General features: G+C 42.5%; 1 protein-coding gene across 1 annotated transcript; it reads left to right on the forward strand.

Annotated features, from left to right (window-relative positions):
- Nucleotides 1–20,143: 20,143 nt before the first annotated feature.
- On the forward strand, nt 20,144–60,541 carry plpp4 (phospholipid phosphatase 4). Its single transcript, XM_023804281.2, has 7 exons — nt 20,144–20,641; nt 39,442–39,550; nt 42,738–42,828; nt 43,924–43,987; nt 44,228–44,352; nt 53,699–53,869; nt 56,536–60,541. Exons 1-7 carry the CDS (start codon nt 20,553–20,555, stop codon nt 56,733–56,735), a joined length of 849 nt encoding a protein of 282 aa, XP_023660049.1. The 5' UTR covers nt 20,144–20,552; the 3' UTR covers nt 56,736–60,541.
- The last annotated feature ends 407 nt before the right edge of the window (nt 60,542–60,948 follow it).

Here is a 60,948-nt window from a genome sequence, read left to right on the forward strand (position 1 = left end):
TCACCTGGGATCGCCTCAGGCATATTTCACAAAAATGTGCTCGAAAACTAAATATGTAACTGTGGCTTTCTCTTTTTCGGTGGCCATTGGGTGTTAATGGTGTGAAGGCTATGAAATTGACAATCTGACTAATTTTATGCACTCCGTTGCATTGCTAGTTTGCCAAATGTATCATCAGAGGGCTTTAAACAGGGTGACATTTAATGATCATGGTCCACTATACAAGGTAGGACTGTACCTGTCTGTAGGCGAGAGGAAGCAGGCTGAGAGGGGCAGCTGCTCATAGCGGCACCCAGGGAGCTGGTGATTAAGGGCCTTGTTCAAGGGCCCACAGGGGTACCAAGGCTGGGCTCAAACCAGCAATCTTCCAACAGAGGATTAGCCCCCCCCCCCCCCAATGACATAACTAATTAGGTATATTGAATGTGTGCACTGGAATTATGCCATCACAGTTATATAGAAAGATATACTTTTCCTGTTTGGACTATATTTATTAATTGCGAATCTTGAATAAATTCATTGTTACAGTCAGTATGTAAGAAGTGTGACGACCCCCCACCGGTTACAGTGAGATGGGAAGTGTCGGCGGCGGCTGCGAGAATTGAGGAGATGGAAGTGGACACTTTTGGGCAGATTCCACAGTTATGGGGAGTTTTATGGAACCAGTTGTGGCTCAATGGTTGTTTTCATGATGGCCAAAAAAAATAATAGCAGCCCCCCCCCCGACAATCCCTCATCGTTACCACCTATAACAAGGGGGCGCGTGACAGAAGGCACATCCCATGGTCCTGATGTCGGTGTGCAGGTGTCGGTTTTGGCAGGCCAGTCTGGGGTTCCCACAGAGGTAAGTGGTTCCCAGCTTAAACACTACATTCCAGTAGCAGGTCTGCTCTAGGCCATCCATGCCGTCAGGCACAGTTTATGGAGACTGGTAGGGGACAAAGAAAATATGGAATGTAGGTATCACAAGGTGGCATGTGTGTAAGCCCAGTGCCCACTTTCTTGATGCTTAACCCATTCATCCAGGTAAGGAACCTTCAGATCTTTAGTTCATTGTTCATCCTGCAGTGCCTTTTCTGAGGTCATAAATAAAGTGAATATTTATTGGCTCTCCGTGGGGGAACTTGGAAATGGGATCTGATGGTCCACCTGCCATCAGAAGGTTTATGGGCCATCAGATGGACTGTTACCCTGCAGCCTGGTGGCAGGATAGGGTAAGTTCCCCCGCTGACCCGGTTTTCATTGATGCAGGTCAGACTTTCCTCCCCTTCTCCATTTTCACTACACAGAATACTGTGCATTTTGTTCTTTTCATGATTCAGGTTTGTGAATGTTTCTTGTGGTTTCCTGAAAACTACTGTGCAAAAACTGTGCAAAAAACTGTGCAAAAAAAGAAGGGTGGGGCCATCTGAGGAAGGAGTCATATGACCATCATTCTTGATTTTCATTTGTTCTGCTCCTTCCTAGTGTTTGTATATATAACTTTATCCTGTGTCTCTTTTGCCAGTATTTTGGAATAGACCTGTACTGCTTAGTTGAAAGCCAGAGCAGAAAAGTTATTGTACGTGCAAACCCACCACCCCTACAGAAATGCCCTCTTGTGTCTAATTCCTCTATCCATACCTGAAAATGGACCCTTCCATGGAGAATCCCCCATCCCCCCTACACCTACCCATGTCCCTGGGCTCTGTCTACCAAACTCCCCAAGCTCGCTCTTGGCCCCAGTCCACCCGAGTTGCCTTGTGGCTGTGAGAGAGAGCTGTACCTGGGGGGCTGGGGTGGTGGCAGACCAGGTCAGCACGGGGGAGAACGTGTGTGAACCCGGGTCCAGTTCAGGTGACAGTTCTCCCCTGCAAGCTGGTATTACAGTATTACATTCTATACCAGCAGTCGCCAATGCATTGACCGTGAGCCTCCCCCTGCACATCATTTTCTTTGTAGAAATAATACTCACTGAAAAAAGATCGGAGACCATTGTTCCCCAATTCCAGTCCTGGAGGGCCAGAATACAACACAGTTTGCAGATTTCCCAAACACAATGAATATTTGCCCAGACACACCTACTAAACCTGGTAATTAGCTAATTAAGGTCTGTTTGAGCAGGAAAACCTGCAAACTGTGTTGGATTCTGGCTCTCCAGGACCAGAATCAGGGAACCCTGTTCTAGACCATCCTCTGAGTCTGGGTATCAGCTGTATCATCCTGTATTGTAGCTGCATGTGGGAGGTGCTTGGCCCTTTATGGTTTACAGCATCACCTGCCTGTCTCTGGCTCTGAAGAGACCTATGAAGGCCCTTTTTAATACGCATGCATCCATCCATCTTCCAAACTGCTTCTCCAGGTTACCGGTAATATTCTGTGTTAAGCCTTAACTAGGAAGCTGGTCTTCTGTAACCTCTGTCCCAGGAGATGTCACCCACCTATATCTCATTTCTGCTTGTTCTATACTATATGTATATATACACAGGAATATAAATATGTGTGTGTATAGATATGTAGATTAGATAGAGTATTTTCCTCACCATATCAGTAGAATATGTAATGTAGTTATATTAGTATAAGTGCCTTTTTGCAAAATGTACAATAAACAATTGCAACAGATTCATAGCCTAACAGGGCTTGTCATTTTTCTTAAAATACAGACTGCATCTTAGCACAGTGTCGCACCTAGGGGACAAAGGAGTTTCTTCCTCAATCAGTCTTGTTAGTAAATGATTCTATGCTCCTGAATTAAATGTTAGAAGTCTACCCTGACCTGATCCCTACATCTCCTCTTCTGATTGCTCTAATACTTCAGCATCAAGCATAATGCGTATTAAATGTAATAATCAAATAATGAGTCAGCATCCATTCTAGAGTGGCTCTGGGTTCCCCATGGATAAGCAGTTATGGAAGATGGATTTATTGGCGTTGGGTCATCAGATCTAGTAGATGCACTGAGAGTAGATTTGACTGTGAGCATCCTTCAGAAGAAACTTCTCTTCCTTTGAATCAGAGGAGTGGGCCCAGTACTCCAACTAAACCATTATATGGGGTTAATAAAACTTGATTTAAACATTCTGGCTTCTGGATAATTATCCTAGCATCCTATCTGCTATTCTCACAGTGACAGTCCTGTCTAAATCCTATTAAGTTAGACTGCTATTGCAACCTATCATACTGTCCACTCTCCTTGTTTGCACTCCCCAGAAATGGTTTAGATTTTTTTTGAAACCATATATTAAGCAGTATTAAATTATTTTTTTCCAAATGTTCTGAAATCCATTGAAACCCTCTTGATTTTTACTGGCTCCTCCATGACTTCCTTCCCCTCTGAATTCTCTATTGAGAGGAAATTAAATAATTTAAATTCCAGTATCCTGTGTCATGTCATATCTGTCGATAAGAAAGGTCTAAGAGTCTCATTTACTCCTGTTAGAGATCATTCCCTCAACCCCCATCCTCCCATCATTTACACCCCTGCTCTTCTGTAACTTGTAGAGTCATTCTCTGCATTTCGTTACCATTCATGGAGTTCCAGCACCCAAGCCAACTCATTATAGAGAATGACCTCTTCAGTCTCTCCTCCATTGGCACTATTCACGTTACAGGTCTGGAATGAGGAATCTTTGTGTTGGAGTCACTAGCATGTATGTGCTGTTAGTAATTTATTGCTCTTTGTGCATTTTCTAACATAAGAGATACTGTAAGAACAGAAAACGAACACAGGACAAAGAATATGTGACGTTGCAGCAAGGGCATAGGTTTGTTTTCAACACTGTTAGGGATCAAATCAGCCAGTACCCCCCTAAACATACACGGTACTCCCACAACATTGGTAGGAACACCTCCCTTCCATTCATACCCAAATCTAACCCCTTGCTTTGCAGTCATTAAGTAATTGCTTCGTTACGTATCACATGTGGGGTAGTGAGCAATACTTATTCATTAATATATTCATAAATATTAATTACTCCGGTATGCCTTACGTGAAATGTATCAAATATGTTAAAAGGTGATTCCATTCATCATCATTTCCACATCCATCAGTCTACCTGACACAATGATTGGACCATAAACTTTGCATACATTCATCTCAGTACAATGAGGACATTAGCAACGTCACAGGAAGACGCTCAGTCCGCTTTCCGTGGATGGAGAGAACACTGCAGACTCGAAATACTGTGACATTTATTGAGCGTTTCTATAAATTTCAATTCCCTGGTAGACAAACTTGGCATAAACTATTTATTTCCGGCACCTTTCAAATGAGCCAGTGGTGGCAAAATACATAAACGCACGACACAGACATTTTCATCACCGTGGGCCTGACATCATATTTAGGTGGATGCTGATGGAAATAAATTACATAAATATATGGGGCTGATTCTCAGAGGACGCGGTTATATATAGGGAATAAATTTCACACATTTCATTTTTTCTGAGATCACAGAAAGGTAGAGAGAAATATCATTATTTATATAAAGAGAACATAGCACTTGGAGAGAAAAAAAATCCAAACAATTTTTATTTGCTTGTTTAATTGTTCCTATTTTTGCATGATTTTCTGGTCTTTGTTATATTAAAAATGTCAGCAATGACAGAATACTATCGACATTTCCTGTATCTCATTTAAAATCTCATTCCCTGTTCTCTATACTTTTGTAGGGTCATGACAGCCTATCCACACAGTAGTCAATTGTGGGCCAGCGTTCATTTGCCGCTACCCACAGCAGTGCATTCCAAGCTAAATCAAATTACAAGAGCTAGAAAAGGACATGAAAAACTCTCTTCCTTGTCATTTAATTCTCCAAGACATTCAATTATCTATATAACAAAGTACATAATTACTTGTTTGAGATGGATAATTGTATGTGCACAAGGTACTAGCAATTTAACACATGGTGAATCTCTTTATTTGCGTGTATTAGTCTTTTTTAACGTATTATTATTTGAAGCTGTCTAGGGGTAGAAGTCCTCCTTCTGACCTATCATGCTTTGCAGCAGTGCATCTTGGGACTTTCCACTCCACCACACAGCCAAAAAAATAGACATGGATCCCCAAAGTGCTGGCTTATGCAAAACACCCTACCACAATGCAAATACCCCAAAGCATATGATGGATACGATATTTTTCTCTCAAAAGCAGCTGTACTGAAAGTGACACACTTTGTTCACAGTTTCTTACTATAATACAAACTTGTTATGTGACAGTGTGCTCATGGTTGTGCCATCATCACTCAAATCAAGGCTGTGTGCAAAGGCAGAACGTTCATGAAAGCCATGTGATGAAAAGGCTGCAGTATCATAAGCACTTAGGGACAACTGACTCTTATGTAAGCCAGATGGTTACAGGCTTCCTTCAGCTAAGCATTCCTCCAATTGTCTTCCAGATCCACAGCATTATGAGCACAACGGGGCCAATTGTATGTTTTTTTTCCACAACCTGTGCTGTCAAGCCCCAGCAGTCAGGCATGTTATGCCAATCAAAGTGAATCAGACTTTTTTTCTGAATCTGGAGTCACAAATCTAAATAATCCTTAACTGACCCTGAATCAGTGCTTAAATTATATGCACAATTCCTTTAGCAACAATGTAAATAGCATCAGCACTTTGTAAATAGAAAATATTTTAATAACTTTCCAGTGGGTAAAAGTCAAGCATACACACATTCCCCAATCCTAACCACCAAAATTAGTGCATTATGAGGATTTTAAAAATTCTTAATTATGTTAATTACAAAGCAGATTTAAAAGTCTGAAAGCATGCCATAATTACACCATTTATTTCCAATATGTAATACAGAATTCCATTCCAATCCAAGGTCCTTTTTTACAGAAAAAAATGACATAGACTAGCTTGCACTGGGTGAATTGCCTGCTTATATATTTTTATGTTTCTCTAGAATATTGCACACTGTCCTTATAATTATCTTCTGCAAGTCTACCATATGCATGGTTCACAAATGACGTTTCACCTGGAAATTTGTTTTGCGAGCTATTAAACTGATGGAGATACTTATGGAGTAATTTATGTTTTATCAGCAATTCGAGGTTCCCTTGAGGAGCTACTGAGAATAGCCCAGCGGCAAAAACGAGATGGGTGTGATCCTGTTGAGGGTGGAATACGCCATGGCCCAGTGATCTCCAGACAGCGAGGACGTAAACAGATAGGCGAGTTCGCCCCGTATTAGCTATTCCTGCTTCAAGAAATGCATTTGTGTGGAAAGCAGTCATGGGATTCTTGAGAAAAGAAATAATTTCCTCTCCCCTATGTGATATCCCTGACTAGATCCTTCCCCTGTCGGTTTTTTGTTAATTTAGGGTCTCAGCCAGATGGAGTTGCATGGCTGGTGTAGCGGCGCCCAGGAAACAACAAATACGAGTGCAAATGTCACGGACACCGTAGGGCAGTATTTCTGATAATGTATTTAAAATACACATTTTAAATACAAAATTGTACTTTGTAATCTGAATTTGATTTCATTAAAATGATTATGTAATTCCTATCAAAAGAGTTTGATGTTCAGTATTTTTGTATTTTGAAAATACAAGAAATACTTTCCCCATAATGTAGCATTGACGATGTCATGCGTGCGAAACGTTTGTGCTACACAAGGAGGAAGTTTCGTTTTTTCCAACATTATAATAAATAGAGTCAATAGTCGGTCACTTGTGTAGAACCAAAATATTTACAAGCTCTGTTCAGCCCTATTTGTGTTTGAAGTTTTTGATGTTGCTGACGGAAGCGCTTAAATTGTGTTTGCCATTTTTGTTTTGAGTTACTTGAATATGTTGTGCAAAAAAGAAGCATCTTTGTCAATTACATTACAGAAAAACAAATCTTCCTGAGTTTATTATTACTTTTTCATTCGATTGCCTTGGCGTTTTTTCAGTGTTCATGTGAGTACCCGGGATATTTTTAAGACACAAAGAATATTAGATCTTTTGTTTGGTTTCACATTTGTATTGTGTCTCTTTAAGCAGCAAAAAAAAAATGTTGCTTTATGCTTGGCCATTTTTGTGAAGGTAGAGGGTGATATAGAATAGAAGTATGTGAAATGTATTTTTAAAATACAAAACACCGTAGCTTATTTTGAAACTTTGCTTGATGGCTGTGTTTTGTAGTTTATTTTGATACACTTACAAATGGGGTATTTTGTATCAAAATACATTTTGTTGCACTTTTGCCCATCTTTCCAGGAGGCAAGAGAAAAGAAACAGGTCAGCTGAAAGATTTGGACAGTTACCAAACTATAACCCTCCTCATATCCACACATTAAGGCCTATTCATAATGAACTTTTCCGGGTGCCGGTAACGAGTGACATAAATTCCATTGTTATGACTCTCTGGCAGATTTCTTTGTCTAGTGGACATTATGCATGTCGGTGTGTGTTGACTGCACATGCGCAAGGAATCCCACTAGTTATTTCCAGTAGGTGGCAGCACCGACTTTCAAAGTACAGAGGTCAACGGTGAAAGAGTAGAAGAAGAATAGTTGTCGTTTGTGCGTCAACGAACAAATGTTGTATGTACACAGGAGACCACGCACACGACTGTTCGAGCACCATGACGGCATGCGGAAAACTGAAGTAAAAACTAGGCTTTACCCCCCACCCCCCCCTGAAAACACAGCAAGTCTGAGGCCTCCGGGAGGCTTCGTGATAAGTGGGAATGACACGAGGGCAGGAGGCAGTAATGACAGCAAGGGGGAGCGCTGCTTAGAGAAACCCCCCCTCTCCATTCTATGATCATAATCAAGTAAATAAATAGATAATAACAGATATTAGAGACAAATTGCGTCTTAAACAATGAAGCTTCTCTTTTGGTCTCGACAATGATTTTTTAAGTTGGTGGCACAGTATGGTATCATTACTCTGATCATTAGAGCTGATTAAAGTGAATATAAAATGTTCATTTAGAGCTTTCTAATGAGGTTAATTTAGTCTCGTGCAGAGTTGGAATAGAGGCTTCGTTTTCAGTTGCCCATAAGAACACAGAAGGTGAGTTAAGACAGACACACAGAGTAAGGTAAAAAGAGTATTTACGAAACTCTGCTTTATGAGACCGTCGTAAATGTTATTTTCATGTCAGATCACTTGGTTTCCCATAGTATTGTGCATAAATTCTGGATCCCTTGACAAAAAGTCACCTTGCCCACCCACCCCCCATTTGGATTGGCGCTTTCAATTCAATACGGGTTCCGTAGTACATAAAATTTGCCAACCGCTCCTCACTATATGCTGAGTAAGTCATCAGTAATTTGCTTGGACATCAAGTACTTTTAAGATACAATGTGTACCAGGTCTTCACTGGCACTCAACCAGATGTTAAACTGATGCCTTAAGCACCTTGCTAGAGCTTAAAATCTGTTCATCGACGAGGTTTCCTCTACGAACCATATCAGAGACAACATTTTTACTGTTATCTAAATAATCTGTCAGTAGATAAATGTCTGAGGCAGGTCATGTTCTAGTTTATTACTCTGTTGCTGTCCTCAATGACTCAGCATGCCTTGCTTCAAGGGCAATGTCCTCTCCTTTTCATACCCTCTGTAACTGAATTCTGCTGAAAATGTGCCTACACCTGTTAAGTAATTAGATGTAATTGACTTACATTACATAAATATAACAAATACGGGTATTTAACACTGGCATGAAAAACTCGTACCATGGCAGAATTACATCATCACTGCATGAGATGGGGTGTTTTATACTGAATTGAAAAATGGCTTTTTTAGTATATTATGGGACTGGGTGATGTGTGATATTAACATGCAATTCTCACATCACAAGGATTGCAATATTTAACTGGTGTGAGATCAGGCTTTTGCATACCTTCATACTGTCTGTGGTATACGGTATTATCAAGAACAATGTCATTGTGCAATGCAGTTCTGGTATTTCTTAGATAATACAATTTTTCAAGGGTTGGGGGAGATGACAAGTTAAGTTTTTCCAAAACAATATTAGTCTGTCATAGGAACCAGAACTTAACAAGCGATTTTCCAATCATTCCTTTATTAGTAATTCCTTTTCAAGATTATATAGTATATGAAATTTTCCAGTAATGTGTAGCCCAATAGCATATACTTTTTTATTTCTTGTCATGCCATCTAAGGGTGGTGTTCCACAGAGCAGGATTTCTTGCTTAGCCGGATAACTTCTCGGATTTAAGGTAGTCTGCGCTAAATGTAAGTGAACGAACATAGTCCATTTAGCCCAGGCTACCTTAAATCCGAAAAGTTATTTGGCAAAGTAAGAAATCCAGCTTCATGTAACACTCCCAGATCTCGTTGAATCTGTTCTTCCGATCAGATCACAATTAAAGCTTGGGTCAGTTAATTAGTAAACTGCATTATATTTATTATTATTTCTTTTTACTTTGTTAATCGTTGATTTCTGAGTTCTCTGTAACTAGGCTTTCTCGAGAGGGCAGTTTGATTTTATGTGTCAGAGGCAGATTATTTGCATAATCAATCGATAATGAGCATGTTTGCAAATCCTATACAAAAATACCAAAGGAGTACTCCAGCATGTTTGGTTCTTCAGTACTGGCAGAGGTGCAATGACAAGACAGGCAGGGAATGCAATGGCCTGGGGCCCTGAGCTGGTAGGGGGCCCCCGAGGGCGGTCGATTACATAGTACATTGCAACGACAAATCTGCTTTATTTGGGTATTCTGTTTTTCACAGTAAAGTGAAAATAAAGGAATTGTGTTTATTAAATTTCCTTTGTTGATATTATTAATTCAGGTTTCGCGTTAAAATAATGGTCATAAAATTTACCATGTCGGGTGGGGTATGTAGGAGGGCCCCACGCAGTTTTCTTGCCTTGGGCCCCCAGGGTCTCTAGAATCACCTCTGAGTACTGGTACTATTGTAAAAAGGAAATGATTTTTAACAAAATGAAAGTTCAGTACCTGGTGCAGTTGAAAGTGCCTTAAATTAAGCCGGCCACTATTAACCGGTGACAGCTGGGTCGCTGCTCTTTGCACCCAGCAGCCCTGCTTTATTCTCTACAGCTAAGCAGAGACACTCGGCCCTTGACCTCCCCCCGTCCCGAGACATCCACAATTTTCCTGCCTTTCGTGGTCTGCTAACTCTGATTTCCTTTCCTTTTTGGTTTTAGCTGTATCAACAGATTGTTTCACACATTGCCCGACATGCTGGACACATAGAGATGAACATGAAGAATGTTGTTTATCCAGAGGTATACAATAGATATCCAGAGAGAGTCTAACCTTCAGCACACCTTCTGCTTTTAATTTCACCTTCAGACATGTGCAAATATATTACATGGAAATAGCTTCCCACAGCTTTGTGGTATGAAGAAAAGAGGGAGATGGAGGAGAGAGAGGAGAAGGTAAGTAAACAGCGCAGAGGGAACCCAGAGCAAGGTCAGGAGACAAGATCAAAGTACTCACAGTAGGAGGAAACCTCTGGACAAAAGGAGGACAGGAAAGAGGTAGGGCAAGACAAAAGCTGCAGCTTTCAGACCCACACAGCGAGGAGGTAGAAGGGTTCAATCTTCTTTTTCATCATGTTCTGAAATATATAGAAACTGACCTTTGCAGACTGAAAATAGATTAGAAGCACTATGTAAATCAGGATGCCTGAGAAGTGGTGTAGTCCTGTAACATTCTCTGTCGCCTTGGTGAACATGCAAAGTCCGTGTTCAATTTGTGAAGTAAAAATATGACTCGGCCATCTATTCCGATCCTTGCCGTCTTTTTTGTATAATGCTAATTATCATTCTGAAGTAAATGACTCTTCACAGTCCTCTACAAAATGTTTGGAAGAGGGAACTTAGAAGCTGGCAAATACACAGCGTTAATCAATCGATGGATCAACCAGTCACATAATCTGGCAGCCTGTGGTCTGGCAGTTTTACAGCAGCAAAAATAATTAACACACCAGGAAGTGGCAAATAAATAAGAGGAATATCTAGGAGGAAAACTGAGAAAAGCAGAATTAAATATTTATGGAAGAGATATTCCTCCCCACTCGGACCAGGGTGAATAAACCTTGGATTTCTAAAATATCCAGTGGGATCCAGTTGCCTATATTGAACTCTGAGGTCATGACAATATTAATACGTTTATTAAACAATATTCAGTGCATTTGCAAATTTCAAGCCTCTGGTGTTAACGGAGAAAAAGATTGCATTGTGCCAAATGCGATAATCCATACTGTAGACGTACTTCAGAACGCTAGTGGCCGACGAGCTGAATTTGCACCTCAATGGTGCTAAACACCACAATTTCCTTTTGAAAAGCACAACGCTCAGTAACAAATTATTGAGACTAGTTTCACATACTGCGAGGAAATGTCTCCGAAGATTTTCAGAGTATAAAAATATTTCCCACTTTGTAATTACTGAGTCTGCAATGTGTAATGAAGTGTTTTCTAATTATATCTTGCTGTCAGCATCAGAAATTGTTTGAAATAGCAGTCGGAATTAATCTCAGGAAGTTTATGAAACCAAATCTGTGTTAATTAATCTCCTTTAGTCTGATGTATAACAGCGGCTATCATTCGTATGGCATGTGCGCTTAGGGTATTATATAGACCTAAACCATTACACTGAGATTACATGGAGCTCTGTGTCAGAGGCAACTTCAGTTCTGCATTTCACTTGCCGGTTCACTGGCATAACTAGCAGTTACTGATGCTTTCAGGTCGGTTACCATGACAACTCCGTGGCGGGTATAACAATGCGTACTGTCAGTCGTTTCAAATGAGCACTTGTAAAACGAATAATGGAACATTATAGGCCTATCCGTATGTTACAAAACATGCACATTCACATTTATAGGAATTGTGTGGATACATCAGTAATTTAACATTTTAGACATTTAAAAAAGCACTGTACGCACTTTATAAAACATCTAGGTATTTTTTGCACCGCTTACAGAAACTCGCTTTATGTTAATAGTGTATACTCTGTATGCATTTTATGCCTTAAAACACTTAAAAGTGTGAATATTCCTTAGCTAAAACAGGCCTTTGCCTCCAGGGCTGACCAAAATTCCATGTTTTTTTTTTGCTTTAGTTACTTTTATGTGTTTTTCTTCTATCAAAATATTTTACATATGAAAGAGCTGTATGTGATTCCCACTGCTCTGGGGTTCTGCTCTGCGTGATTCGATATGTAATCAAATAATGGTGTGTGAGTGCACCTTTCACGGTACCAGTCAGGGTTCTGCTGCACTCAGATTTTAGACACACACTTTTCGGGACAGGAGTTCACGTCCTGATGGGCCCTACAAATAGTCCAGACCATTAGGGCCTCATCGAAATCCACACATTTGAGATACATTAAGCAAATATTTTGATGGTATAGGGGCAGCCAAAGGAACAGACATTGTTAAAGGAGTGTCTGGTTCCCTGCCGGCGTGACTGTGTGTGTATCTGTGTGTGGTCATGTTAATTATTACATTGTGGGGCTTAGATGTCCCCACAAAGTGACAGAACCCTGTTACTTTGTGCCCTGTGGGGGCCTTTCTCCAGTCCTCATATTATAAACCTCAGTTTGATAAAAAATCTGTTAATGCAATCAGAAAACCTAAACCGCCAAAAGTCTTCTATTTTATTTGGTTAAATAATAAATTGATAAGGTTGTCATAGATGTATGCCTATGCCCATAGAGATGAATGGAGTGTCCCCACAATGATAGTAATATATATACTGCATGTGTGTGTGTGAGGGTTCGGGTGGGAGTGTGTAGGTTTGCTCATCTCCTCTGCAAATGTATTGCGGCAATAAGGCAATAAAAAGATGAAATGATGCAGTGCTGTCTTGCAGGAGCACAGAGAGCCCAGTATGAGTTGGCATCCATCTAATTAGACCTGATGGTGATTCCGGACGTGGCAGAAGATCCACGGGGGGGGAAAAAAGAAACCACCTGCTTCATTTCATGTAGTACTCCCTGATGGGGGACAAAGCAACAAATAATATAAAATCCCCATAACGAGGTTTCTAGAACAAACTGTCCATCATCTGCTTGGCTACATTAATGAGCTGAGCAGATCTGAGTATCATCTGCTGCAGAAATAAGTTCACCTTTCATCCATTTCCGTCACAACCGCATGGAATCGTGATTAATCACTCTTCATTAATTATGCACATTGCCGCAGCCATTAGTAATGATAATGATAGCAAATGGTTTTTTTTTTGTGTGTAATAGATTGTGAAGTTACTGCACTCACATTGTTATAGGATTTGAGGTATAACATCTTTCTTATATTCTCTTTGTGTTATACCCATTCATTCATCTTCCATAACCGCTTAACCCTGATTTACAGTTGTTGATAGCCTCTAGCAGAGCTTACACTGTGGCCTGAGTCAGCATTTATACTTGTGCACAGTCTGTGTCACCGTGACGAGCGGTCACATTTTTTGGAAAGTGTGCAACAGGCTACGGCACTGGGTACGCACCTATGGCATACCAACAACGTCGATTCTGCACACAACCATAAATCTGGTTTTAGTACAGTACAGGTTCACAGTGAGCCTGGAGCCCAATCCAAGAAATGCTGGACACGAGACACGGGACACCCAGGACAGGAAGGCAATGTATCAGGCAGCTAAAGGTCAAACACCGTGGGCATTTTACAGGTGCTGGTTCACTGTGTAGCTCAGCAGGTTAGGACAGTGTGATCAGAAGGTTGTTGGTTCAAATCTCGTGGTCTACAGAATCGTTCACCCATGGGCCCTTGAGCAAGGCCCGTAACCCCAGTTCCTCCGGGGACCGGCTAACCCTGTTTTCTTAAAGGTAATACTGCCCCCTACAGTACAGGCATGCATTTGCAATGACATTGCAATACGTTATTTTAAAAACATTCAAAAGAACATGGTAATACGTTTCAAGAAACAACCTTGGCTGGTAAAACTTTAAAAGAGTTGTACTCCATGGATAAAATTCATGAAGTGTTACAGGGAGATTGAAATGAACGGTTTCTTCGAGTAGACAAACGTTAGGACACTGCAGCACATTGCTGTCATTACAGGTGGTCTGTCACTGTCTGCAGCTGATCCTCACACTTGGCACCCAAATGGCTGTGCTCCGGCAGATGAGGGGGGCTAATGAATAATGCATTTCTCAGAGGAAAACATCATCGCTGCATCAATCTTCCATCGTGAAGTCCGCCTTCGCAGACGAGTTTCATTGTCTTGAGTTACTGTGCTGGATTCTCAGGGGAGCAGAGAGCGAGCGGGAGAGTCACAGTCACTCAGGCATGTGCTCCCCAATAAAATGCACTTCGCCTCGCATTTCGAATGCTCTGTTGAGCCTTTTTCATATCAGCACCGCACAAAGCGAAAGCAAAACATATATATTTAAATATCTGGGCATTTCTGGTGTGCTTCTTTTCAGAGGAGGGTAGTGGAGTATAAAACAGAAGACGTTTGATGGGATGGGAATATGTCTGAACTTGTCTAAGGGCTGTTTCACACCTTGGCAAATGTACATACCCACTCATGGCCTGCCTCTGATGGACCGGGGCCTCGCCCCAGCACACCTGCCCCACGCTCCACGCTTTCAGTGATAGCCTGCGGATCACCGTAACTCCGATTGGACAAGGGGCTGTTGAGAATAAATGGAAAGACAGAAATATCCAACTGCAAAAATGTATTTTGCCGTATCTCCTGTAACGGGCCGCTGTATCGAACAGCCTTGACTGAGAGTTTTGGGCCTGCAGCGAGTCTTTTTGTAAATGTGAAAGAAACCCCTCAGCCTTGGCAACAAAACTACCCAACACAGGTGAAATACAGCAGAAACACTTGTCTCTGTTTTGTCGTTTTTGTTATATCTGTTTACTTTATTTCTATGTAAACATCTTTGAGATCTTGTAAAAGAGCAATATAAATTGTATAATAATAATAATAATAATAATAATAAAATGAGCTAGCAGTGTACTGAATAAGTTTGCTCGAAGCTGAACATACAGGCACTCTAGTGAGAAGACCTACTAATCAAAAGATATCAAAAGATACAGCATAAAGCAAACGGTATTGGTCAGTGGCCACCCACAAACAAATGACTACTTTATACACTACAATACAAGGCTGATCATGAATAACTTCATGTGATTATGTAATTAACAAAAGTATGCTTTTATAAAGGATGTTTTATGATACTGATGATTTACCATCTAAGCAGTTTTCCTCATTAGGTCTTTTTAATATGCAGAGGTTTTTGCTTGTATAAAACTTACTGTAGATGTAGTAATATACTTAACATTTCCATGTTCAGCTCTGTGTGCATCGAGCTTCCTTGTTCTCCCGCCCCCAAAACTAGGGCTGTGGGTGATCCCTGTTCTATGCTTGTTCACTCTGTGTTGATCCACCCCCAGAACTGTGGGTGTATTTCCAGCTTTGGGCATCTAATGTGATATAACATGAAACAGACCCAAATAATTGATAAGCAGTTGAATGTTAAAAATGGACACACACTAACACTAAAAATGTTGGTATCATTGAGCGCTGCCAAGCCCTTATTAATTTGACTGCGCCCTACTTCTTTCAAAATGGCGCAGTAAATCCTCCCAGCCACTAGAAAGCAGCAGTCACATTTACACACAAACATAGACTCTTCATCAGGATGCATCAGATGCCGGGGATAATGGCAAAGCACATTGCAATGAATCGAGAATCTCTTTTGATTTTCCGGTGCCATCCTGCTTATCCCTATGCATAGAATGCTTTATGGAGCGTGCATCTAATCTTCGCTTTTTGTTATAAAGATGTCTAATGTTCTGCGGCAAATCATCCCTAGACCGCCTGACTCCTGGGAATGCGGAGAGAGGCACATGAAAAATGACACGAATCGACGGGTAGATGGAGGATTGGTACATCTCCCACAAATCTTTTGTTCTTCAGAGATATTTTGTGAAAAAGAGCAGATAAATAAATATATATTGCGACCCTGCCTGGGTCAGACAAGTCTAGCCATCATATAGATGTGTGAGATCCATCCACCTCCTCCACCTCAAACACAAATACACAAGCAGGTATGTGCCACTGAATTTAGACTCTTTGGGGAAGGTCCCTCTGTAGCTTTTGCCACCTCTCGGCTCCTATGTACTAAGCACAGCCTTTCTGCTGGCCAGCCTGATGTATAGGCTGATAAAGGGTCATGTGACTGTGATGTCACAGCCAGATGCCTCGGGGCTCCATAGGGGGTGATGTCACTCCACTGCTTACACAGACACTGAGCACTTACATTTGCTTCTTTCCACTGGATCCAAAAACACTCCAGGTGAATGTAGAATGGAATGGAACATTAAATGATGGCTGCCTGCGACTGTGATTCACGTGTGACGTACACGGGTGTCCACAAACACCCACAGACATACACACATGCACACCCCAAGCCAGCAACAAACCCACGTGAAACGGGACAGTCTTCAGAGACTTTATTATGGTACTTATATCCCAAGCTATTGTTAAATATCAGTAAATATCAGGCATCATTGCATAACTTAAATCCACAAAAAAGAAATGCTTTATATCATCAAAAACGAATAATTGGTGTTTGGAGACTTGACCGTTTAGTTTGTAGGGGCCGTGTATTAAAATGTGCATGAATTGTACTGGGAAACTCTCTGTTTTTCATTTTTTTCTGTGGGATAAAACCCACAAACACCGCCACGCCTGCCCTTTGATGGCGACTCCAGAGGAACTGTTTCATGTTTCTTTTTGTTGCTTTGCTGTTGTTTTGTCCTCATTAGTGAGCTGGGGAGGACAACAGGCAGAGTGCGCGGCAATAGAGAATGCGGGATCGAGATAAGAAATGAAAGAGCTCCGTGTACGTGCGGGTGCGTTCGGGATGATGGCGGAAGCAGAAATCTGTTTTCCCAATAACCGCTCGAAGGCTTTGAACACTGATTAATTTAACAACAAACTCATAACCCCTTGTTGTCAGGACAGAAGGCCTGGGTTTCCCGTTCATGTCATTGCACAGACTCCCACATATTTAAAGTTCCCTGTCGATACTCCCCAGCTCTGTCTAGCAGGTAGTAAATAGCAAATCTATTCCAGAAGGTGTAAAATATTCATACGGTTCTGTGAAATAGTGACAGCTGCATGCTGCTTTGGGGCCTGCTGATGCCCTTGTGGCCCCCCCCCCCCCCCCCCCCCGGCCATCACGTCCAGCCTAAATTGCCGAGCCAATGGCATGCAGGGATCTGAAAGCAATGGTGTGAAGCCTCTTGTTAAATGGCAAACCCGGGAGCCTTGGACCCCCCCCCCCCCCCGCATGATAGTCATCCCGGCCAGGTGTGGTGATGGACGGGCATATTTGTAGTAACATCAATGGGGTCTGGAAATTTGAACCATGCGAACACTCTGGGTACCTGCTCAGTACATTGCTCTCCCTGGGGGGGAATTTCACTCCATCCACCTTGTCCCAGATCCCCCTGCTTTGTCTTAGACTGCTTTCTTTTGATTGGTTAACTTTTCAAGCACTTAAACTATCCACCTATCCAAGCTGCTGATCCTAGACAGGATAACAAGCCATTTAAACTGATATAGGATAAATCAAAACATTATCGTATTTGTCAAACTTCAAATGCCAGCAAATCAAATTTAATGTCACTAATATGTTTTAGTAGCATGTTATTCTCCAAACCCTGCTCTGAATAAATGGTTTGAATATGGGTGGAATTCTTGTATAACTTACATAATTACACTTTAGTCACATAATCATTTCCACAGAATAAAACTTCCTCTTCACTTTTTCCAATAAGCTACATGGAGACTTAATTATCTCTTTGTCTATGTCAGAGATATACTTTCTATTAGGTATACTTCTGTGTGTGTGTGTGTGTGTGTGTGTGTGTGTGTTGGTGATCTCGTGGGGAGCTCCACGAGGGCAGGAGAAGCATAGTGTGAGCTGAAAACTGACCTTGTGATGAAACCCATGAGAATAAAAAAACTGCTTTTAAACGCTTTTCTTCTCTTTTCCTTACGAAAGAAAAAGTGAGAAAACATCCCCAGGATTGCTCCTTTCTCGCCAGTTTTTATCTGTTAGAGTTAATGTGAGGTGGGCTTAGTATTCATTTACTGCATTTTAATCGGTCGATGGGAGCTGCCTGCATGCGGAGCAGCAAGCCCAAGCTGAGAGCCACAGGAACGTGTGGCTAATGACTTTGCCGGGGAACCACAGCTCCTAATTTAACGGGACCTTGTTAGCTAGCAATGAGATGTTACTATCTGTTGTAATAAGTCAGAGTCTAGCTGATAGCAGTACCATAACTTATGCATACTTTAATATAATCATCACCTTACAATTTAATGAAACAAATGCTATCATCCATCCATCAATCCATCCATCCATCATCTCTCCCTAACTGATTACCCAATTAATTCTTCCTATAAGCCTGGAGCCCATCCCGGAAGACAGAGGACATTCTAGACAGGGTGCCTGTGTTTGGATCAGTCCCCGCCTTGTCTTGTTTTGTCTGTTCACCCGTTTGGCCAGCAGGTGTCACTGGCCATCCCGTTCCTTCCTCAAGGCTGCAGCGCCTTTATTAGTACCTGGGCTGCCACATGGCTGAATGGGCTAAGCAGGTGACTGAGAACCATACAGTACAGTATATCCCTACTGTTGTGGGTCTAAACATTTTTTTTTGCCTCATGTGTATGTTCATGTAAGTCTGTATTGGTTTTTGTTGCATGCCTTTGTTTATAGGCATCCCTTGGAGTCTTTAGTTTTGTGGTTCTGTTCTGTTTCACCTGTTCCTAGTCTCTTCTAGTGTCTGTTCATGACCCTCACCTGTTCCCTGTAGTTCTTTGTACTTCGTAACAGCCCACACTTGTCCCTCCTTCAGCCTTGTTACTTGTGCATATGTGTCTGCTTTTGCAATGGTCCTGTGTGATTTTAGTAGATGTTGCTGCTTTGTGGTTTGGTTCCTGCTTGTTGTTGCCTGTGTTGAGCTCCCTAGTTACTGTTCTGTTTTACTGTCCCTTTGGTGTTAATGTGTGTGTTAGGCTTAGCCCTTGCCTACCTGCCTTTGTTTATGACCCCTCATGGTTTGGTGTTTGATTTCAAGATGCCTCATGGATTGTCACTCCTTCCCTATGTCCCCTCGTGACAGCTTGTCTAACAAAGTCAGTCGTTGCTCTTTTGTTAAAAAACGCCGTTACGTGACATGCTGTATACATGTGTGATATACGTTAGGCGAGCTTGAAATTGGTTGTACAAATTTAATAAGCATGTTAAACGTATTACGCGTTTGAACCCTGTTAACAAACAGCCTCCGTGTAAAACAGTGAAAGTACGAGCATATGAAACTTTAAAATATATTTCCAGGTAAGATTATTGGCTTTTGTTTCCACAGTTCCCGATTTTTGCGGTCCTGTGAGGTATTTTTTTGCAGGTCTTCTTGCAAGATAAGTACCCTTTTGCAGCACATGACTGCAATGATTGATTTATAAATCTAATCTTTAAAGTCCAGGTCCCCGATTTAACCACCTCCAGATGAAATGTTTGTCCCCTGATACATCCCCATCTTATATCCACGAGGCACTATTTCAAATACAAGAAAAATCAGCGTCCAGCCCCTGTTATCACCGCGGAGCAGAGCATTTCCATCAAAAGGAAGTACACCTGTAGGTTTTAAAGTCTCCTCGATGAATCCCCCCAGTGTTGTAAAAATATCAGTTTCTCCATGCAAACTTAAGTTTATAGGATAGAAACAATGCAAATATACCGCAGCACACATCTGTTGTGATCGCCTTTTCCAACACAATAAATCAGAAAATTGCTGGTTTAGAAACATCTGAAAAAGCACTGAGTGATATACAGATAGATATGGATGTTTGACATTTTAAAGAAAATGTGCGGTATCGAGTAAGGTGTAATGACCATCGTTAATTTCAATAAATCATATAGACTTCAAACGGCTGAGATGCCCATAAAAAGCTTTTAAAGAAAATTTGATTTCGCTCTTGCAAAACACACCTGGGCAATAACTATAGCACAGAAAAATGCTCGTCTGTACAAAACGCATCGTAACTTCGGCGTTCCCAGCTGAAAACATTATTCATTTCTGCGTTACATTATTATTGTTCGATTTTCAGTGCCCGATGATAATATATGTCTTGGGTTTTAATTTTTCGGACATAATAAGGGAATGATTATTTAACCAAAGCTACGGGAAATTGAATAAGTTAATGGAGATTGAAAGAAGTGAAGTGCATTTGCAGCTTAGTAGCGTCACTTGGTTTTCGTGATCCTCTGTCGAGTCTCTTGAGCGCATCCCCATATACACATATTCGTTTGTGCAACCGATATTTGTAGGCTAGCAAGGAGTAGGGAGTGAGGACGAGAAGAAGGAGGGGAGGGTGAAGGAGGATCTTTATTGAAACCTGCCAGTGGGGCGGTTTAATGAACGGCGCCGAGCGGCGAAGTGCTCATTTCAGGTGACTAACTCGCATCATCTATGGTACGGTGCTCGATCTCCACGGCTTCTGATTTAGCTCCCTGAACAGGATTAAAAGTACGAGGACGCGACTGTTTCAGCTCCCAGCTGCCCGAGTGCGGATTGTGCTTCTCCTGGATTTAAAAAGCATGAAGATGTCGCCCCCAGATCGCAGGAAAAACATGCGAGACTTCGCAATAGAAATAGGCATTCGGGTCCTGCTCTTCGGAGTTTTCGTGTGAGTACAAATTTAAATATGCAGAACACACTTTCCGTTTGAATCAATATTACATAGATATACTTTTCTGTTAGTTATTAATTAGTATGGTATGCATCACGGTCATGTTCAGGTACTGGGGTATTTCGGCCGGTTTGTGTCCTTAGAATCAGATTAAACCATGAGGCATCTTCCGTTTCTTTGCGGTTCTTTCATTGAACAGGACTCTTTTCCTCATTAGCAGTCTATCACTATTAGTATATCTACACATTATGTGGTGTAAATCAGCACAATGGATTGTTTGGCTGTGTACAGAAATATAATAATCTGCAAGACAACTCCTAATTAGTTGCCTGGTAATTGCATATACTAAATTGGATGCTCAGACGGAGGATACAGATCGAGAAAAGGCTTTCCTCATGCATCTGCGTGCGTGTAAGCAATGCTGAGCTTTTGCAAAATGCAACCCGTTTAATTAAAATAAGCCCCTTTTGGCGTGACCACGCAGAGCTTCAGTGAAGCTGCTTGTTTGCCTTGTTATTCCCTTTAAGAGGCACGTTAAACGCCACCGCTCCCAGTGAGCGGTGCTGAAAGGACGGGGCACGCCTGTGTCTCTATAAGCCACAACCAGCAGAAAACATTCAACAGCTGACAAGGCTGCCCCGTCTATTGCAAAGTGAAGGCATCCTTCCGGCATATTTACCTCCAAGTTTAGCTGTACTGTCTTTAACCGTTCATCTATACGGAACATTGAATGCAACTGACTATATATTTATTGTATGTGGATATAACGTCAGGTTTAAGCTGTCCAGAAAATTCTGTTTAGATTTCATATACTGTATACAATGTACAAACAAAATAATCTTCAAGACCCAGTAAAGATAAAATAGCGATGTACGAGACATTTTTCTAGAGAGAATCACTTTTTTTCAATGGCGTGGGGCTGTTGTGAAGGTTTGTGTCTGCAGGGGATAGAGGTGCGCTTTTTTATTTCTGGCAACTTCTTGTGGAGGGTTTTTTCTTCTTCTCAACCAGCAGACAGATGGAGAACCACTTGTAGCCTGCAGGCAAACGCCAGAGGTGATTTCACTGGGATTTTGATACATAATGATGAGAACATGATTTCTAACACACTTAGCCACAATCATATCCACTGATAAGGAACTACAGCATGTGTAATTCAACAAACGTCTGGTCCAAGAAAATGTATTCGCATGTATATGAAACCCTGCATTCTGTTTTCATATGGATTAATTTCAGAAATGATACAGGCACATATACCCTCAGAACATCAAGGCATATTGGTATTGATTTTTTAAAAATATCTGCTGCACGGTGCCTGATTTTTGGGGTAAGTAAATTCATATATGAATATGAATTGCATAGGATTGTCTGCACCATCACCAAAAACCTACCTTGATATAAAGTTCATGTTATTAACAGAACACTCTCCCCAGGGGGATGTTTTTTTAACACCTCCCTGTGCTTTTTAAATAAAGTAATTTGGGTTAACGTGTTTTGCTGAACGGCGCCAATGTTGAACCTCTGACATCTTTGGTTATTCAATCAGCAGGATCTCTGTCTTCACTTTTCTTGGTGGTTCCCTGGATTCCTGTGTCACACAGATACCTGTACTCTTTGTGAGCCATCCTTCCCATTACACAGCATACACACACAAAATAAGTCCCCCATTCAAAGTACTAATCAAGACTATATATCAGGTTCCGGTCCTGGAGGATCACAATCCAACTCTAATCATTAGGCAACTATCCAGTCGTACACTTGAAAAATCGACTGAAATTCCAAAACGGATATCTGTTTCTATATAATCATATATTAAAACATATAATTGTAATCCAAAATGATTATTTGAATAATGATCAAAATATATAATAAACATTTTATTTGACTCCATCCATCCATCCATTTTCTGCAACCCCTTGTCCTATTCAAGGTTGCAGTGGGTCCAGAACCTATCCTGGAGGCTATGGGAGCAAGGCAGGGAACAACCAAGGATGGGACGCCAACCCATCTCAGGGCACGATCACACACCATCCACACCTACGGGCCATTTGGTAACTCCTATTAACCTCAGCATGTCTCCCATGGGGGGGGGGGGGGGGGACCGGAGTAGCCGGAGGAAACCCCACGATGACACGGGGAGAACATGCAAACCCCTTAACTCACTATTATAACAGAACATCAGGAAGAAAACCACTTTATGAAAATGCATAACAGGATAGCCTGCTTTCTGTAAGGTGTAAAAGATTAATTTGTGTATATAGAGCAGTACAATACCAACAGTATCAGAAGCGCCTCAGACGGGATCCACCCCAAGCCCATTGATTCCAGGGGGCAGTGATTCTGGGCCGTACATGCGGATCAAAAGGTACTCCGTCCAGACGCCTGCCCATTGGCTTTGGGGTAATATACCCTCTCAGAATGCTGATCTGCGGATGGGGACAATAAGACGGCAGAGCTGTGTGAACAGAGTGTAATTCCAACGCAAAGTCTAGGCAGAGGCAGCGGATGAATCCCCACGGCTCAGAGAGCAAGAAAACCACGGCCCTTTGATTTATATTTCATCCGGACCCCACTTCGGAGCGATAAAGAGCGCCCGCGGAGAAACTGCGGCTATGTGTGGCATGAGCGCCTAGTATTACGGACAGCACTCTCCTCCCCATATTGGGATTAATTGAGATTTTCACACGTGATCACTGTTTCATCGATACTATCTCAGTCTTAACGTCTCCCCCAATATATCTCTGGCTGCCTCTCGTCCTGATACTCTGTTTATTTACGCATTTGTCATGCGAGAGCGAGCGTGCAGGCTTCTCCAAGAGCAAAGGAACATGTGATTGATTGACCCATATATCTAATGCCACAGACACTTCTGCCCGCTAGTTTCCCTGCTGTCATTCATCATCGGCATTTGGACTCATATTTGTTTATTCGAGCCTGGTGTGCCGCTGCCGCAGCTCGTTATTTTATCTTTAATACTCTGACATAAACTCAGGCGCATATGTAAAACGCACTAATAAAAATGGATGACGGTACATTAGATGTGCTCATAGGCTTTCTCGGATTGATGGTGAGGCCGAATGTTATGACACCGGAAACTTAAATCAAGGAGGGAAGGGGATTGCTTCCAAATACGTAAAGTACTGTTTTCCAATCCGGTCCTCGGCGACCCAGAGTCGGTCCATGTTTTTGCTCCCTCCGAACTCCATGCCAGACAGTCCACATGTTTGCTCCCTCCCAGTCCTGTGGGTCCCCAAGGACCGGATTGGGAAACACTGCTGTAAAGATCGCAGTGAGAAGAAAAGTTTTTATGCAGGTATACCTGGTCCATGGAGGTGGTGGACGTAGTACCTTCTCTGTTTTTGTGATTAAATTATATAACAAGAAACTTTGAAATAGCTGATTAATAAAATTTCATTGTCATTTTCACACATTTTCTCTCTTCTTTGGAAAAATTCACTATTACTATATTGTATAAAATGTATTATCTTCTTACCTCTTAAATGTTTTTAGCCATTTTTTGGATGCATTTGTCCACAAATGGTGGCTGCAAATGTTTTCTGTCATGCCAAGCACACTTGTATATTAATTTTTAGTGCATAAAATTGTGTTGTCTCACCTAATTTAAATGTGCCAGAAGCTTGTGCCTCATTCTTATGACTTGTGCTTGTACAATAGGAAGCCAATAAAAGTAGATTAGTGAAAGGCACACATAAGTGTATTTAATTCTTTTAGCTCTGTTCACAGATTGCCAGTCATCACTTATGCAGAGTGTTGTGGTTTTGTTGAGCGTAGAGTATAGAGAAACAGAAAAAGAAAATATTTTTGTATTTTCCAGGACATCAATACATATTCAATAGAAACAAACATTTAAGAATGGGGTATGTTCTAGAATGTTCCCGCAGCTCCAAAGATTGGCTTTCAGTGATGGTGTTGTTTGCTTAATCCACAGACCTCATCTCAAAGCCATTTTTTTTTTATAGTGGCAAAAATCATGTGTTAAAACATTTCGGATTCAGTGTGATACTTTGACTCAATTAAAACACAGTGCTAATGTATCCGGCAGAGTGCAAAATCAACAGTGTGTCTTCTTCAGAGAAAAAAACTCATGCAGAAAGTTGTAGAAATAACAGTGCTGTCTGAGTGCTAAACACTGATGATTCAGTGTATTAGGGATATGGGCCTAAACAACGACGTAAATCATAGTCTGTTTTCTTGGGACATCGTGCCGGGGGCTGAAAACCATGCACATACTGTAGCATTCAGATTCTCGTCGGATTCGATAATGGAGAAATATGGAAGAGAGCCTGATGCAATTAAAGGTAACCAATGTCATGGAAAAATAATATATTTAGTAGCCTATGTATGTTTTGATGGATGAATAATCGTCCTATTTGTATAAAGAATTTTTTGCAGAACAAAGTTTCCTCGCTCTTCTTTTTTTAATATAAGACTGAATTGGGATTTTTATTGCTCATGTGATTATGTTTGAAGCAATTATTAGTCAAAATTTTATAATAAAATGAGAAAAACCATTTGCTAGATTGAATATTTTGCGATTAAAAGGGAAATCCAATACTTGTAAACAAGGTCACAGCTACATATTCTGCTAGTTCTCAGTTAATTTTCTCAAGTGGGGGGGGGGGGGTAGCATGGGGTGGGGGGGGGATGGTAGACTGTGGGGTCTCAATATATCTGCCAGGGTATCCATGCTCCTCTGACACCCCTGCCTGCTTAGCAGTGAGATGCAAACAAACTAACTGTAGGTACATAGCTGCCTATTCAGTCAAATTTAACCTTTTTTTTGTCAAATAACTATTATTTCATTACATTTTCAAATTCAACTGCAATCATGGGAAAACAGGTAACAATGCTGGTAACTGCATGAGCCTGATTAAAGAAGAATCATCTCTCTTCACAATGCGCTTTAGCTAGCTAATTCACCTAGCTAATTAGCTGTAATGCACTGGAAGGGAAATTAATGCATGTATATGTAGTATAATAATGTACCCTCTGAAGGGTTCTACTTCAATGAGTGTGAAAATTATGCAAAACAGTATTACTGATTTACTAGGGTCTTTTGTCAGGAATAAAAAGTAGGGAAGAGTTCATTCAAATCTTGTGAATTGAGGCTCCATCCTTATTTGAGTTTGAAGGGTCGCCGAGTTGATGGCAGCGTTCTGTGACTCTCCAGACAAGCCCCCAAAAGAAGGTCTTGGGTCGAAGTGTCAAGCATTGCCTGTGGTCGCAGGCAGGGGGGGTCTTCAGGAGACTGAGCCGCATGTCTGATTAAAAAGGGGGCTGCTGAACATCCCCATCGCACATCGATTAAAATGGAAATGACGACCGCTGTTTCAAGGAGAGAAAACCAGAAAAAAACAGAGCTATAACAGTCACCGGTTACTTTCAGTGCTCGGGAACAAAGGGGGTGGGGGGGCGTGACTTTCATTTTGGTTTTCGGATGCCATCAAGTCTCTGATGTGATCGGAGTGTCCCTGAAAGATAGGGGAAACATCTAAGACGGGGATGCTGTTCTGAGACAGCACAGGCACTGAAGCTGGAGAATGAGGGGTGGCGAAGGATGTTTGTGCCTGCGAAGGAAGGTGTTGGGGTACCCAACAATCAAATGCTTAACCATGATCTGCCCCACCTCTTGCTACAAAGTGCAATACAATGAATTTAATTTATTTAGCAGTCACTTTTATACAAAGTCACATACATATCTGAGGAGTCAAGGGCCATGCTCAGGACTCCCATGTTGAAATCGCTCAGCAGACCCTGGGATTTGAACTGATGACATTCCGATCACAAACATATTGTCCAAAGTTGTGACAAATAAACACCTCAACAGCTTCTGTGTATCATGGCTTAGACTCACTGTGACTCCTTCCCTGAATACGTGACCCTAAGCATCATGGGATTAGTTCATTAACTTGGAAATCACACCTCTGTGAACGAACTTGGCTCTCAACGTAATTTGTATTCAGCATTTAGTCAAGTGCACATATGATTATTACGATTATGATTTGTACAGCCCACATAAAGTAGAATAAAAATGAACTAATTTATACTGCCTAAAATAATTAGTCGTGTTACATTATTATTCACTCATTGAATTATAGGTAGAGTGGACTCGTCAAGTTGAGATTTAAAGTTTTACATGCTTATCGTATTAGATAGGCATAACATTACAACCACTGACAGATGAAGTGAATAACATTGATTATCTCATTACAATGGCACCTGTCAAGGGTGCCATTATATAATAGTCATGTGAACAGTCAGTTCTTAAAGTTGGTGAGTTGGAAGCAGGAAAAATAGGCAAGTGTAAGGATCAGAGCGACTTTGACTAGGGCCAAATTGCTGTGGTTAGGCGAGCCCTGCAGCTGGTGTGTTAAGTCAGAGCATCTCCCAAACGGCAGGTCTTGTGCAGTGTTCCCTGTACACAGTGGTCAGTACCTAGCAAAAATGGCCCAAGAAAGTCCAACCAGTGAACTGCCGATGGGGTCATGGGCACCCGAGGCTCACTGATAACACAGGAGAGCTACTGTAACACAAACTGCTGAAGAAGTTACGATAGAAAGGTATCAGAACCCACAGGGCATCACAGCTTGCGGCGTGTGGGGCTGCATAACCGCAGACAGGTCGGAGTGTCCATAAGGACCCCTGTACACTGTTAAGGTGCCTATAATGGAATTAGAATTTAGTGATTAATTGTCGACACGCCACAGCACACAGTGCACAACATTGAAATGTGTTCTCTGCATTTAACCCATACAGTATGTGACGTTGTGACATAGCAGGGGGTAGCTAATTCAGCGCCCGGGAAGCAGTGCTTGGGAGCGGTACCTTGCTCAGGGTACCTCAGTGGTGCCTTGCTGCTCAGGGATTTGAACCTGCAATCTTTCAATTACAAGTGCGCTTCCCTAACCATTAAGTCACCACTTAATTGGCACATGTGCATCAGAACTGGACCATGTAGCAATGGAAGAAGGTGGCCTGGTCTGTTACGTTTCCTGTTACATCATGTGGACAGCCAGGTGCACGTGCGTCGTTTACCTCGGTAAGAGATAGAGCCAGGATGCACTATGGGAAGAAGGCAAGCCGGCGGAGGCAGTGTGACGCTCTGGCCAATGTTCTGCTGGGAAACACTGGGTCCTGGCATTCATGTGGACGTTACTTTGACTCGAACTGCCTAGCTAAACATTGCTACAGACCAAGTACACCCCTTCATGGCAACGGTATTCCCAGATGGCAGTGGCCCCTTTCAGTAGGTTAATGTGCCCAGCCACACTGCAAAAATTATTCAGGAATGGCTTGAGGAGCATGAAAAAAAGTTCAAGCTGTTAACTTCACATCCAAATTCCCCAGATCTCAATCTTGATTTGTCCAGCGATGTGCTGGACAAACAAGTCCGATCCATGGAGACCCCACCGTACAACTTAGAGGACTTAATTAAAGGATCGGCTGCTAACGTCTTGGTGGCAGATACCCCAGGACACCTTCTGTCCATGGCTTGACGGGTCAGAGCTGTTTTGGAGGCATGGGGGTACCTACACAACATTTGTCAGGTGGTTTTAATGTTATGGCTGATCAGTGTACCCACACAAAACTGTAAAAATGGAAAATAATTTCTTAAGTATAAAAATCAATTTCTTTTTTCAGTCTAGCTAGTGTCTGGAATTTTAACTTATTTTAGTTGAAAATACATTTTCAAAGGGTTAGGGCAGTGGGAGTTGCAAAGGAATGATTATGAGGAAATTCTGGCAGGACGTCAAAGAGCGTCTGACATTTTCTGGGCTGGTCAATCAGAAAAGAGCCCTTTACTTATTATTATGATGGTCATGTAGTGTCATAGGAAATGATGTCACAGATGCATGCTAATGCAAGGTAAACATCACACAATGAATTACTAACAGTTGCCTGGGCACTGTCACCCTTAGCCAATGAGTGACATTTTACATCTATGTCACTTGACTTCGAACCCTCATCAGTCAGAGGTCTGGTGGGCATTGACCCTGGGATGATTGACATGGGCCAGACAATGAAGAGAATGTTAAGTCATTAAATATCACACAATACTGTCTGCAGTTCCCCAGTCACTTTGGGCAATAATCACGCAGAGTCATCTAACATCAGAATATTCCCCTAATCCAGGATCCATGAAAATGACAAGGTCACTAGTTTGGTTTCAGTTTGCACAAAGCTGCTACATCCCCTTTCAATCTGGAAGCCAATTGCCTGCTGGATTAGCTGTACATACTAATTTACTTACCTGTAAGAAGCAGCCAGTGATATTTACAGATATGTAAACAGATTCCCATTGTTTAAACATTGTTGCTGTTGATTTAGGTTTCAGTAACAGGCTCATTAGCTTTCATGCTACCAATGCCAGGGTGTTGTTTTAGATGGCTTGCAGGTTTCAGGCTGGTCCAAAGCTAATTTGTGACAACATGCTGCCCAGTGTGGTCTCTGTGGTTTAAGTTTAGCACCTGAAACCAAGTACTGGTGGTCTGCACAAGCATAAAATGCTAGCAAAATACTTCCTTTAGAAATGTCTTATATTACTGTAGTACAATGGGACAAAGCCACCAGCAAGAACCAGGATTGTCATGGTCATTTGGGTCTTTTATGGCTTTGCCACAGAGAAAGGTGGCCCACAAGCCTGATAGCCCATCACCAAACTGTAATGGATGTTGGACAAAACCAGGAGGCAGCTGAATTTGTGGATGAGGACCTGTTTGCCCATGCCGCAGTGGTGCTGAACTCATTCGTTCCCAGTGCCGCACTCGCACCAGGATCACGGAGGAGCCAGAGCGTTCTCTTTTTGCTACATCCGTCTCCCATCCTGTTACTCGGGAAACGAGAGAGACGGCCTGCTTCGCCGTCGGCAGGCCAGCTTCAGGGGTTAGGGTGGGCCGGGGAGCTTAATAGATATTTTCCAGCAGAAAATGTGGAAAGCGTGAGTATTACACACACTGGCATTTATATTAATCAGCCATAGTTAATATAATCGGCTGGCTCCGCCTTCTATCAGGAGTGAGATAGGAAGAGAAATATATACAAAATGAAAAATGAACAAAATATTATCAAATATTATCAAAGAACATAAGAAGATGAGCTGAGACATGCTACAAATAGCCAAGTATTACTGTGAAAAAATAGGGTTGCAAAGGAAGACGGGACGTCATCCGGTGCAGTGACGACCTCATCCCATCTCTGGGAACCACGACAACGGGAGATGGGGGGATGAAGGCCAGTGAATGGATGGCATCAGATGATAAAACCACAGAATCAGATAAGAGAGGAAATTCCTGTGCTTTTCTCTTCATTTTCCCTTTGTCTTTCTGAACCGCAGAGTTTTCCGCCCAATGTGCTTTTCTCCTTTTAATGAACTATTTAAATGAAATGTTTGCCTTATGCATCGTGGAGAGCATGCAGACGAGGCCTGCAGCTGGTGTGTTAATGATGCGCTTGCATTCCCGGACAGTTAACTTTACACTCTCACCTCCTCCTTTTTGTGGGTTTAATTAAAAGGCAGTGGGGAGAGACTATTCTTTTAAACATCTTAAACTCCGCTGAATTTCATTATGGCGCAACGCTGGGAAAAACTGATCAGATTCTGCTGCAAATGGGGACTGTTGATGTAGAAGGTGTCGAGTTAAAACTATCAGTTACACCACACAAACTCGTATAATTGCATATTCTGTTGCAAATGAACGATTCGGAATAATGAAGTAGTTGGTGAAAAAAGCACCAGTACAACAGTTTTGAGTAGAATTTTGATTCATTTAAAATGTTTTTAAATGAATCAAAAGTGTCCCTGTTGTTAAGGGCCTGTGTGACCCAAACATACAAGAAGTTGTGAACCAAATTATAAATTGTACCTGGAGTGTTTTTTGAAGTTCCCAAACGTATATTATTCTACATTACCCCTGATTCCCAGCTTCTTGCTGTCTACACTTCTACCCAATAGCTGAAGCTCCCCAATCTACAGTAGGTGTCGAGAACTGCACCATGATCTATGTAAGCCAAGTGCATAACAAAGAGAAGATGAGGCAGATGAAGGTCAGCTGAAGAGAGGAGCTGCTGATTCCTGTGCAACTGACACCCTGGCAGCGCGTTGAACACCCCGTCTGTGTTGGAAGGACTGTTTGTAAGACCAGACTGTACCCACATAAGCACCATCACCGAGCTGCCTGCCTTTCTTCCTGCCAGTTTTGTGGCCCTCTTATTTAATTAGCTGCGGTATGCTTTTACCAATCACCCACGTCTCTCCGAGGAGCATAACACTATACTGAGGTCTATAACAACGCGCAGAGAAAATGTGCAGCCACTGTGTTCAGCAAAGCAAGGCCACAGACCTTCTGGATGCTTCTGAGGCCTGGCAGACCCCTGGGGTGAAATCTGCACACATTTCTGTTCTTTCGCTTTCTTTTCCTTCTTCCATTTGTTTGTTTTAATAAGTCCGGAGGCTACAGAGCAACAAAACAATCATAAATGTGAATGGAATTGTTCTGCTTTACGAGCAGAAAGTCTTTAGGAGCATGAGATTTAATGTAGTCCGTACTGGGTTTATTTAGTACGTTTCCAACGGAGGGCACCGTCAGAGTTCTGTAGGTAATTCCCATGTCTTAACCTTGCTTAAAAACATACTACCCAGCATGACTGGCCCGTTACTGACAGCCAGCCTGTTAACGGGGTGAAATGAGATGAGCGACAGGACATCTCAGCTGGTCAATTAGGGTCCCTCAGGGCGGTAATTACAACAGGCAGTAAAGAGAAGCTAAAATCTCTCATCTTTAATGGCCAGGCAGCCAGGTGCTTATTCCCTCTAAAGACATCACAGGTGAGCTTGTAGAGGCTCAGAGCAAAGACTTGATGACAGGAGAGTTCATCACATGACACCGGGAGCACAGCAGCTGGGAGAGGAGAGAGATCTTACTTTTCTGACGCTTGTCACACTTCTCTGCCTTAGTCCGAATGGTGAAGCAGAGGCTAAAGTGCTCTGGAGTCCTAGATATAAAACAAATAACCTTCCGGTCCATATCCATAAGTGCTAAAAGATTTGCTTCCTGAGCTGTGATGCTGACAAACTGAGTAGGATTACTGCTGGCATGGGGAAGGCTGATGTCTGAAGACAACAGGGACCATGTAGGAGAGATGCCAGATTTCCGCTTGAACGCACTTCCGCTGGAAGATGCTACTGCGAAGAGAAGATGTCAACACATGAAGAGGAAACCTTTTTTCCCTCATAGCACAACACCAAAATGTAACTAGAATTCTACATCTTAAGGCTTCTCAGCCTGACAGTTCTTGCGCAAGCCCTGTCACGGAATAGCAAAGGAAGGCAACTGGGTAGAGAGAATATACAAATGGAACATAATTTTGTTTTTTTGATTTTTTTTTGACTTGTGATTTTTTTTTTAAATACTCCGGCAGAATCCATGGTGCCGAGGAAAGATTACTAATCGTGTGCATATTTACTGGCCAAAGTAATTCTTTGGTATCTATTTGGTATCGATTTTTCTTGGATTTTTCTGTATTATATCCATGCTTGTGAGATAGGATGGCGCCCCGTCCTGAGTTATTCTGGAATAGGCTCCCGACCCCTACAAGTCTACATAGGACAAGTGGGTATAGAAAATGGATAGATGGGTGGAAAGATGGACATCCATGCTGTCTTTCTGGTGTATGTGTATCACTCTTGCCCTAGTATTTGCTATTTTTCCGATCTATTATGTTGTTCAGTGCCGTGTAGTGTTCCTGCTTTGGTGAGTGTATGTCGAATATCTATCCGACCCATTATTCCGGCATGCTGGAACACAAACCCAAAATATGCTTTGTCCAAAAAGGTCCTAGATGTGGTGAAATAAATCCCAGCTTACATGCATATGAAATTCCCTCCCTTAATGGAGATTCGCCGATTTCCCCACCGTTAAACACGTCATACATTGGAGCCCCTGTTTACGCTGTGAAGCCCTCACTTCTCCTGATTCTGTGTGCTAGATCTATGCAGCACTGATGTCCCTGTGATTTTCTGGGCTACACCTGCAGCGTGATTCATCTACAGCAATGACACTGTGTGCTGTACTGCTAGCCTACGGATTTGGCTGTTTAGTGCCATCCGATGCCTGTTTTATTGGCGCTATGTTCAAGGAGTACAGTTCTGTATTGCTGTTCTAGTAATTCAGTCTGATATTCATGTTCTAATCATGCTATGTTGTAGAGCTGTTCATTCTCACTATTCTGATGACCCTGTGTCTTACATCTATAGTATGTACTGGATTAACTGCAGTGAAGTTGTAAGGGATATACTGGCACGTTATTTCAGTGCAGTGCCACTGGTTTTGATACTATAGATCTATGGATTCAAGGCTACTCGCACTGCTTCTGTGTCTAACATACAGCTGTTGCCTTAGTGATTGTGCAGATTAACGTATTGCTGTTTGTGATGCGATGAACTGGCCAATCATTCTTATGCATACTCTGAGCCTCTGATACCCCTGTCAGCAACTACATTTTATTCAACAGGGGGGTTTATGTGAATGTATGCCGAATGTCAGAAAGCCGAACGTGTCCGTCATCCAGTGAGATCAATTAATAAACAAAAGCCCCCGGAACAGACAGCCTCCTTCCACCCCTTCCTATTTATGCTCCAACTGGGTGTGCAGTGAACCTTCTAATCAGATTGAAACCTTGGGTTTCAAATCGATGCCGGTCCTTATTGGGTTTCATGCTAACGCCCCCAAAGCTCATCATTTCTAATCATGGAGGGTCCGGTGTCGCTGGATGGGAGACGCTGAGTGAATTAAGCCTTTGAGGCCCTGTACTTTTGTAGGACACCAGAGCTCGCTCATGTTCTAGGGTCAGTACAGAACCACCCAGGCATACAAATCACAGGATCTGTGCCAAACGAAATGTTTAACACCACCACAGAAAAAGACGTGCCAATTGCTGTCTCACATCTCTATCAGGTCATTGCTCTCTATTATTCTTTTCCATACAGCGTTTCCAGGTTTCGGGTCGCACTTAAATCAGTTTGCTGGCTGTTTCCTGTGATGGGGCTCCAGAGGGAAGGCTATTCTGGACTGTCAGCCTCCCGGACGAAGGGCTTGACACCCAGGCGGTGCTGGTGACGGATGGAGGCGCCGGTGTGTCTGTGCGTGTCTCGGGCCTCACGCTGACTGCCAGGCCCCTACACGCCTCTTCACGTATCTCGGGGCTTGTGTCAGCTTCCTTGGGGAGATTTTCTCATCAGAAGGCAGACAGGTGGAGAGGATATCAGTCTCTCTCGCCGTTTCCCTCCTACTTCCTCTCCCCGACTTTGCCCTCCCCCTCGATTTCACCTCACTGGCTTCACACCACTAAACGTGCATAACCTGGACTGCAAACACCGCAACCCAAATGACAAATATCACGAAGCGAAACAATGACTCCCACACATGCCTAGTGACTCAACACCATTCATACTCCGACGCATACCTCCGCCCGCCCACAGGGTTTCTGGGCTGACAGGTAGTGAAAAGCTGACCAGTCTAGAGCTGGAACAAAGAAAGAAAAAATCTTTTTTCTGATAATTGTACCCCAAGAGGACACTGAAGTCCTGCATAGGCCAGTGTGGAATCTTGTATCTAAGACGCCCCCCCCCCAGCTACACTGTAAAGGACACACTTATTTGAATTTATTGTACCTATCTTGCAATCAGCAGTGAGCTGATGCTTGCCGTTTGTTGTCAGACATTGTGTAATAAAAAGGGACTGTATCCTCCTGTCTTTACCCTCAGCTACTCCCCAGAGATGTTAATAAAACCTTTTCTCTGGCTTTTGGTAGCTAGAGGTCAGTAGCTTCTCTAAGGACACAGAAAGATCCCAGTACGGAGCAGGGTCCAGGGCCATCGACCAATCAGGTTCCGTCTGAGTGATCTGACCAGCTCATTAGTGTGTGATTCTCCTCCAAAAAGACTAATTGCAGCTATGCTCTGATTGTAAGAGCTAATTGATGAATATATAGTAATATATTCATTTGATTTCTCCAAAGTGGACTGGTTTATATTACCTGCCTCACTTATATGCTCTTCATGGGCACAAAGGGAGAGGCACGCAGCCAATAGAAGGGCAGAGTGGTGGGAAGCTCCTCCCACATTCGAATATCAAAGGCCAGAGTAGGGATTATAGAAAGTTGTAGCACCCAAAGTGACAATAAACAGCTGCTGAAGAAGTTAAGAGTTAAGGGACAACTTTTATCTTTCTGCCCGGCGCTCAGTTTGGTAGGAAATCAGAGAAGAAAGGGAAGGAATGGATTTTGATGGATTAGTGGCTTGGACGTCCAGAGAGAATACAGAGTGCGATCGCGATGGAGGAACAACAGCCCAGTGTGTGTGAAAATGGGACGTGACCACACACATGCCTCAGACCGGTCAGGCTCGCGGGGACAATCACACATGTGCAAGTAAACGAGGACACTCTGATTTTCCAGTGCAGACTCCTCATTAGCATTAAGATATGCAGTAACTTGGAAAGTGGAATATAGCAGAATTCAATGGATTCTACTCTCGATAGTTCATTTTCCGGCATTTCTACAGACATATTAGTGGATTTGGTTGGGGTATTTTTTAAATTTCACTTATTTTATTTTAATTCAAAAAAGAATGTCCTTAAAGAGGGGTCTCTCCTCGTAGGAGAAGGTCATGTTAAATGAGGAAGAAGAAAGCTCCATCATCCCCGAGCCCTATAGTATTCCGAAAAATGAGATATGTTACTTATTTATGAGCTGTTGGAAGGGTAATACATTTCGAAAGCTACGTGTTTCAAAAAGATTAAAATCCTGTTAGGTTTTGATTAAAAATGTTAGAAGAAGTTCCCTTACTACAGAGACCAGCAAAGTGCATGGTGAATATAAACACAGAGACACACACATTTTAAAGAGCGATCAAATGTGTATAAAGCATGTACTGGCTTGTTCATCAAAGCTAGAGAAGTAGCAGGTTAATCATAAACAGCCACCTCACAGGCATTAACATGGCTGAAATGACTAGTTATTATCCGAGATACCGATCTCTGCCAAGGATACCCAAATCGCAGTGACCTGCCCTGCACTCACCCGTAATGCGGTGCCGTAATTGAGTGTTGTTTCATCAGCAGCTCCAGAGAGGCTATTACAGAACATGTGTAGCACTGAGTGAGGCCGCTCCTGGCAGCACTGTGAGCCTCACAAACTGATCCCAGAACAGCCTGCTCCCAGGGGACCAAACAGCCGGCTTTGATCTCGATTGCAGTTTCTTAATTGGCGTTTTTCGGTCCTACATGATCGTGCTGCTGCGTGTGCCTTCGTGGGTGTGTCGACACCAGGAGAATCTAATTACAAAAATCACTGAAGTTGGAGAGTTTTACAAAAGCACTTAAATTTTTTTTTAAAATTAGAACTATGTTGAGGATCCAAGACCAGATAAAAATAACAAGAATGATTTTCTAGTGTTACTGGCTTTGAGTCAAAAGTCTTAAGGTGACCTCCAAAAATGAAAGAAAATGAAAGGTTATCTATATTCAAATATTACTTTATTTATTGCATTTATAGTTATGTTCTATTAACCCAACGCTTTTGACCATAACTTTGATAGTACCACATCACCTTGATAACCTGGGTTAAAAACCAATAAAGGAAATATAACAAAGTCATTTTTTAGGCATTCGGCTAAATGAAAGGATCCTTATAGGATGTTACTGGTCCTCATGGTTTGGCCGGCGTACAGCTTCCAGAGCTTTTAGCTGAGGCCAATCATGTGACCATCGGCAAGATACCAACAGGCCAGTCAGTGAATGACAGAAAGACCCTCTGTAACTCTGGCTGAACAAGGTCTTGTTTGATAAAACTCTCAATGAGGTCCAGGGCGGTGCGTGTGCGTGTGTGTGTGTGTGTGGCGGGGGGGGGGGGGGGGGGGGGGCGATAGCATGCTAATCTCTCAGAAGCTAGTTAGCCAGTATGAGCCAGAGAAGGACACAGGGACTAATTATCTCGCAAGCTTTGTGGGCACATAACTGAAGATCATACGACAATCTCAATGCCACGATGTGCATGTTGTGCCCCCGCCCACCTCAGTTGATCGATTTCTCTCACGCTCTCTTCACTCACCCCTTAAAAAAACACTACATACGATAATTGCATAGTACTCTTAATGCAAATGAATGAATCAAAATCTAATTACCGTAAAACTGAGTTCTTCAAACCCATGAAGATAAATTCCACAGTAGCCAGGTGTAGCTATAAAGAGAGCCAATGCTGTATATTTTACTATGACCATGAATATGTTAATGCATATGCCTGCATGGGGGCATTTATCATATAAATGTAAAAATTTCAATGACAGAAAATTGAATTCAAATGAACCCATATGCAGCACCTTTAATATGGTTTTGCTTCACTTGCTGTGACAAGATTTTTATTATTTTTTTAATTTATTGTATTGGACTGTAGTGGCTGAGAAGCATTACACCACTGTGCAGCTGTCTGCTTTATGGAAGTCTAACCAAAACCAAGAAGAAGCAGAACAGAAGCCGTTAAAATGAATACATTACCACTGCAAATTCCCAGTTAATCACCAAGACACAGACATAAATTATACACATACTGAATGTACTCTATATACCTATTTGTAATTCATGCTTGTGTCTTATAAATTAACAACCACAATAAAACATGTATGCTACATATATGATACTTTTGGCACAGAACCATCTATGTATGATTTATTGTCTGTTTTGATTTACCGTACATGTAAAATTTTTTTAGCACCCATTCCTTTATTTAAGAATGCAAACTCCACCCCCTTCAGGCTTCAAAACCTTGTCTCCTGGCACAGATTTTCTGTGCATAGCATGTGCCTTCTGACCCGCCATAAAGGAGCAGAAATGCTTAATGTTACTGAACATACAATGACAGTCAAACGTTTGGACACACCTACCCATAGAACAGGTTTGCAGCACGATCCTTGGTTTGCGAGCCTAATTCGTTCTGGAAACGTGCTTGTAATCCAAAGCACTCGTATATCAAAGTGAATTTTCCCATGAGAAATAATGGAAACTCAGATGATTCGTTCCACCACCCAAAAATGTTCATGTAAAAATGATTAATACAAAATATGAAGTAAAACACATAAAACAAATTAACCTGCACTTTACCTTTGAAAAGAATTGTGGATGGTGTGAGGGAGACGAGAGAGGAGAAGAGGAGGGTTATTTTGTAGGATGACTTTCAATACAACTAATGGAATCACCGCTATCTGTTGGCTCACTGGAATCATTTTCTTTTTGTGCGACATTAACGAGGAACCTATCCAATGACAGCCACTTTTGCCTCCTTTTCGATTTCGATAGGAAATGTGGACATTGCATTGTCATTCATCGCTCGCACTGCTACGCCTTTATTCAGGTGGTGCTTTTCTACTCAATTTTGACTATACGAGTGAGACACGCTGACTGAGACTGAGCTTGGGAGACGATTACCCACAATCCCGCAGCGAGAGAGAGAGAGAGAAGAACCATCGGCTCAGTTGTGATCACGTGACACTCGGCAGACAAAGCGTATACGTCAGGGGTGGCCAATCTTATCCACAAAGGGCTGGTGTGTATGCGGGTTTTCGCTGCAACTCCCTAATTAGATTACTAATTAGTGGACTGATTGGCTGAAGAGTCCTGACACCTGAGTTTGAACAGCTGACCTACAGGTTATCCCAAAAACCAGCATCCACACCGGCCCTTTGCAGATAAGATTGGCCACCCCTGCTATACGTAATACTCGAATTGCAAGACCTCGCTCGTTTATCAAGTTAAAATTTATGAAAAATTTTTGCTCATCTTGCAAAACACTCGCAGATCAAGTTACTCGTAATCCAAGGTTTTACTGTATTTGTGCGATTCTGTACATTTCATTATAAAGACAAAGAAAACTATATGATAACATATGGAATTAAGCACTGAACAAAAAAGCATTAAACAAAAAATGCTGGGGGAAGGGGGCAGCTCTGTGGTTTGGGACTCATTAGGTTGCCTGTTCAGATCCTAGTGAGCTGAGTGATTCCTCCCTTAACGCCGACTGTTCCAGGGACTGTCTGACCCTACAGTCTCCACTATGTCAGTTCCATGAGGTGGCCTCCTGGGATGCTTTCCCAGCTGTCCTGAAGGAGGTCCCATATATATGCTAACTTATTGGCTGCTTTTCCTTCACTTTATTGTCAAACTCCTCCAAACCCATTTCTGCTGGGTTTATGTCAAGTGGATCGGTCATTGGAATGTCCACATATAGTGGACATACAGTGAATGGACTGTATATATTCCATTACTTTTGCATAACCACTTATGTATGGGGGACGTGGTGAACCTGGAGCTTATTCCAGAGATCAGAGGGCAGGGGAGCAGCTGGGATGGGATTGGCAGAGTATTACAGAGCATAAACTCCAACACAGTATGGTTGCTTTTGAGACACTGATTCACCTCACCACATGTTTTTGGGTCAGTGTACCTGGTGCAGACCCATGCAAACATGTGGAGGACATACAAATTACACCCACTTAGCCTGGGGATTCAAAATCACAACATATTGGGTTAGCTCCAGTACTAAACAAATGAGCAAAGCAAAACAAATGCAATGTTGCTTATATTATCATAGCTGACAGCAGCATCAGAAGGTGTTTTACAGTGTTTCCTTTTCCTGCAGTTTAATTTTTCATAGCATGAAGTACCTTGCTTCCGTATCCTAGGGACTTTTGCTAAAACCGAAACCTTAACTGCCTGTCCGTCTTTCAGCTTCACCGAGTTCCTGGAGCCCTTTGAACGAGTGATCCAACCCGAGGAGGTTTGGCTATACAAGAACCCCCTGGTGGAGTCCGATCACATCCCGAAGAGGGTCATGTTTGTGAGTACCAGTCCCACATTCACGCCATCTACTGTACTATCACATCCTTTTTTACGGAGTCAGAGCATGAAAAGCTTCAGCCGTGTGACTGGCTGTCACCCATAGTTTAACTGTAAGAGTGTCCGGCCACCACCCAAGCCTACCCGGTGCAGTCCAATGCATTAACATGACTAAACGCTCTGCTGCACGTGAATTACAGCCATCCTGGGCAGAAGAAATGATAATATCAAATCATTTGTTCTGCCACGTTTTATTTTAAGTGCTTCCATACGGGTTAGATGAATTTGTCCTAGTGGGTGCTTTCAAGGGCCTAATTGAATATCCTGACCATAAAAAAGCAATAGAACAGGAGAAACAGTAAAAATGCATTTAAAAACTGAAATTGTTAAAATAGGCTTGGATTTGATGTAGTAGAAAACAAAAATTTCATCTAGACAAATCAAGTAACATTGATGAGCACATGAAATGTGCAAGATTTTTCTTAATATATGCATATATATATATATATACACAGTATATAAATTATGGTTGAATTTCAATTAATTTTCAACTTTTTCTTGTTATTGCAATTTAGATTCTTATTCTTCTCATTTTATATACATAACTTGCACAGTATTCCTTATCCTGTCTATCTCAGTGGTTGTTTTATGATTTTTTTAAGGTGGGCCAACTTTATTATTAGTCAATGATATGCTTTGAATCCATGAGTGACAGTGGAAGCGCCACTCCCAAGGCCAATCAGCTTTTCAGCTGGGGCTAGTGCCCCTGCGGTCACACCCATATATACCCCTCTGTGTGTGTATCATCTATACTTGACTGGCAGTCTTCCTTATTCTACAGTGGTTCACAACACCAGCCACTCAAGGAAATAGAGAATTTATCAGTCCCTCGATGTCAATGGACATCTAATCAAACAGAAAATGGGCTCAATGAAGTGAATCGAGACTAGAATGAAACCTAGGCTAGAGTGGATGACAGGAGGTCCATAGGGGCAGGGCTGTATGGATCATGGAGATGAAGGGTGGTGGATTCTGGAGTGACACAACAATGGCACAATATTGCAGGAAGCACCATGGGTCACATATATGCACATATTCTTTGCATGGAAAAGCCCTGTTTGAAACATGGACCAAATACATTTTAGAAATTGCTTGTTTTTTGTATTTAACTGTGCCTGGATAGTCTGCACTCACTTTCTTTTATTTCTGCTCTGAATAAGGTCTAAGCGGTAATTGTCATTGATTAAAAGTGGATCGTTTCTATGCATTTGATTCTCAGACATAACAAAATGTGAGCCGTTTATTAACAAAACAAACAGACATAAATCATGCAGCACTATCTGCAGACTCTACAGGGTATGACTACAGTGCTTTGCCATGAAATGTGGCTTGAAACTACTCTCTGTATGGAAAGACAATAAAACCGATGGCAGAGGCCAGCCCTGCAGCCACGAGTCCACCCCGAACCTCAAAGGCCTGAACCGCCTGCTCCACAGGGACTCAGTCACTCATAGGCTTCGGATGGCATATGGTTCAAGTGAATTCTCCTTGACTTGGATGATAACATAAAAAAATACACCTGAAACAAACACCTACTGGAAAGGCGTTCTCCAAAGTGGATTATTACCTGTCATCAAACAGGTGCTGTGTTGACAGTCCCCTGTGACTGAGGCATCATACACTCTGCTGTCACTCACAGGTGGCACGGGGGTGAATGACAATGGAAAGGGGTGACACAGAAAGGATTTAAAACACAGGGGTGTTGCTCTCTGACTTCAAGGGCTTGCCTCTGACTAAAAAATAAAAATCTCTCAGGGAAACAATGAAGGGGAAGACAGAGCAGCTATCCTTGGTGTTTCGTCATGTTGATAGAACACTTGAAGACACGTATTCCATCATTTACCATTTTTCCCTCGGCTCTCTAACCCAGTGTGGTTTTTAGCGGGTAAAACATGCTCAGGGGCACTCGTCGTGTTAAAAGAGCGTAAAACAAGTGCACACACACACAGTGACTGATATTAACGGGAAACCTTTTGCGTATTAAGAGAAAGGTTACAGACAAAAACAAGACAGCATATTCCCTCTCATTTAATATTGGCTTTTCACCATTAATTCTCATCACCAAATTATGACTAAAACAATGTCTGTTCCTTTTATAAGAGTCTTCGTTAAACATACTGTCCTTTTTTGCTGTGTTTTGACCCTTGAAAGACTCGGAAAGACACGGGAGGTTGAGGCCTAAGGAAACTTTGGGTCATGGAAGATGGGTTGAACTGCACAAGAAGATTTTTACACACACACACACACACACACACACTCTTCATTTATGTCCTTAAGGAAACAAGGAGAAGGGGAAGAATCACATTGAGAGAAGTGGAACAGGGTCACAATGAACATGAAATCTCCTCCTGATTGTAAGAAGTGACTTTGCTGATGTTCTGAGTACCCTTGCACTTCCGTTTTTGAAGGTCTGGCATGATTATTACATAATGGCAGGTAACAATCAACAGTAATAGAAAAGGTGGTAATTATGTATGTGTTAAGGACACTTCACTCCCCCAGCGGTCAGGGCAATGGCACGAGAAACAATAACCAGCCCGGTGTTTCGAGGACTGTGGAGGACAATGAAAAGCCCTGCTTGAGGCAGCTCATTTCCTGAAGCTGGGATTGAAGTGCTTTGGCGTAGCTCTCTTCCACGCTTTCCCACTTATCATGAAAGATATTCCAGCTATAATTGCTGCTTTTAATGCTGAGCGTCAACTGAGAGGGAAAAATGGAAGGCCTGAATTGTTTTTTTGGAATCGATAAGTGAAGAACCCACCATTGAGGAGAACCTGAGAAAAGAGTCTAGAACAAGCTTCTCACACTACCAAAGAGACACGCTCACGCTAAATGGCCGAAATACCAGTGAAACAGCAAGCGGTGGCATTAAGGGCCCAGACTCATAGCTGGTTCATCAAATACAGTACATGTCCAGCTGATGAATGGCTGTTATTAATAGAATGGGTCAAGAAACTGCAGTCAACCTTTCAAATGTTACCCAACCAAAAACAATTCACAGTTAGTCTTTGGTCAGACCCCAGGTCCACAACCAGCAACCCGCTGCAGGTCCGTATTAAGCTATAATCCCCTTTAAGAGAATTGTTATCACGATTTATTGTTTTATAACGTCGGCCTTCTCCTTACAGGCTATTTCCTTCCTGACTCCTCTGGCAGTTATATTTGTGGTGAAGATCATCCGCCGGACGGACAAGACGGAAATTAAAGAAGCGTGTCTGGGTAGAGTATAGGGGCTGAAACCCCACACAGCTTTCTAGCACATTCTGGGGTTTCCTACCCTCTCTATCTGTTTCTCCTTTATAGCTTTTGTTCCGTACAATCGGTATAGCCTTGCTTGAAAAGGAAGGAAATTAAAATCTCAATGCAACAACAGTGCCCGTGCTCATCTTCAATCTCGTGTCATTTGTCAGCATCACGGTGAATAATCAGCCCTGCTTTGTATGCCTCGAAGTACCTAGATACAGTAAATATCAAATGCCATTAAGTAACAGCATTAACAGAATCCAATTAAGCAGAGCCAGGGACACATTGTGTGAACAGATGGATTAATACCCTCTTTCGTTTGAATTAATTTGCAGAATTATTGAAGAGTTGAGAGTGTTAACATAACTTGGCAGAATTTCCGCAATTATCTTTGACAAAGTTTCTCGAAGTTACTGCCTTAAAGTATGGAGCTTCCTGTGTCTTTCACACGATACGTACAAGTTGCCTGTATCTCATTAAGGAGTCATGGAATAATATTAAATGAAGAATGAATTGGATATTCTGCTAGAGCAGAGTTATACCATAAATTAATGCCTTTTGCGCCAATTAGTCCTGTGGTGACAGCCTCATTATTATCCACAAATCCCTGCATGCTTACTCTAAAAAAAGCAAAGAAACTTATTTCTACAACAACAAATACAAGTGCCAGAAATGGCATTATATCTACTCATAGTCATCATTTAATTAGTTAAGTAAGAGGCACGTACTGTAATACCTAAAGCAATATAAGCACAGAGCAGGCTGATGTTTACTACAGCAATACAGGTTGAACTTTTTAACATAAGACCCGAAGACTCTCAAGTCGATACCATGAACTTAGTTTGCTATACCCTACAATTTCTGAGCTTTCTGACTGAATCAGTCATCCTAAAAGTGCTGCATTATGTGTTTTTTTTTTACTATTCCACCGTGTTGTGAGGCAGCAGAAATAATAGATGGTAATAGCTTTGTCCATAAGTACACAGTAATGTGAATTCTCATTTTAAAACTGACTGCCCTTAATTTTAGTCCTTAGCGCTTCACCTTGCTTGCTTTTTCTCCGTGTTTCAGCTGTCTCCCTGGCCCTTGCCCTGAACGGCGTTTTCACCAACACCATCAAGCTGATAGTGGGCAGGTAAATCATTAAACGAACCCATCCTGACAAGCGCGTCCATTCGCCACAGTGCTCAGCTTCCACACTTTTATTAGACGCTTTGGCTATAGCTAGTGAAATAATAAGGTACTAATTTAACCTAAATTATAATAATAGTAATAATAAAAAAAAATTGTAATGCATACCATGATGTCTAAGTTGTAGTGGTCTGGTAGCCAAACACTGGAAAACATGCATGCATGTTTGTGCTGCCCCCTATAGGCCGAGGCCTGACTACTTCCAGCGCTGTTTCCCAGATGGACAAATGAATGCCAAGATGTTGTGCACTGGTGAGCCAAACCTGGTTTCTGAGGGACGCAAGAGTTTCCCCAGTAGTCATTCCTCCTGTAAGTCCCTGATTCATACCAGCATTTCCACACAAGGTATATGAATATATTCACAGGGACTTAAATCAACACCAAAGAATCAAATCAGCTCTTAATAAAGAGTGTCTCTGTTGGGCTCTGCAAATTCAGCAAGTCTAAATACTCCCTGGAAGATTTCCAGTATGTGAGACAGGAAAAGAACTGAATGCACCAAACATATGATGAACATTGACGCACATTACAAAACTCTGCCCTGACAGAACCAAAGTATAAGATTATGTATAAAATGCATAGCTTCCTGCAAGTGCACGGTGTAATATCACATTCTTAGCTGTAACCAGATGAAATAGATTATCTTCAACATTTATTCATAGCCGCGGTGAAAAGACAAACCACAAAAAATTGGGCGTGTCACATTGGAAATATAACTGGAAATAGTATAATAGAAATTCTAATGGGATTACAAAGAGTGCCATCATCTTTGTAGTAGATTTCACTCCTAGGAAAAGCTTCAGGTTAGGTTTATTCACAGCACTGTAGTTAGTATTCTGCAGATGCTCCTCAGGAATAGATCACAGTGATAAGGCACTGGCCGGTAATGTTTTTGATACACTTATGGAAGTTTGCAGTGGGAATCTGTGATCAGCCCTTTGGCCAGAATTTCGGCAAGATTTTCTGAACATGTAGATTATATTTGTACACTATCTCCTAGAGTTTTAAGTACAAGTGCTCTGGAGACTATTTTAAGTTAATTATTGCTTTGAATATTGGGATGCATGTTTTGGATCAACGTACAGTACATTTTGACTTCTGTACCTTGAATACTGAAGTTTGTATTTCTGTTCATCAGAATTGCTGCAAAATCATTAGTCCCTGACAGCAAGGCATGGTTGTCATCATTGGGTACCCTTTCGCTTTTGGCTAATCGACACTGCAGCAGAAAGTGTAGATTTGATAGGTCTCCTAGTCTGCATGTAGTTTTAAGTGGCCTTGTATTTGTTGACATATAACTTTTGCCTCTTTTTGTACCTCAAAGAAGTTCTAAAAGTTTCTAATGAAATGTCAAAGAACAAGGTTCTTCTGAGGGCTTTAGTTCAGCAATTTTTGTAGTCATGGATATACTTTTTTTGTTTGCTGGACATCAATTACTTAAGACAAATTTGATGTTACGAAGAAATCCTATTACAAATAAAGTATAAAGTACTCAGAATCTTGTTAATGTGATGTCCCTCGTTCCTGTTTAATCCGGGATATGAATGAATCTTGAGGATGGCACTTTCAATTTCTTTCTGTCAAATTATGTCAACTTTCAAGGTCTATGGGGCAAAGTAAATCTGAGACCATTAAATTAACTCGGTCAGTTTACAAAACTCAGTTGAGGATTTTTCCTTTGTATGTAAAAAGCAGCTGAAGCAGACGTGAGATTTCCATAAGGGTTGTCTTTGGTCTATTGCTGCCTAGTTCTAGCCTGATTTGGTGTGAAATTTTCCCTCCCATCATGGCCTTTAAGAAATCAGAGTTTTTCAGGGCCTGGTGCTCTGTGGGCAGCGGCCTCCATGAGATCACGGGCAAAGTACGGCTTGCATTGATGTTTTCGATAACAACATGAAGGGAGAATGACCACATGGATTTGTCGTTCTTGTGAGAAGTGTGCGACTTCGTGCATGACACCTCAAAGGTACCAAAACCATTTAATTTGTTGAAATACTTTTTAATTTATTTTTTTTTTAGAAACAAATGAAACACACTGTTGTAACCAGGTACAGTTTGACAGTTTTGCATTCCAGATGAAATGCGTGCATTAAACTTCTTGTCCATCATGTCTTGTGTATCTAGACCATGTTAATTTATCTATTCGTTGCCTCTTTGGGTACCTCAGAGACACGTAAATCCTTAGAGGGCCGCATTGCATAAAGTTCCGAAAGTTTCCATCTGTCTTTGCTAACTTTATGGCTCATCTTGTTACAGATCTATACATGACCACCAGCAATGAAAAGCTGAAACATATAATGCATGCAGCTGTGAAAAGCAGCCCGCTTCATTTGGGTATGCAGATTAGAATGCAGATAAGACGATTATGTAAAATCTGAGGAAGTAAGGAACAACAGTATATCATGATAACTGTGTATGGACTATAATGTAACACTGGAGTACCAAAGACATATGCAATATTCAATAAACACAAATTAACAAAGCCAGGCAAAACAGTGTAAATAAGCCCTATTAAATATGAAGTTGTCTTTAAACTAATTAAATTTATTCTCCAAAAGAATTTGGAGTAAGGGCATATTTAACATGCAGAGGACAAATAGTTGAGCAAACCCTCGTATATCTAGAGTATTTGAAATTTTCTCTCCCAGCTCTCCATGAAAGGCTTTGGCGTGATATCGATTCGTCTCGTTATCCGTGACGCCCGGTTCCAGTTTGCTGTCGGGAAAATGCCGATGGCCTTCATTTTCACCGTGCACCGTGAGCATGATATGATTGCACATAAATCCACCGGAGGAGTTTCCCTCATCCTTTTAGTCAGATTCACACGCAACAGGAATCGTATTTAACCAGCTGTGAAAAATTCAAGCTCAAAGACACCTTTGTCGTGTGTAGTTGAATTTTACATGAATATTTGTTGAAAGGGTTCAGAACAACATATGTAAAACTGTAAAGTCACGTCGTAGGACTTCCTTGATCCCTAACTGGCACTTTTAGGTGATGAGTCTCACCAGTGGCTCAAAATATATATATCCAGTGCAGGTTAAATAGATTATCATAGTTAAAATGTAGTCTTAGTTGATTCACAAAATGAACTCGACTTGCACAGTTATTCGCAACCGTTTGACTTCACCTGGCAAGGACTCTCACCTGCAAGCAAGTTTATCAAGACATTTCTGGCTGACAGTGCAAGATCAATTGGATCCAAAGCAACAACTTCAGAGGATATTTCTTTGGGATTTTTCAGATGTGCTTTATTAGACAAAAATCACAGGTGACTTGGAAACATTCAGCCTGCAATTTCATTAATTTCTGCAACTAACGGCAATTAGAGATAAATTAATACACATGAATTAAACCTTCAGCCCTGCTTCACTTCTGAGTGCCATTCCAATCCTCAGCACAGCACTTTTTTTTTCATCCACAGGATGAGCAACTCAATACCTTCCGTCCCTTGAATCAAGCTAAAATTGATGTTTTCTCTCCTTTACTTTGAAGGTTCCTTCTCTCATAATGTTTCACATTGTCCAAGGAAGAGCATCACTGCATCCTAAAAGATGCAAAGTCAATATGTGAAACCGCAATTACATTACACTATTTTTTTTCACGTTAAAAGGCCACCTCTGGGCATCATGAATATTGTTTTCCCCTTAAATTCACTCTGCACCCTGTCACTATTCAACCTTCATTGGAGAACTTTTCTCATGGGTACCACGGCAACAGCTTGACTCTTTCTTGGCATCGTCTACAAAATCAGTCATCTGTCATTCGCCATGACGCCGGTCTGGCTGACGGCCTGCAAATAGCATGCCGTATCATTCCAGTCTTGACATGTCCAAGGCAGACGTGGAAAAAGACAAAGGCTGATAGGTCATAGGGCTCAGTCTCACAGCGGAAGAAGTTACATAGACAGCTACTAATTATGGAGATGGACAGTCTTCTTGCATCAGATGTGGACTGAGATCATCACTCATCTTCAGAGGATCATAGTATCATTACTGGAAATATTGGGATTCTTCTGTCTTCCAACCACTCATTGAGTCCTAGGTCACTGGGAAGCCTGGATCCTATCCCAAAGGGCAAAGGGTACAAGCTGAGGATAACCTGGATGGGATACTTGTCCGTCACATGGAACACACACAGTGGGCAATTTACAAACATAAGACAGTGCGAGGGGACACTGTAACAGTTGTTCCCAACCCTGTTCCTGGTGCCGCTCCCATCAGAATGTTTCCATTACAGCCCTATGTTAATCAGGCTTATAATAAGTTAATAATGAATGTGGAAGGTTTAAGGTAGGTTGGAATAAAAACATTCTGGCAGTGGGGGCACCAGGAACAGGGTTGAGAACTACTTCTGATAGCAAAGGAACCGCTTAAAAAAGCAATGATGCCGATGGGTTTCAAAGCAGCGACAGAAATCTGGGGTTGAAAAAGACGGATCTGACGCCGTCGGTGGAAACACGGGCTTGGGACCGTTGCTTGGTTAACTGGAAGCTAGAATGTTTTCATGCCTCTGGGCTCAGCTTGTGCAATTAAACAGTCTCTTACCTGAATATCAGAAAATGTCCATGGGCTTTTAGAAGATTGAGGCATTTATATGAAAACAACTTATGGGAAATAGGAAGCTGTCAGTGTTTTATCACTTAACCTAAGGGAGGTAAATATGAATCTTCATAGAGAAATGATCCCCCAGTTTCCCTTCCATCCTCTTACCACCTATCCCAGCCACTGTCAGGGTACACCTGGGTGGGATCTCCGCCTCCTTCCAGTGGTAAATTTATTCAAAATGGCTTATTGTCCTGCACGGTAAAAAGCTTCTTGTTTTATCAGCAATAATCGTATTGAACAACACAAACAAATTACAAGCAAATTTTGGAGAATTTTGATTTTGTGGAAAAGAAATCTCAAGGGGTGAGGAATGTGCAATTACTTTATTAATTTCAGGCTACAACCAAGCAGGTTCTGCTGGCTTATCACAGCCATTGCAGACACGTGGAGACATGGTGGTGCAGGAGCCCAGCTTAACGTTCTGCGCAGTGGTGTTTTGGCATGCCTATTATTATCTTAAGCCTTCCCGAGATTTATTTACTGTTGCGGTGGTGGCATTCAGACAAGATAATTAAAATTGTGCTCTCTGGATGGAGAATGAAACATCCATTGCAAAGATGTTGAGGGACATGATGGAAATTTCGTCGCGTCAACTTTTTTTGAATACGTACAGTAAGGCTTCCTCACATTAGACTCCCCTGCTGGGTGTTTACACATCTGGTTTTTATTCCAGAATTTGCTTGGCTGAGTCTGCACACAACAGTGTCTTGTAATAGAATCCGGTTAATGAATTCCTCATTATTTCTTCATGTATTTGCCTGGTGACTCCATATTCTATGAGTAAATAATACCTAAATTGTAATCCTTTTAAAAACACATCGGAATGCTGTTATACTATTTTAAACTTATAATACTAAATTCACCACTTATGTATTTATTCTCTGAAAATGACATTTACGCCGTTCTTGTAGGCGTTACTAAAGGCCTCTGGAGATCAGGCCACTGATGTTTCTCGGCTTTAATTCAGTCTTTTTATTCTTTTGTGTCTGGCCTCCTCTTGTCTCTACACTCAGCACCTAAGCTCCCGCCTTTGCGCTAATCTAAAAGCTAACCTTGAAAGGTGAAAAGTTAGTTTGAGTCAGATATAAAGCCCTTTCCAGTTTGAAAACTTTATATAATAATCCTGTGCTCATCTAGATAAGACAAGCAATCAAACTTCTCTTTTACGGCTCAGAAACTCATTATTTTCTCCCTCCTTGTTTATTCTGGATAGAATAGCTTTATTGTGGTATAAATATGTATGAATTGCTATAATTATGAAACTCCTCGTTCGTGAGCCTCAGTTCACATTTCGCATGTCATATTCTAGCAGGGATACGGGGACGACTCTGAAATCTGAAGCCGCCGTCCTTAAATCAGGCCATGATGGACTGCACCTGATGGACACAATGGGTTTCTCTCTCAGAGTCGCTTCTGAAAGAGCCGTCTGATTTAATGTAATGCCTCGCTGATGAGGGCGGCGCAGTGAATCAGTGGATAGCAGTGTAGCTTCACACCTCTGGCCTGTGAGGGGGGGGGGGGGGGGTGATTGTGCATGTGCCCTGTGACGGACTTGGCATCCCAGCCATAGTTGCCCAGCCTCGTGTCCTTGTGCTTTCCATGCTCACTGCAGCCAATTACACGGGCATTCAAAACACTAAGAAAAGCTGCCTTTAATCAAGTTACTTTCAGAGTTTCAAGGGTTTAGTTGTTTTTTTTGTGTTTCAATTAAAATAATCGTTAAATAAACAGGGGAAGTGCAAATGCCATCTAGTATATGTAGTTTACTCTTGTATTTTGTGGAGTGTACGACAGTATAAAATATTTTACACCACTTTATCAAGTACATTTAGTATGCTCATGTATGTAGTAGAGTCTAATATAGTGAGAATACTAGACACCAAGTTATCTAGTACATCTGGTATACTTGTGAGTGTAGTAGACCATAGTAGAATGCACCTCACACTGGTTTATCCAGTATGTCTAGTATACTTGTGTGTTTGGTAAAGTATATTATAGTATAGTACACCATACACCAGTTTATCCAGTACATCTGACATACTCCTGTATTTATTAGAGTAAAGTATAGTAGGGTATACTAGACACCAGTCTATCCGTTACAGTAAGTACATTCAACAGAGGAAACAAACTACCTACATGCCCAGGGCGAATTCTGACTGTGCCCTTCTGTCCTCCAAGTTCTCCGTTCTCCTCCAGGTCTAAGATGTGCTACTTTGTCACAGTATCACGTTCGCCACATACTGCAGAATGTGCAGATGAAGGGCGGCGAAAGAAGCAGCCTTTGCCCCCATTTTTCACCGAAAACCCCGTCCCTTTTGAATAATGGGTGTTATAAACTCCAGCTCGGTGCCTTTTCTTAAAGCGCTCGATCAAACAGCCACTCCGGTACGTGCGCGGCCGGTAAAGACGGCTGGTCTGCTGTGTGCTGTAGCCTTGTGTTCCGCTTTATGGTGAATACTACAGAGGTGTGCCGTTTAATACGAGCGCAGCTTTGGGGACTCTCTCCGTGCCTGTCGCTGCCCTTTCCCCAGCTCCTCCCTCCACCTCCCTCTGCATTATCTCCGTGCTCCATCGCGTTGGCCTTCAGTATCGCCTTGGCAACCTTTCCCGAAGGGTGACAGATCCCTGCTTGATCGTACCATCACCATGTCGGCGCTGACAACCTAATGACCTTGGGTCAACCGGCCTTAGCCAGATCTATCACTGGGCTTTTAATTCCCATGGTTGACCCCCCCCCCCAAGCACTGTCTTCTTCTCATATTAGTGCTCTCCCCCATCCAAAAGAAAAAGATATTAAACGTTGCCATTTGTTCTGCACCATTCCTCTTCATACACGCAATATAACCTGCCAAACAACATCCGACTGCCGATCCATTGAGGTGGAGTGTAATGACACGGACATCTGAGGACACTTCATGTTTAATATTTCGCTGTTTATGCTCTAAGTACTGTCCTGATGGTAATAAAATCCATCCGTCCATCCGTTTTCCATTACTGCTCATCTAATGTAGGCTTTCATTGAGCTCTGGAGCACAGGGGACACCGCCGCCCAGTTACATACTGGAGACTATTTATAATTATACACAAAAGGGTGAACATGCAAACTCCACATGCACGCACAGCTTGGGCTGGAAATCAGACCCACAATGCTGTGCGGCAACAGCGCTAAACACAGGCAGTAGTGTCCTGAATATTCATTATCTGAATCTATGAATTGTAATGTGAGACCAATGTCATACAAGGTGTTATTAAATCCAGTGTTAGTCTGATTGGAGGAGACTGGGATGTACCTGACAGACTCAGGTGCGAAGTTTGTCTGTTCACCTATGGAGTATGTGGAATACAGTCGAACTGGCCGGATGGTGCTGATCTGTGAGGTTCGATTTAGCACCGTTCACACCCTCTTGTATTATGAATGGCATTCTGGACTTATACATCGAAAATACATTAAATATATATAACTATTACATAGTGAAATATTTAGTGCATATTTAGACTATAGGTCTGGTATTGTCTTGTGCTTTTCATTTGTCTTTCATCTATTTAAACAAAAACACCAGAAAAGATGATGGGAAATATATCATATATTTAAATCAGTTTTTTGGAGTCGTGGGTAAATTTTCACTCACAACCACCCAGGCTGGAAATAGCATGTGCATCAGCAGTTTAGCATCATTAAAATACATTGTTAATGAGGTTTGGGCCAATTGCACTTCTGTCTTAGAGGGGTTTATTGTGTCTCTGCAAAGTTGCCAAGGCAACAAGTTGAAGATAATAAAGCAGAAGGACGAGAAGTAGAAAGCAGGTCTGGATTGGCAGGTTATTGTCTGTGGAGAGAACAAGAGAGACAGAGAGACAGAGAGAGAGTGCCTGGATTTGCCCTGAAGATGGTGTCCTGTGAGACAGGCATGTTGATAGTCAGCATGTGGGTGTGGGGGACGTAAAGTTACCCGCAGTGGGGGTGCGTGGGGGCAACCAAAGCAGATTTTGAAAGCCTTAATGGTAGTCAGATTTCCCATGACCCACCTCTAGACTCTGATGATACTAATAAAAGGATGATTCTAATAAAAGGCTGTGATGTAAAACTCAGCTGCACTGCCTAAATTTCAGCTCCTATCTCTCAGCTTCTCTCTTGGGAAGGTACACTGCTAACTTCCTGGCCACAGGAGAGACCCTCTCAGGGGGAGCGAGTTCTGGAACTACAGCTAACTGTGTGTCCTGGGAGTGACGGCTGTCTGTGTGTCCTGGGAGTGACGGCTGTCTGTGTGTCCTGGGAGTGACGGCTGTCTGTGTCCTGGGAGTGACGGCTGTCTGTGTGTGCTGGGAGTGACGGCAGTCTGTGTGTCCTGAGAGGGACGGCTGTCTGTGTCCTGGGAATGACGGCTGTCTGTGTGTCCTGAGAGGGACGGCTGTCTGTGTCCTGGGAGTGACGGCTGTCTGTGTGTGCTGGGAGTGACGGCAGTCTGTGTGTCCTGAGAGGGACGGCAGTCTGTGTCCTGGGAATGACGGCTGTCTGTGTGTCCTGAGAGTGACGGCTGTCTGTGTGTCCTGGGAGTGACGGCTGTCTGTGTGTGCTGGGAGTGACGGCAGTCTGTGTGTCCTGAGAGGGACGGCTGTCTGTGTCCTGGGAATGACGGCTGTCTGTGTGTCCTGAGAGGGACGGCTGTCTGTGTCCTGGGAGTGACGGCTGTCTGTGTGTGCTGGGAGTGACGGCAGTCTGTGTGTCCTGAGAGGGACGGCAGTCTGTGTCCTGGGAGTGACGGCTGTCTGTGTGTCCTGGGAGTGACGGCTGTCTGTGTGTGCTGGGAATGATGGATGGCCATGTTTTCTGGGAAAACTAGATGTCTTTGTGTCTTGCAATTAATGCTGTTCATGTTTTCTGGGAATGTTGGATGTCTTAGTTTCCTGGGAATGATGGTTGTCATGTTTCCTGGGAATTATGGATGTCTGTATGCCTTGGAAATGACTGCAGTCCGTGTGGCCTGAGCTACTCAGAAAACGATTGTTTGCTCACCTCTCTTAATGATCGCCGCCCTTCCGTCCCTCAGTCGCATTCTCGGGCCTGGGCTTCACATCCTTCTACCTGGCCGGGAAGCTGCAGTGCTTCACGGACGGCGGGCGCGGCCGCAGCTGGCGCCTCTGTGCCATCGTGCTACCCCTCTACAGCGCCATGATGATCGCGCTGTCCCGCACCTGCGACTATAAGCACCACTGGCAAGGTCAGTGCCCGTCTCGTGCGGCATGTTCAGTGTGCCCCCACCCCCCTCGTTTATACTGACTAAGAGGTTGTCTCTCCTGTCAGGGCCTTTTCTTGGCTATTCTGAGCTATTTTTATTTTTACTGGTGCTATTCAGGTGATACGTTACCCAGGGGACAGAAATCAGAACTAAACACCCCATATACTTTGCTTGCCTCTATCACACCCACCATCTCGTGTAGCCTGGACAGACAGACAGACAGACAGACAGTGCAGCTGCCGCTGAGGATCGATGGCTGGCTGCAGTTTAATTGGCCCTGTCTCACGGGCTTAATGGGAAGTGCCGCACTTTAGCAGCAGGTGGAGTGAATTACGACCCCCCTCACCCCCATTCCTCCCCCGCCCACCTGTAAAGCTCTACGAGGCTTGCAGATGAAAGGCAGCACGTTGCAGAACCGCGTAAAATCAAAACCAGCGAGATGTGACATCGCCAACATGTCCAGTCTTCCGGAAGCATCCGCCGCCAGACGCTCACGGCTAATTGGCACTGGGGCTCTGTGACCGATTGGGTGTGATTTTTATATTAAACCAAGCTGTCACGAATGCTGACACACTCAACCCACGTCTCTGTTACTGAGAAGCGGCCGTGGTTGGGATGAATGTCTATTTATCTGTAGTTTAGCCCAGAAACACGCAGGCTTGTGGTCTTTCTCACCGGATACCTACATGACCACCTTTCAATAGGGTCTGTCTGTGACTGGAGATCTTAGTGACGTAACGATGTATCTTAGAAAATGGCCAAGGCTTTATAGATAGTGTTCAGCACTGAGTAAATGATGAACCTCACAAGCGTTATTCATAAGTTAGCGAGCAACACATTGAAAAAGAAATATTAAAGCAGTAGTTCTCACAGTAAGATGCTCCCTTCTAGCCCCACAATGCTAAAAATAAGTCATCAAACAGCTGAGACTGACTGCGGCAGTTAAGCCTGAAGAGGACTTTCAGTCTGTCAGTAAACACCAGCCGGGAGCTCACACATTAACCTGCCCGGTGAACCATGATCATTGTGTAATGAAATATTCTCACTATGCCACCACTGTCATGATCTCGGGAGTGACAAGACCTCCGCTACCTTGGGTTGGAAGAAAAAGGAAGTGACTTCATGCAAAGAGGTTTCCCCTGGAATGGCAAAGGCTATCTCTCGTAAGCCAGGGTGGATTTTGGGATATCTGTGAAGTCAGAATTGGAAATACAGTGATAGGCAGGGGGCCTATCGCGGAACTTACGCTCCAGACCCATCAGCGATAGGTGAAAATCCATGATATAGATATACCATATAAATAAACAGTTTAAGCCTTAAAAAACCCCTCCCACACGTTTTAAACACATGCAAACTTATTAAAACACACTTTGTAAACACATATGATATGTGGATGTTGGGCTAAGGATATGAGTAACATAATAATAATAATAATAATAATAATAATAATAATAATATGTAATGTATATGTGTGTGTGTGTATATATATACACATACACACACACATCTCTCTTTTTCTCACTGTATATGTAATGGAATATTTAAAAATGAAAACATTTTAAGCTCAGTATGGGTTCACAAGAAGTTTGCTCACAACAGTCAGACCACAAGCAAGGTATGTGTCAGGGAAAAAACCATGATAGTTGCGATGGCTGAACCGCGACATAGCGGGGATCACTGTACATTAAACACATGTAATTTTAAATACTTCTGGCACATACGTTACTTGAGTAGCTCTGTAGATACCGTTCACGGTCCTTGCACCAAACGTGTTGCCCAGTCGTGATCCCCGCTGCATTCCCCAGCTCCCAGACTTTCACTACGGCCCTGACCGTGCCGGTGGACTGTCGGCCTGCCAAGAGGACACTGCCATTATCCAAATTGCTTCATTTTGGTCCAGTGATGCAAGACGGTATTTTATCTGCTAATATCTGCTTATCCCTATCAGTGAAATCATATAAAGTCACATTAATGGTGCCAATAGTATTCAGCACCAGCAGCCCTAAAAAGACAAGGCGCAAACAAGCTGTCTCATTAAATCAGCGATGTTTCCCCCCCCCTTTGGTGGCCTGCGTTGACTCCCTCAGTCCCTGATCTCTGTGCCGTTACAAAGCATCAGACCTTCATAGGACCACAATGTGCTGCAGGATTTTGGGTGATCCTTCCAATCCACTGATGGATGATACACATTTAGAACAACTCATGCAGCACTCATTTGACCCTAACTGAAGCTTTAAATCTTTAAATCTTTTCATTTAAATTAGGATGATAACTTGACAGGGTTTTAATACCGAAGATAAGCCCTGCGTTTAGTGAATGTGCATGTTTGACAGGTAAGTAAAAGCTTTCTTCTGGTGCACTTGGAAACCATCTATTATTATTACGTGGTTTAACAATTTTCATTCAGCCATTTATAGACACATTAAGTATTAAGCAGTAGGAACAAAACAGATTTATTAAACCTAATGCTTAATTGTAATTGCCTGAGATTGCCCTTTAGTAGTAACATTGAGCCCGGTTCTCAACGCTTGTTGTTTACCTCTAGCTGTTATAAATAGGTAATATTTCGCAGTGCTTTTAAGGACACAAAAGACCTCCTTGAATAAGTGAATTACGCCCATTAATTCACTTTCTCCTGTAATTGGCAGACGCCTTTGTGGGCGGAGTCATCGGCCTGGCTTTCGCCTACATCTGCTATCGGCAGCACTACCCCCCTTTCCTGCACATAGACTGCCACCTGCCTTATGCCAGCCTGGCTGCCCAGTCTGGCATCCAACAGGAGGAGGCCTCACCCACCGACAACGCCACCAGCCTGCCCCTGGAGGGCCTCACGGAGGGACCCGTATGACTAATAGAGACCGCCAGCCCAGCCCCCCATCAGCACGACCTCCCTGCCGTAAGGACTACAAGCACTTAAACATTCCAGTGGACCCGACTCCTGTACCGCCCCCTCCTCCTGTCCTCGCCCTCCTTATGTCATTGTCTCTTGTCGATGATCTTGTTGTACCTGACTGACCCTGTGCACACACTGTGGAGAAGACGTGCCAGAGAGCGGATCAGGGTGGAGAGCAAGAAGAAGGAAAGGGCTACAACCGCAGCCCCCCCAGAAAGCGACTGGCACGCTCGTAACAGCCTCTTCATTAGCACTAGCTAATGCAAGGCTCTCAAGTTCCATCAGAACTTTGGAGTGAGATTACATTAGGGGCGACACGTGTGTCTCACGGTCGGCGCGTGAGACTTGAGAGCCCAGCCTGCCGCATTCATCGGATCTTGCTCTGCCACTTCCACCTTTCCTGCACTCCATCTGTGTGCGCATCCATGTAATAATGTGCTTGCAGCAGGATTACGTGTTGCTTATTTTGGGATTTACCCGGAAACAAGAAATGCTATATTCTGATTGGCTGGTAGCTATTAACTCTGTGTAACTCGAGACAGTCATGAACTCGGTGGAAAACTCCACTCTGTATTCTTGCGCATCGTCCACTAATTCTATATAACGGGACACCTTGGTGGGTGTTATCCCTTACATCTCAGCGTGAGAAATACAAGGTGTGACGTGTGAGCGTGTGAACTAATTGAAATGCGTGTATCTCACGGTCAATGCGTGAGACTTGAGAGCCCTGTAATGTTTTTTAGCTAACACTTTTAGCGTGACTTCGAAAGTCCAAATTGTAAAACAGGACTTTTAGGGTGGGGGGCCAAGGACCACCTTGTTTTCACAGGGCCAGTGCTGAATATGTATGCTATCTACTGCCCGCTAGGCTCAAATACACCCCCCCCTAATCATTAGCAAATTAATTACTAGTTACTAAGATGCAGACAGATCATGCATTTATCATTCATGCCACCATTAATCTAGAGGTATATAATTTGGTGGCTCAGAAAAACTGGTTTTTGACATTTGATGCAGTTACTACAGATGGATTCTGTAACTAATCTCTGATAGACATTGAAAGCTTAGATGGAAGTAAAATCATTCTTCTCTGTTATTTCTTTGAAAAGGCAGCGGTTGTCCATAGAAACACAGACATAAATACAAATCTAATCAGTCTCTTCTGAGTAATGCTGCCCAGCAATATGAAAGAAACCCCTTCCTTTATGTTTCCATGTCATTAGCAACAAGCAATTTGCCTCAGTACGCACTGATGTTAAGTCTAAATTTAGATTAGAGATCGATGAGCTGTGACTGACAAAGAATTGCCATATGAGTTGGGGAAACAATTTGAGCTGAGCCTTTTATAATGACATTAATTCTTAGCATGAATTGCAGGAAGAGAATTATACCCAAACATAGACATTAATGAAGACATCGTGGTGGCAAAGAGAAACACATGATATGAGGCTGGATGGAAAATGTGCTTTATATTTGGGGATAGAAAAGCTTCCCAAGTGAGTTTACAGTATCCTGGTTCCAGAATTAGATAGTTCAGGTCCATAAAGTGAAAATCCAGACCAAGATTTTGTTTCAGCCACCCAGTTGAGTACTCTGTGACTGTGACTCTTTAAACTCAACTGGTCAGTTGAAACCAGCCTGGGTCTCCCTTTTTCCTCCTGAGACTGTCACAATCCTGCCCCCCACCCACCCCCCCATCAAAAATACTAATTTTAAACATAAAGGCATTGTATCTTCAAGTAGTCATGGAGAATATGCTTCTGGTCAAATTTCTTACATGTAAAAACCAAAGATGATTACTTAATGAGTTTATATACACCTAAGTCACCCTAAAATGGCCATGATCTTGTTATTAGTAAATGATCTACCACCAGAATGTATTAGTAATTTTAAAAAATATTATTGTGCCCAGAAGATCACAGGACTTGGCTTAGCATAGCGATGACGCTAAAGTGCAATTGTGGTTATCGTTGACCAGGTTGTTCGTTGACCCTCCCCTCCCAGTGCCAGACAATACGGTGCCTTCACCTCCCTGGGAGGGGAGTCCTCGGCAAATCCTTCTGTTTACTTGCAGGGAACCTAAGGCATCACCCAGGTCTGTGGAGGATAACATCATCGGAATCTGTGAAAAGAAGCGCACGCGTGTGGGTGGAAGTTTAGTGACTTGCCTACGCATCGCATGATTCATGGTATCCCATGACACTGCCCCATAATATGCATTGTTTGCTTAGTATGGGGAAGGGAAATGACTTTTCGTCACACAAAGATGAACATCGACGCTTGGGTCGTCCGGGCTTTGACTCTCCAAAAGGGGTGATCATGAATTGGCCTGTTTTCCCATATCTGAAGGGATTCTTGAGAGATTGTATAAAGCTATGTGTTCATTGGAGTGGAATGTGCCATAAAAAACTGACTGTGGAATCAAAACAAAGAAATGAGATGAGAAGGAAGGCTTTTCCATGGCACAGTTAGTAACATGACATTCTGTAGGTGCTATTAACCTGGGACTGAGCTATCTGAGAAATCCAGCTGTCCCTTTGAGTAGAAGTGAAACATACTCAGTGTTCCTGTAGCGTTTTAGTATTGCCAGTGCTGTTGTCACTACTCACTCAGTGAGCAGTCATGACCGCAGCAAACAGCATCAAGCCCCATCGTTCCCTTTCGTTTACGGCACCAGATGTGCTGCGCTGTAGAGTTTTGACGCCCTTTCAGGACACATCGTCATGTGGGGCAGATCATTACAGTGACAATATTAAGCGTCTCAAGACTTTGGGATTCTGTCCTCGCCTCACATTTCTCTCATCGACAGGAGTCTATTTCAAGCCTATATTTTTGAAAACAAACAAAAAAAAAAACAAAAGTTGAAACCAATGTTGGATACTTCCTTTACCATTTTAGTGTTATTTACCATGGCATGCCAGTTCCATATGTGAAAAGAGACTATTTTGCATTGAAAAAGCATGTTTGGCCTTCAGAGAACCTGGACTTGTGCAGTGATGCTTATTTATGTACATATAGCAATCAAATGCAACAGTGTCTGTATAGTGCATGACCTGGAACATGAGGTGGTGAAGAATGCATTTACTGAACTGTACTGTGGGCTGATTGAGTGGTGTGCAAAATCGATCATTTGTGGTAAAGACACATTTAAAATACTGAAAATGTCTTATATGTAGCAAACATAGACAAAGTAATTCCAGTACTTAAGAAAAGACAATTATGTTGTTAAATGAAAAGCTTTTTAGCTGCGTTCCAGGAGCTGTTTGGTAATTATATATATATTTTTATTTATGCTAATGAGCTCTCCATTAGACGTCATCCATCTGAAGTTGTCGGTTAAGCGGTCAGCCAGCGTGACATCGGAGCACGACTCTGCTGACGAGAACCCCAGAGCCTGCTGGGTCGGCCCATTGTCCCCCATCTCTGCCCTCCTAACTCCCGTCATTAGGACTACCAGAGATGATGCATCTCTCCGGCAGAGGCTGAATAGGAATATACGGCATATGGCGTGCAGGCGCTGAGCTCCAGGAGGCTTCCGCAGTGAGTGTGAGTCTGTGTTCGCGGTGGCTGTTGATCTGTACAGAGCCAACCAAGCGCTGCAGCAGGAGTCTGTCTGTTCCTGGCTCGAGGTGGGACTGAACGGATTAGACCGATACATGTGTTTCTCCCTGTTCACAGTGAGGGTATTTGTAGTGGTGTTATTCATTAATAAAGCTGCACCATGGTGTAGTGCCTTTGAAATAAATATGATGATATGCCTGGCTTGTGTTTTGCTTCTGATTTGATACATACACACACGCACACACACACACACACACACATGGTGTATATATCTAAATGGGGATCTTCCATTCACCCTTAGCACCTACCCAGCCCTAACCTTAACCATAAGTAACCAAACAAAATACAAGACTTTTTTGATTTTTGCTTTTTTACTTTTTTGACTGCGTTCACAGATCTTTGTGGGGACCTGAAAAATGGTCCCCACGACATCAAAAAAACAGGTTCTTATTACATTGGTGGGCACATTGGGTCCCCTCAATGTACAGTATTATAACCCTAATCCACATGCACGCACACAGTATGATAAGATGGATTTTACTGGGCCCAGGGGGAAATTCTTGTGCACATAGCAGCAAGGTATGTAAAATGCCGACAAAAAAGTATG

This window comes from Paramormyrops kingsleyae, chromosome 3, assembly GCF_048594095.1.
Source record: "Paramormyrops kingsleyae isolate MSU_618 chromosome 3, PKINGS_0.4, whole genome shotgun sequence".
Lineage (NCBI taxonomy): Eukaryota > Metazoa > Chordata > Actinopteri > Osteoglossiformes > Mormyridae > Paramormyrops > Paramormyrops kingsleyae.

Excerpts from the sequence above, each read along its gene's own strand:
- plpp4 (XM_023804281.2), top strand. The coding sequence starts at position 20,553 with ATGAAGATGTCGCCCCCAGATCGCAGGAAAAACATGCGAGACTTCGCA. Across the intron at positions 20,642-39,441 it reads CTGCTCTTCGGAGTTTTCGT|CTTCACCGAGTTCCTGGAGC; the intron begins GTGAGTACAAAT and ends TCCGTCTTTCAG. Across the intron at positions 42,829-43,923 it reads AATTAAAGAAGCGTGTCTGG|CTGTCTCCCTGGCCCTTGCC; the intron begins GTAGAGTATAGG and ends TCCGTGTTTCAG.